Source organism: Dendrobates tinctorius, unplaced genomic scaffold (assembly GCF_039654945.1).
Source record: "Dendrobates tinctorius isolate UK_male_01 unplaced genomic scaffold, ASM3965494v1 ptg000098l, whole genome shotgun sequence".
Taxonomy (NCBI): Eukaryota; Metazoa; Chordata; class Amphibia; order Anura; family Dendrobatidae; genus Dendrobates; species Dendrobates tinctorius.
This window is the reverse complement of record NW_027361766.1, coordinates 21576563-21648651: the sequence shown is the minus strand read 5'-3', so window position 1 is coordinate 21648651 and position 72089 is coordinate 21576563. Positions and strand designations below refer to the sequence as shown.

The following is a 72089-nucleotide window of genomic DNA, read 5'->3' as shown; positions in this document are numbered from 1 at the left end:
CCTCCTGTCACCAACAGAGGGAGAACGGAAGGGGAACTCTCAACTGGTGGAGCAGAAAATGAGTTCATGACAGTTCTGTACCTATTGCCGAGCAGGAACCTAATCCCTGCCTGACCCTGGCAATAAATCCTGCTTAGGGAAGGATGGGGTGTGCAAGAGTCAATCTCCACTACAACTAAAGACAGCTGGGATAGACAAACAAGGGGAACACTTATCTTGAGAAGACTCATAGAGGTAACACAGATGTCCTCCAGTAGCACCAAAGAGGAAGATAGCCAACTGCTATAGCTCCAAACCTCAACACGGGAAAATGGAAATATCACCCAGAAGCAAACCGGAAGTCTATAAACACCCAGTCCAGGTGTGTCAATTAGAGGCGGGGCAAGGTTGCCACTGGGACCAAGAGTCAGAAGGACTAGGAAGGTGTCAGTAAAGCCAACCGCAGAGATCTTCTGCAGCCAGATGCTGTGCGACTCTCTGCTGCCTCTGCCACACCCGTGACAGAGGGTGCTCTCTTCTCTCTCACTTCATTCATTGGAAGGGTCTATGTGCAATAGCTGAGATGTGCTTCTCTTAGTATCGAGTCGCACTCAAGTGTGGATTAATCTTGCAAAAAATCTTGAAGATTTTGTGAAATTTTTGGATATTTATTTTATTTCAAATGCATCAAATAGTGTAACAGACAAAAGAAGTATCCAAAATGTGGGTATAATATCGTAATCCAGGATATGAGTATACTATGGTTACGTTTCGACCTACTAGGAGGCCTTTCTCAAACCATACTGAAAAATAAAATAAAAAGCAATTACAACAATGAATATGGACGACGTCCATATTCATTGTTGTAATTGCTTTTTATTTTATTTATTTTATTCACAAAATCTTCAAGATTTTTTGCAAGATTAATCCACACTTGAGTGCGACTGTTTATCTACTGACTACTGTTTGTGGACCCTCCACGTACAGTCAGCACCTATCTCCTCCACAGCAAGAGTGCGCGTCTTTCTTCTTTTGCTCTCTTAGTATCGAAACTTGAACTCATGGATAAAAGCTTGACACATGTTCCTGTCCATATGTCATTTGGTAAAATGAAAACCTGGCACTCAACTTAATGCTTGGTGAGGCAGTTTATTGTAGTACCAGAAAACCTTTTGGTCAATAAAGACCCTCAGTTACTACAATGTGTATATATCCACGACCAAATTGCATTTTATGTGATTTTTGTTCATACTTTATTTATTTTTGTTTATTTATTTATTTTTTTCACACTGTAGTAACTGATGAAGGTCTATATTGACCGAAACATTTTCTGGTACTACAATAATCTGCCTCACCAAGCAATAAGTTGAGTGCCAGGTTTTCATTTTATCATATATGGTTTGGGAACCTAACTTGGCACCACTACAGTAGTGCACACGATGTTTTCTACTAACCATATGTCATTTGGGGCCTAAATCAAGCCACAAATAAACAAGATTGAGGCAATTCAGAAGTGGCCACAACTGCCTTCCAAGGTGGGTTATTGCCAGCAGTTTTTCACAAGTTTCACCATTATTGCCACACCATTGATGGACCTCCTTCAAAGCACAAGATCGATGATGATTAGAGTTGAGCGATACCGTCCGATACTTCAAAGTATCGTATCGGATGGTATCGGCCGATCTTTAAAAAAAGTATCGATATCGCCGATTCCGATACCGGAAGTCCCATTCAAGTCTATGGGACTTCCGGTATCGGAATAAGAAAAACCCTTTCCTGCCCTTGTACAGCCTCTCTGGGGTCTGTACGGGCCTTTCGGGGGGCTGTGCCGGCCTGCCAGGGGGTCTGTGCAGGCTCCGGTGGTCTGTGCCGGCCTGCCGGTGGTCTGTGCAGGCTCCGGGGGGCTGTGCCGGCCTGCCGGGGGGCTGTGCCGGCCTGCCGGGGGGCTGTGCAGGCTCCGGGGGTCTGTGCAGGCATCGTCCGATGGGACTACAAGTCCCATCGGGCGATGCCTGCTACCATGACAGTGATTGACACATTAGCCAATGATGGGACAGTAGTAGTCCCATCATCCGGCTAATGTGTTAAATGTAAAAAAAAAAAAAAAAAAAAAAAAAAAAATTACATGCTACATACATACAACATGCATACTACATACATGCTACATTCATACTACATACTACATACATGCTACATTCATACTACATGCAACATACATACTACATATATACTACATGCATGCTACATACATACTGCATGCTACATACATACCACATATATACTACATACATACTACATGCATGCTACATGCATGCTACATGCTACATACATAACACATATATACTACATGCATGCTACATACATACTACATGCTACATACTACATATATACTACATGCATGCTACATACTACATGCTACATACATACTACATATATACTGCATGCTACATACATACTGCATGCTACATGCATGCTACATACATACTACATACATACTACATGCTACATACATACTACATATATACTACATACATACTACATACATGCTACATGCATGCTACATACATACCACATACATAACACATATATACTACATGCATGCTACATACATACTACATGCTACATACATACCATATACATACTACATGCATGCTACATACATACTACATGCATGCTACATACATACTACATGCTACATACATACTACATATATACTACATGCATGCTACATACATACTACATATATACTACATGCATGCTACATACATACTGCATGCTACATGCATGCTACATACATACTACATGCTACATACATACCACATATATACTACATACATACAATACATTCATACAATACATACATAGACATACAGTACATATAACATAGAGTAACATACTTACCAATACTTGTCACATTGTTCCCCGAAGCCATTGTCTTTCCGGAATAAATATTAACATAACAAACCACAAAAATACTCACCCACGATCCGAAGCAGTCCACGAGTGTGTCCCACGACGATCTTGGGTAGAGAACGGCAGCATCAGATGATGCTGCCGTTCTCTACGGGCTGCAGGAATCCAATGACGGAAGGTAGGTATCCTTCCGCACTGTATTCCTCCGCCACTTAAAAAAAAAAAAAGTCCCTAGTCTCACTTTATGCCATTGCTGTGTGGGAAATTCCCACGCAGCAATGGCATAAAGTGAGACTAGGGACTTTTTTTTTTTTAAGTGGCGGAGGAATACAGTGCGGAAGGATACCTACCTTCCGTCATTGGATTCCTGCAGCCCGTAGAGAACGGCAGCATCATCTGATGCTGCAGTTCTCTACCCAAGATCGTCGTGGGACACACTCGTGGACTGCTTCGGATCGTGGGTGAGTATTTTTGTGGTTTGTTATGTTAATATTTATTCCGGAAAGACAATGGCTTCGGGGAACAATGTGACAAGTATTGGTAAGTATGTTACTCTATGTTATATGTACTGTATGTCTATGTATGTATTGTATGTATGTAGTATATATGTGGTATGTATGTAGTATGTATGTAGCATGCATGTAGTATATATGTAGTATGTATGTAGCATGCATGTAGTATATATGTAGCATGTATGTAGTATGTATGTGGTATGTATGTAGCATGTAGTATGTATGTAGCATGCATGTAGCATGCATGTAGTATGTATGTAGCATGCATGTAGCATGCATGTAGCATGCATGTAGTATGTATGTAGTATGTATGTAGCATGCAGTATGTATGTAGCATGTATGTAGTATGTATGTAGTATGTATGTAGTATATATGTAGTATGTATGTAGCATGTAGTATGTATGTAGCATGCATGTAGTATATATGTAGTATGCATGTAGCATGCATGTAGTATGTATGTAGTATGTATGCAGCATGTATGTAGTATGTATGTAGTATGTATGTAGCATGCATGTAGTATGTATGTAGCATGTAGTATGTATGTAGCATGCATGTAGTATGTATGTAGCATGTATGTAGTATGTATGTAGTATATATGTAGTATGTATGTAGCATGTAGTATGTATGTAGCATGCATGTAGTATGTATGTAGTATTTTTTTTTATTTTTTTTTTAACATTTAACACATTAGCCGGATGATGGGACTACTACTGTCCCATCATTGGCTAATGTGTCAATCACTGTCATGGTAGCAGGCATCGCCCGATGGGACTTGTAGTCCCATCGGACGATGCTTGCACAGACCCCCGGACATCAGCACAGCCCCCCGGCAGGCCGGCACAGCCCCCCGGCAGGCCGGTACAGACCCCCACAGGGTGCACAGACCACCGGCAGGCCGGCACAGCCCCCCCCCCCGGCAGGCCGGCAGAGACCCCGGGCAGTCCACACAGCCCCCCGGCAGGCCGGCACAGCCCCCCGGCAGGCCGGCAGAGACCCCCGGAAGGCCCGAAATGACGGCGCATCATGATGCGCACACACCGCGCATCATGATGACGTCAGGCCGTCAATCAACTGAACTTCCGATTCCGATGCCGAATTCCGATATTGAAAAAATATCGGAAGTCGGTATCGGAATTCCGATACAGCAAGTATCGGCCGATACCCGATACTTGCGGTATCGGAATGCTCAACACTAATGATGATTAAATAGTCTGCTGAAACTGGGATGGCTTATGTAAATATCTGCTACTGGTCGCACCAGACTTCAGCAAAGAGTTTGTGGTCCAGACAGATGCATCAGAAGTTGGCTTGGGAGCTGTGCTGTCTCAGTAAATAAATGGGGAAGAGCATCATATCCTGTATCTGAGCCGGAAGCTCTCTTCATAAAAGGTAAACTATGCATCATCGAGAAGGAGTGCTTAGCCATAAAATGGGCCATAGATACCCTAAGATATTACCTGCTAGGCTGTAGGTTTAAGCTAGTAATTGACCGTGCCCCTCTGAGATGGTTGAGAGAAAAGAGGGGTAAGAGTGCTCGGGTAGCAAGGTGGTTCTTAGGCCTCCAAGATTTCAACTTTCACGTCATGCACAGGCCAGGGAAGTTGCACAGGAAAGCAGATGTTATGTCCAGACTCCCCTGCTTAGCGAGGGAAGGTGCCAAAACCTCTGATGTTGAGCAGAGGGGGGGGGATATGTGACAAAGTCACTGGTAAAGTGCTGGAGGTGAGATACAGTATGTGTCACTCTCAAGAACACAGCAGTGCACTTGCTCACTGAGCCAGTGCGCGTGACCTGAGTAAGACAAACTGTGCTCAGAGATACCTGTGGAGCGGGCAGCAGCAGAGAAGGTGCGTGCTTCAGACCAACAGGACCTGAAGCACGTGACTGCTGGGGGCATGTCCTAGACTTCAGAGAGCTAGGAGCTGCAGGAAAACTCTTAGCAGGGTAACGATGGGACAAAGTTACCAAGGGGCATAGACAGGGAAGTAAACAGATCAGGCCGGGGTCAAAGCACGAGATAGCACGATAAAAAACAGTGGTTTAGACAGAACGGATAGTCAGGACGTAGCCGATGAGTCATACACGGATATAGCTGCAAAGTACAAAAGGGGCGAGCAAAGCATAGTCAGGTCACAGGCAATGAGTCACACAGAGAGGTTAGCGCAGTACAGAATCAACAGGCAAAGTCACAACGGAAGACAGAACCGGGTCAGAACCATATAGAAAGCTAGAAGACAATGCACAGGCACACAGGGGTCAACACACTCGGCCAAAGGCAATAGTATAACTGACAGGGATTGGAGTTTCTAAGGGCTATAAGAAGCTTTCGCAGAACCAAAGAGAGGCCACAATAATTAACCCCAGGCGTGCAGGTCAAAGCCTGCACTGAGCTCAAGACATTAATCCCTGACGTGCAGGTCAAAACCTGCACTGGGATCATGACAGTACTCCCCTCTCAACGGGGGGCCTCTGGACCCCCAGGCTTCCCCGGGTATTTGGCATGGAAAGCCCGAACCAGGCAATCTGCATGTACAGAGTGAGCAGGGACCCATGAGTGATCCTCCGGTCCATATCCCTTCCAGTAGACCAGGTACTGCAAAGAGCGGCGCACCAGCCTAGAGTCCACAATATGTCCAACCTCATACTCCAAGTGACCCTCCACCAACACTGGAAGAAAAACAGACTCGGAGTCCTCCTTGACAGACCCCACGGGTTTCAGCAGATATTTATGGAACACATTGGATATCTTTAAGGAGGCGGGGAGACGCAACCTATATGCCACCGGGTTGTCTATCTCCATAATCTCGTATGGACCAATGAACTTTGGTCCCAACTTAGCTGGCGGTACCTTCAAGTTGATGTTATGTGTGGAAAGCCAAAACGTCTCCCCCACCTGAAACATGTGTCCTGGGGCTCTCTTTTTGTCAGCAAAATATTTATACCTTCCCTGGGCCCGAGATATTAGGCTGGACTTCAGTCCAGAGGTTTTTTAACTGTTGGACGGACCCCTCAGCCCCAGGACAACCGGAATCCACCCGTGAAAACTCCCCAAAATGAGGATTAAACCCATAATTGGTTAGGAATGGGGACATGTTGGTGGACTGATTCACCCGACTGTTAAAAGCGAATTCCACCAACGGTAACGCATCACACCAATCCTCCTGTCTGGCAAAGGTCAGACACCTGAGAATTTGTTCCAGGGATTGATTGGTGCGTTCTGTCTGACCATTACTCTCTGGGTGATATGCCGACGAGAAGGAGAGTGAGATGCCCAATTTCATACAGAATGCCCTTCAAAATTTGGCCACAAACTGCACACCTCTGTCAGACACCACATTCAGGGGTACCCCATGCAGTCGGACCACATGCTGCACAAACAACCTTGACAATGTTTCTGCTGAGGGTAATGCTGCCAAGGGAATTAAATGGGCCTGCTTTGAAAACCTATCCACCACCACCCAGATCACAGTATTGCCTGTTGTGAGTTCATTTTTCCCTTCACCATTGAGGTCTAATGAACTCCCTCTAGTGAAGGAAGGTAGTGAGACTGATTACCAAACACCTGGGCAGCTAGATGATGACTGGGTGGCTGGAATTGAGGACTGGATATAAGGCTGCCGACGCCCTTCTTCCTGGCTGGTGATTTTCCTGCTGGATTCTTGGAGACCAGTCTGATTCCTGCATCTCAAAGCTAAGTTTTTCTGCTCTGCTTTGTACTCTTCAGTTTTGCTTTTGTTTTGCCTTGTTTTTTGGGAGTTCTGCCATCCCCGGCCGGGGGTGAGCTGAATTCCATTTTTGTCTCTGATCTGTTGATATTTTGCTCTGTCTTCAGAATATACCTGAGTGCTGATATAGTCTTTTGAAGCCTAGAGACTTCAGGGCCTGTTTTTCCTATCAGTCGGTTGGCTCATTTTGATAGGGTTTTTGCGGATGGCAGACAGCAGCTTTCCTATCCTGTCCTATGTAGTTAGCTTGGGCCCCATCATTTGCTCAACCTATCTTTCTATCTGTGTTAGTGTTTTCATCTTGCTTCACCGTCATTATATGTTGGGGGCTGCCTATTGCTTTGGGGTCTGCTCTGGGGCAGTTTAGTTTTTCCCCTTTCTGTCTTTAGGCTATATAGTTCTCTGGCTGTGATCGAGGGGTCTAGGGCACCGTAGGAACCCCCACGGCTACTGCTAGTTGTTGTGGATAGGTTCAGGGGTCTGCAATCCGATAGCTGCCAACCTCTCTGGTTTTTCTGGACTTAGCTGGTATTTTGTTTTTTCCTCCTTTGGTGACTCATCATAACAATTGCCCCTGGAAGGTGGAAGGCTGGTGATAAAGTCCATGGAGAGAGGAGTCCATGGCCTATCATGAACCGGTAAAGGTATGAGTTCCCCAGCCGGCCAGTTATGTGAGCTTTTGGAACGGGCACACACATCACAAGCAGAAATGAATTTCTTGACATCGGACCTCAGTGAAGGCCACCAAAAACCCCTGGCTACTGCTTCTCTAGTGGCCGTGATACCAGGATGAGCACTCAGCCTAGACTCATGAAACTCCTGCAGAATTCTAGGTCGCAATAACTCTGGAACAAACAATTTATTCCCTGGCCTGGTTGCCGGAGCTAGGGACTGAGCCCCTAAAATTTCTTGTTCCAACTCTGATGAGACCCCCGCCACTACCACACCTCGGGGAAGAATGGAGGACGGCGGCTCAGGGGGAGACACCGGGTCAAAACTTCTGGACAGGGCATCCGCTTTAACATTTTTGGACCCCGGTCAAAAAGTAATGGAGTGTGCTGTCCCATCTAAGGTTATGATTGTATGCTTATATAGTTGTCATGTTACCTTTCTTTATGTTCAGTTTTGCATTTGGTCTGCTGCCACCTGCTGTCCTTTTTCTGTATATTAGACTGCAGCTTATTAATTCTTTTACATGCCTTCAACTTCCTGGTCAGTGACTCCTTCTCTTCCTGCCGGTGGCCATTACTAGATTCATCTTCACCCGGGAGAGACATGCTTACCAGGCTGTGAAAGGCATCAGTTTTTTGACCACTTTGTTGCACTTCGTTGCTCACACAACTTGCTGAATCATCTTGCTGTACCACCTGGGTTGCTACACCTGCATGTCTGGAGAAGTACTGCATTACCAATCATATGCTGTATGTCCAGATTTGCAATAAACAAGTCTGGACTTCACAATATCTGGTGTGTATCATCTCTCCGGATGAATGAACAGCAACAATGGTCCTGTCTGCTCAGCACTGAGGAAACGGAAGGTAGGAATCTCTCCCAGCCCCACTCAACTACATCTCCATTCACCTCATGTGGGGACAGAACAGTCAAAAAACTGCCTTGAAGCCAGGCAAAAAAATCACCCTTATATCCTAACCCATCTGCCCGCTCACATACTGTAGCCCTGCTCTGCTAACAAACTCTGCAGCATCACCCCAGACCGCATTGTGCATAGAGACTCTGTATATTATACATCATTGCTGCAGAATGTCGGACTGCAAAACCCCACGATTCTCTAAAAACACATTGGGAATCTTATCAGGACGTCCTAACTAAGCTGCACTGCGATTTCCAGCCCCCAATTCAAAAGTTCAGTTTCTTAAAGAGACAGTGCACCTTAAATCAAAATGGCCGAAAAAGACCCTGCACAGTCTCCCACTGCTGAAACAGAGCAAATACTACCCGATACTGTCCATTATGAAAAGGGGGAAACAGAGTCAGCTTCAGAAACAGACCAAGACTCACGACCAAGACGCTCCATCAAATCAACCATAAAGGTCGTTAAAAACTATCACAGTATAAAGGATGAGTTCAATGACAACCTGGACGACCTATGGGAACGAGTCACCTCCCTCATGTCAAGCATCAAGCACCACAAAAATGATGCAGCGAGTCTACAGGACACTATAAAACGACTAGACACGGCCCATGGAAGATACAAGAGACTGTCCGCAAGGTACGTTGCCTTCCTAAAAGACTCTAATATTGATGAAGCCTCATTAGAATTAAGCAAAGTGGATTCCAGAGAAAGAGAAAGGGACGCCGCTGTGCAAGACACCAAAGATAAAGCAGAGCTCCATATCGCTTATCTGCAAGAAGCTGGATCTCACAGGTCAGGCTCATCCAGACACTCTACTCGGTCATACAAATCATCCTGCTCAAGAACTTCAGCCCTCAGCGACAGAATCCTAGAGGCCCGTTTAAACACAGAGCGATCCAAACTAAGACGTTCCTACACAGAAAAGAAAGTGGAGGCAGAAGCCAAGAAAGCTGAAGCGGAGGCAGAAGCCAGGAAAGCTGAAGCGGAGGCAGAAGCCAAGAAAGCTGAAGCAGAGGCAGAAGCCAAGAAAGCTGAAGCAGAGGCAGAAGCCAAGAAAGCTGAAGCACAGGCAGAAGCCAAGAAGGCAGAGGCTCAAGCAAAGATTCTTCAAACACAAATGGAGGAAGAAATCGCTCTAGCCGAAGTAAAAATACTCGAGCAAGCAATGAATCAAACCCTCGACCCGATTTACCTACCTCCACTGGAAGAAGAGGACCCAGCTGTCCGTACCAGTGATTATGTGCAGAAACAGATCTCTGCAGCACACACCTCCAGCGACGTTCAACCCAACAATGTGGAAACGTCCAAGTCAGCCCAACTTACGGTGCCAGTGTTACCCACAGCATCTGCAGAGACCCAAGACCAACGCCATAACGTGTCCCCTTAGGTGCAGCAATCATCACAAGGCGACCACAAGATGCACTCCAGTCCATCTCCACAGTTCAAGCCGCAGTCATCGAAATCTACAGATGTTAAAACAAAGCTCAACCCTGCAGCAACATCATCCTACCCGGGAACAATTCACCCTTCCACGCCACACAGCTTATATGCCAGAGAGGCAACACAAGCTAACATGGTAACAAGGAGTGAAGGACCGGATACGACTGAGTTAGCCAGGTTTATGGTGAGCAAAGATCTAATCAGCATCAGTCTCTCAAAGTTTGACGACTGTGCAGAGAATTACAGAGCCTGGAAAGCAACCTTCAAGGCCACCATTGCTGACCTCAATCTATCTGCAGAACGGAGCTTGACCTCATGGTAAAATGGTTGGGTCCTGACTCCACAAACCGAATCAAGAGTCTTCGGACCGTCTACGTGGGGCAAGCTGAAGCAGGTCTCGCTGCTGCCTGGCTGAGACTCGAAAGAACCTATGGCAGTGCTGAAGCCATAGAAAAGTCCCTATTCAAGAGACTGCAGAACGTTCCAAGGATCAACCTTAAGGATGCCCACAAGCTTCTGGACTTAAGTGATCTGCTTATGGAACTGGAACTCGCAAAAGGAGACCCTCGTCTGTCTGGATTATGCTACCTGGACACTGCCCATGAGGTGAACCCAATCGTTTCAAAGCTGCCGCATAGTCTGCAAGAGAAGTGGGCAGTATGCGTTTCCAGGTACAAAAGGTCACATGATGTCACCTTTCCTCCGTTTGATCAGTTCTGCAAGTTTGTCGACGAACAGGCCCAAATGAGGAGCGACCCTAGCCTAGACTTCCTGGAGTCTAACACTGCAGCTCCAGCAACACCGTCATCAAGATATGAAAGCATCTCACTTAGACGCAAGGACTTGAGGAGCAGCATAAGTGTCAGAAAGACTAACCTGCCACCACCTGCAGTAACTGCCGATAAACAGTACACCATTCAATCAAGAGATAAATCTTTCAATCGTGAGTGTCCCATTCACAAAAAACCACACTCATTGAACAAATGTAGAGGCTTCAGGTCCAAAACCATGCAGGAGCGCAAGAAAATCCTCAGCGAACTTGGGGTATGTTTCAAGTGCTGCGCCTCATTAGAACACATGGCCAAGGACTGTAAATCTGCCATTAAGTGTGGAGCGTCATAGTGACAAACACCCATCAGCTTTGCATCCAACCTCAGCCACTAGCGATCCAGCAGTCGCAGTTACCTCTAGTCCGGCTACAAGCCATGGCGGGGAGCCACAGAATGACGCCAATTCTACCACGGCTGTCTCCTGCTCATGCTCAGAGGTATGTGGGGAGAGCCAAAGTGATAAATGCTGTGCCAGGATATGTCTAATCAGAGTTTATCCAGAAGGGCAACCAGAGAAGGCAGTAAAAATGTATGCCATCATTGACGATCAGAGCAATCGATCCCAAGCTGGACCTAAGTTCTTTGAAGCCTTTGGAATCAAGGGACCAGCAATGCCCTATACTCTGAATACTTGCTTAGGCTGCATAGAGACTAGCGGCAGGAGGGCACAAGGTTTCATTGCTTCTCCTGTCAACGGAGGCGTAGAAATACCCTTACCTATGCTAATTGAATGCAATCAAATACCCGACCAAAGGGATGAGATTCCTACCCCAGAAGCTGCGTTCCACCAACCACACCTAAGGCACCTAGTCAGTGTTATCCCACCTATGGACTCAGATGCTGATATCCTACTTCTGCTTGGCAGAGACAATTTAAGGATACATAAGGTCCGTCAACAGTGCAATGGTCCTGACTATGCCCCCTACGCACAGAGACTCGACTTGGGGTGGGTAATCATAGGAAACGTGTGCTTGGACCGAACAGGAGTCGATTCCTTTAAGACTTATGTACGCAGAGATGGACGAGCTACTTTCTGCAAACCGTGCCCTCATCACTACGATGTGAAAGAGAAGCCTCCAGATCCCGTACAGCTGCCTGATGTCATTACTTCTCCCTATGCAGACGACTTGGGAAGATCAGTGTTTCATACAACCAAGGATGACAACAATGTAGCCCCGTCAATGGAAGACAAGGAATTTGTCAGGATAATGGACAATGAGTTCCTTAAGGATGAGTCTAATCACTGGGTTTTTCCCCTACCCTTCCGAGCTATCAGGGTAAGACTCCCGAACAATCGTGAACAAGCCTTGTCCAGATTCAACTCTCTCCAGCGCACACTAAGCAACAAAACGGAGATGAAAGAACACATTGTCACCTTCATGAGCAAGATATTCCGGAACAACCATGCGGAGCCAGCGCCTCCTTTAAAGGAAAACGAGGAGTGCTGGTACCTACCCTCATTCGGAGTATATCACCCACGGAAACCTAAGCAAATTAGAGTTGTCTTTGATTCAAGTGCCAAACATCAAGGTGTGTTGTGAGTTCATTTTTCCCTTCACCGTTGAGGTCTGATGAACTCCCTCCTCTGGTGAAGGAAGGTAGTGAGGCTGATTACCAAACACCTGGGCAGCTAGATGATGACTGGGTGGCTGGAATTGAGGACTGGATATAAGGCAGCCGACACCCTTCTGCCTTGCTGGTGATCCTGCTGGATTCTTGGAGACCAGTCTGATTCCTGCATCTCAAAGCTAAGCTTTTCTGCTCTGCTTTGTACACTTCAGTTTTGTTTTTGTTTTGCCTTGTTTTTTGGGAGTTCTGCCATCCCCGGCCGGGGGTGAGCTGAATTCTATTTTTGTCTCTGATCTGTTGATCTTTTGCTCTGTCTTCAGAATATACCTGAGTGCTGATTTAGTCTTTTGAAGCCTAGCGACTTCAGGGCCTGTTTTTCCTATCAGTCGGTTGGCACCTTTTGGATAGGGTTTTTGCGGATGGCAGACAGCAGCTTTCCTATCCTGTCCTATTTTAGTTAGCTTGGGCCCCATCATTTGCTCAACCTATCTTTCTATCTGTGTTAGTGTTTTCATCTTGCTTCGCCGTCATTATATGTTGGGGGCTGCCTATTGCTTTGGGGTCTGCTCTGGGGCAGTTTAGTTTTTCCCCTTTCTGTCTTTAGGCTATGTACTTCTCCGGCTGTGATCGAGGGGTCTAGGGCACCGTAGGAACCCCCCACGGCTACTGCTAGTTGTTGATAGGTTCAGGGGTCTGCAATCCGATAGCTGCCAACCTCTCTGGTTTTTCTGGACTTAGCTAGTATTTTGTTTTTTCCTCCTTCGGTGACTCATCATAACAAAGGTGTATCTCTCAACGATGTCCTCCTCACGGGTCCTAACCTTACAAACAACCTAGTAGGAGTGTTGATGAGGTTCTGGAAAGAGCCCATCGCCATCACCGCCGACATTGAACAGATGTTCCACTGTTTCATAGTCAGAGAGGACCACAGGAATTTCCTCAGGTTCCTGTGGTACAACGACAATGACCCCAGCAAGGAGATGGTGGAGTATCACATAAGGGTACATGTATTCGGGAACAGCCCTTCCCCAGCAGTGGCAACCTATGGCCTGCAGAGAACCGCACAAGAAGGAGAGGCCGAATATGGAACAGATGCCAGAGACTTTGTAGAGAAAGACTTCTATGTAGATGATGGACTAAAATCTGTACCCACAGAAGAAGCGGCTATCGATCTACTCAAGAGGACCCAAGGTATGCTGTACCAAACTAAGCTTAGATTGCACAAAATTGCTTCAAACAGCCAGGCTGTCATGAGAGCCTTTGATTCAAGTGACCACGCACCAGGATTCAAGGACATAGATCTGGGACCAGACTGTCCACCTGTGCAGAGAAGCTTAGGCTTGAGGTGGAACCTGTCAGTTGACACCTTTAGTTTCCAAATCAAATTCACTAAACGTGGTGTCCTGTCAGTGGTGAATAGCTTATACGACTCACTGGGGTTCGTAGCACCAATTACCATACGAGGTAAATCTCTTCTGAGACAGCTTTCCGAAACCATCAAGGACTGGGATGCCCCACTCCCTCCTGAGAAGGAACCAAAATGGGAAACCTGGAAGCAGTCTTTGTGTGCCTTGGATGAGATCCACATACCGAGATGCTACGCCAGAACCTCACTTGCTGCTAGTACTAGGAAGGAACTCAATGTGTTCTCGGATGCATCCACGGAGGCCATTGCAGCAGTTGCCTATCTGAAGGTGACGGGACCCGACAATCAAGATCACTTTGGATTCATCTTCGGCAAGGCTAAGTTGGCTCCCAAGCCTGATCATACTATTCCCAGGCTTGAACTTTGTGCAACCGTGCTTGCAGTAGAACTCGCAGACTTTATACAGCACGAACTGGACACCAACATAGATGACGTGCAATACTACACTGACAGTACGGTAGTCTTAGGTTACATCTACAACCTACAAGGCACTTCTACGTGTACATCAGTAACCGCATTGAGAGAATAAGGAGGTCTTCCAAGCCTGAACAATGGCACTTTATCCCATCTGAACTTAATCCAGCTGACCATGCCACTAGATCTATGTCTATAAGATCCTTTGCTAACTTTTCTTGGCTTTCAGGTCCTAAGTTTCTGTTGGAACAGAAGGGAAGTGAATGTGTCAGGAAGTCTTCAGCATCCAGGATCCGGATGGCTATCCAGAAGTCTGCTCCGAGGTCAGTGCATTGGCGACGAACACTAAACCAACCTCCAGCCTCGGTTGCCAGCGCTTCGAACGCTTCTCCAATTGGATGAGACTCGTCAAGACTATCGCAAGGTTAGTCCACATTGCAAGATCGTATCACAATTCACTTGGAGACAAAAACTGTCACGGCTGGCACGTCTGCCATAAACCACTCTCTGCCGAGGACATTTCTCACTGTGAGTCCCTTATAATATGTTACGTCCAGCAGAGCGTATTCAGTACTGAATCGGAATGCCTTCACCACAAACAGCAGATCTCTCTGAAAAGCCCCATTGCCCATTTAAATCCAGTAATGGACAGCTTTGGTTTGCTGAGAGTCGGTGGTCGCTTAAATCAAGCCAAGATGGCGGCTTCAGAGCAGCATCCTTGCATCATTCCCAGTAAACATCATATCACTGATCTACTGATTCGGCACTTTCATGAAAAAACCGAGCACCAAGGCATGCAGATCACAGAAGGCAAGTTACGGTCTGCAGGGCTTTGTATCATAGGTATAAAAAGACATGTAGCAGGATCACTACATCGCTGTGTGCAATGTCGGAAAACCAGAGGAAAACAGGTACATCAACAAATGGCCAACCTGCCCTCTGACAGATTGAGTGCCGAGCCGATTTTCACTTATGTTGGCCTAGATGTCTTTGGGCCATGGATGGTATCTGCACGCAGAACTCGAGGTGGCCACACCAACAGCAAACGATGGGCCGTACTATTCACTTGCATGAGTGTCCGTGCCATCCACATAGAGGTAATAGTCTATGGACACATCCATCCTGATCAACGCTCTCGGCGGTTTCTAGCGATCAGAGGACCGGTGAAACAGTTGAGGTCTGACCACGGAAGCAACTTCATCGGTGCATGTTGAGAGCTGGAAATTGACATCAAGCCAATTCAGGATCAACTTGCAGAAAGAGGTTGCACCTGGATCTTCAATCCTCCGCATAGTTCTCACATGGGAGGTTCCTGGGAAAGGATGATCGGGATCTCACGCAACATCCTGAATCCTACGTTTATGGACGTAAACTCTTCAAGGTTACGCATGAGACCTTGGTTACTCTTCTGGATGAAGTTTCTGCCATAATCAACTCAAGACACTTGTCCCAGTGTCAATGGATCCCGAACTGCCGACCATTCTTACGTCAGCTACTCTTCTCACCCAAAAGACCGGGAACCCGCTAACAGTTAGTGGAGAGTTTACTCATGCAAACACCTACCAGAAACTGTGGAAACGTGTGCAGTACCTCGCTGAATATTTCTGGAACCGGTGGAGAAAGGAATATCTTGTGACTCTCCAAGGAAGAAGAAAATGGTGACAGAATAAACCGAACTTGAAAGAAGGAGACGTGGTACTAATGAAAGAACAACAAGCCCGAAGGGTCTACTGGGCTATGGGAATCATTACAAAGACTTTCCCTAGTCAAGACGGTAAGGTCCGGAAGGTGGAGCTGAAGGTCATTAGGAAAGGCGAGCCTAAGACATTTCAGAGGCCAATCCACGAGCTCGTATTGATACTGCCAATTGAGGACATTCCAGTATGATGAATCATGAACAGAACACTGCCCTACTGTTTTGTCCATTGGATTACTGTTGGGTCAGAGACAGTTTGGCCTAGTGCGGCTTCTCCGATCCGAAGATGGGTACCATTGGATTGTCTCTGGAACTGACTGTCATCTTCCTTGTTTTTAAAGTTGTTATTAATGCATGCATATTCATGTTTCTTTTCTAGGTTATTGAACGTTAAAGAAAAACAAAAAAAAAGAACTATATAGTGAAATCCCTTACGGAATTTCAAACGGGGAGTGTGCTGTCCCATTTAAGATTATGATTGTATGCTTATATAGTTGTCATGTTACCTTTCTTTATGTTAAGTTTTGCATTTGGTCTGCTGCCACCTGCTGTCCTTTTTCTGTATGTTAGACTGCAGCTTATTAATTCTTTTACATGCCTTCAACTTCCTGGTCAGTGACTCCTTCTCTTCCTGCCGGTGGCCATTACTAGATTCATCTTCACCCGGGAGAGACACGCTTACCAGGCTGTGGAAGGCATCAGTTTTTTGACCACTTTGTTGCACTTTGTTGCTCACACAACTTGCTGAATCATCTTGCTGTACCACCTTGGTTGTTACACCTGCATGTCTGGAGAAGTACTGCATTACCAACCATACGCTGTATGTCCAGATTTCCAATAAACAAGTCTGGACCTCACAATATCTGGTGTGTATCATCTCTCCGGACGCATGAACAGCAACAATGGTCCTGTCTGCTCTGCATTGAGGAAATGGAAGGTAGGAATCTCTCCCAGCCCCAATCAACTACACCTCCATTCGCCTCATGTGGGGATAGAACATGGAGAATTGAAATAATGAAAAAAGTGACCAACGGGCTTGTCTAGGAGTAAGCCTCTTAGCAGATTCAAGGTATGGCAAATTTTTGTGATCCGTGATAACAGTGATACGGTGAGCCGCCCCTTCCAAAAAGTGCCTCCATTCCTCGAATGCCAGCTTGACTGCAAGAGGTTCTCTATTGCCTACATCATAGTTTCTCTCGGCTGAAGAGCACTTCTTGGAGAAGAAAGCACAGGGTTTGAGATTAGTAAGGGTGGCCGGACCCTGGGACAGCACAGCCCCCACCCCCACTTCAGAAGCATCCACCTCCACAATGAATGGTTTGGACGTGTCTGGTTGGACCAACCCCGGGGCGGACATGAAACATTTCTTAAGAGCTGAGGACTCCTTAGCGAGTACAGACCAATTTTTTACATCAGCCCCCTTTCGGGTGAGATCCGTGAGTGGTTTAACCACTTGTGAGAAACCTTTAATGAAGCTCCAGTAATAGTTTGCAAATCCTAAGAAGCGTTGGAGCTCCCTGAGATCTCGAGGCTGAACCCAGTCAGCGATCGCCAGCACCTTCTTAGGATCCATACGAAACCCCTCACAGGACACAATCAGCCCGAAAAAAGACAGTTCCTGTATGAAAAACGAACACTTTTCCAATTTAGCAAACAAGTGGTTCTCCCTGAGTCTCTGGAGAACTGTCTGTAGATGTTGCAAGTGAGACTGACTGTCCGGGGAATACACCAAAATGTCATCCAAATAAATGATAACAAAACAGCCTATCAGGTCAGAAAACACATTGATAAAATTCTGGAAAATAGCGGGGCATTAGTTAACCCAAATGGCATTACCAGGTTTTCAAAGTGTCCTTCTGATGTGAGGAATGCAGTTTTCCACTCGTCCCCTTCCCGAACCCTTATCAGATTGTAGGCCCCCCCGGATATCTAACTTGGAGAACCATTGGGCCCCAGATAACTGGTTACATAAGTCTGGGATGAGGGGAAGCGGGTAAGTGTTCCTAACCGTTATCTTGTTAAGTCCCCGAAAGTCGAGGCACGGCCGCTAACCACCATCTTTCTTCTTCACAAAGAAGAATCCTGCTGCCACGGATGACACAGAAGGCCTGATATGCCCTTTGCGGAGACTCTCAGCTATGTACTCCTTCATGGCTTGGCGCTCAGGCCCAGACAAATTGAACAATCGAGCCTTAGGTAGCTTGGCTCCGGGTACTAAATCAATGGCACAATCATAGGGTCTATGTGGTGGCAGCGCTTCAGCCTCACTTTCGGAAAACACGTCTTCGAAATCCTTCAGGTACTCCGGAATACCTTCCAGACCGACAGACGACACAGATACGGCTTTAACAGAGTTAACAAGAGGCCCCAGGTTACAACATTTATCTTTGCATCCCCATTGAGTGATCTCCCCCGTCACCCAATCAATGGTAGGATTATGGCGTTGTAGCCAAGGCATCCCCAGTACCAGTCCTGCAGGCAAGTTATCTAACATAAGACAAGTTAGTTTTTCCACATGAGTGGGACCCACTTTCAGAGAAAAAAGTTCAGACCTGAAACATACCATCCCGGGTAAGAGAGGACGAGTTATTTGCCACAAGTTTAACAGGATCCTGAAGCCTGACTGTCCCTATCTTATTAAGAGTCATAATCCAGGCATCAATCAGGTTAACAGCAGAGCTACAGTCAACAAAGGCGGTAGTCTGAACAGGACCATCACCAAGTTCCAGTTCCACCTGAAGCACAATTTTTGCAAGTGAGGAAAAAGGTACCTGAAGGTCTGGGTAGCCTCCTCTACTACTACCCAGACCTATTCATTTCCCGCCATCTTGGAGGATGACGGACAGGAGGGGCAGTCCTTCTTCCAATGTCCAGATTCCCCACAATAGAAGCACAACTGCTCCACCCGGCGGCATCTTCTTTCCTTCTCACAGGTGACAGTGCTCACCTCCATAGCCACAGGAGGAGTCCGGGTCTCACCTCCACTGGAGAATAATGATGTTTCGAGTTGCATAACCCCTCTTGCCCGCAGACTGCGATCCATATGAACCGCTTGGGTCATGGCATCCTCCAGGGAGTCAGTTGGAGGATGAAGTGCCAGGGCATCCTTCAGACGTTCACACAGGCCTCTATGGAACAACCCCCGAAGGGCGGCATCACTCCAAGAAATCTCAGCTGCCCAACGCCTAAATTCAAAACAGAACCATTCGGCCGAGTGCTTCCCCTGACAGATACTCATCACCTTGTCCTCAGCCAAACGCATTCTATCCGGCTCATCGTAAATATGCCCTAAGGCCTCAAAAAACACATCCACAGTCATTCTTTCCGGGGCAGAAGAGGAAAGGGAAAATGCCCAGGCTTGCGGGGCCCCTCTAAGCAGGGACGTAACCACCCCCACCCTCTGCTTCTCATCCCCAGAGGAGCGGGGTCTCAAGGAGAAAAAGAGGCTACAACCCTCCTTAAATGCTCTAAATTCATTTTTGTTACCAGCAAACGTATCTGGCAATTTAACTGGAGATTCGAGTGGGACTAAAATGACATCTCTATTCCCCATTTGGTGAAAGCCTGTGGAAAGCGCCCCCTGAACCGAGTCCGCAACCTGCCATTGGGACTAGGCAAGAGCTTGGTGTTCCAAATTTAGCTTCTGCAGCGACTGAGTCAAGCATTTCACCTGCTCAGATAAAGCATGCATTGGTCCATGCTGCCGAAGTGAGGAGAAAAAAAAGTTCACGGTCAGTTATAATGTCAAGAACACCGTACTACACGTGCTCACTGAGCCAGTGCGCGTGTCCTGAGTAAGAGAAACTGTGCTCAGAGATACCTGTGGAGCGGGCAGCAGCAGAGAAGGTGCGTGCTTCAGACCAACAGGACCTGAAGCACGTGACTGCTGGGGGCGTGGCCTAGACCTCAAAGAGCTAGGAGCTGCAGGAAAACTCCTAGCAGGGTAACGACGGGACAAAGTTACCAAGGGGCATAGACAGGGACGTAAACAGATCAGGCCGGGGTCAAAGCACGAGATAGCATGACAAAAACCAGGGGTTTAGACAGAATGGATAGTCAGGACATAGCCAATGAGTCATACACGGATATAGCTGCAAAGTACAAAAGGGGCAAGCAAAGAATAGTCGGGTCACCGTCAATGAGTCATACACAGAGAGGTTAGCGCAGTACAGAATCAACAGGCAAACTCACAACGGAAGACAGAACCGGGTCAGAACCATATAGCAAGCTAGAAGACAATGCACAGGCACTCAGGGGTCAACACACTCGGCCAAAGGCAAAAGTATAACTGACAGGGATTGGAGTTTCTCAGGGATATAATAAGCTCTCACAGAACCAAAGAGAGGCCACAATAATTAACCCCAGGCGTGCAGGTCAAAGCCTGCACTGAGCTCAAGACATTAACCCCTGACATGCAGGTCAAAACCTGCACTGGGATCATGACAGTCACTATGCTTAATGGCGTCCAGCGTTTTATATCCTCCAGCACACTAAGTGCCTTGAGGGGATAACCAAATATATAATGGGTTGGCTTTTATGTATATTAGGACATCCATTGAGCAGGTGAGAGGTTGTCCACCTTATTCCCACCCCAGAGTGTGGCCTGGGGTTGAAATAGCTGGGCTCCAGAGGCAGTCTTTGTTCAGCAGGACTGGAGAGATGGTTTGTGTCCTGCGAAGAAAAGACTCAACCTGTGTTGCTCCACAGCGGGCAGGTCCCCACAAATGTATGGACTGTGTACATCATTTTTGTTTTCTTTGTTGTTTTCCTGCTTTTGCCTGAAGGGCTGTGTTTTACTTTCCCCTTCCCTTTGGTCCTAACTTGACGAAATTAAATTTAATATATAGGAAACAGAAGAAGCCATAACACAAAATGCTGAGATTATGCCACCATGCAGTGGCAAATGATAATGATACACTAGATGACAGAAATTGCAGCGCTATGTACAAGTAGCCCCCATGAAGACCCTATTAATCATATATGTTTATCCAACATAATGCATAGCACTTCAATACATACAGTAAATACACAACATACTATGATAATTGCAGAAAGAAGAGATCTATGAATTCATAAAACTCACATTTTATTGCGATAATATAAAAAAATACATACAACTTAAAAACAAGGAATACCTCCGTAAGGACATCAATATTCTGCTTGCAAACACAAAAAAAAGAAGAGAAGGCAATAAATCTATCAATGCATGCAATACTATCCTGCTAATGTATATATATACAGTGGGGAAAAAAAGTATTTAGTCAGTCAGCAATAGTGCAAGTTCCACCACTTAAAAAGATGAGAGGCGTCTGTAATTTACATCATAGGTAGACCTCAACTATGGGAGACAAACTGAGAAAAAAAAATCCAGAAAATCACATTGTCTGTTTTTTTTTCATTTTATTTGCATATTATGGTGGAAAATAAGTATTTGGTAAGAAACAAAATTTCATCTCAATACTTTGTGATATATCCTTTGTTGGCAATGACAGAGGTCAAACGTTTTCTGTAAGTCTTCACAAGGTTGCCACACACTGTTGTTGGTATGTTGGCCCATTCCTCCATGCAGATCTCCTCTAGAGCAGTGATGTTTTTGGCTTTTCGCTTGGCAACACGGACTTTCATCTCCCTCCAAAGGTTTTCTATAGGGTTGAGATCTGGAGACTGGCTAGGCCACTCCAGGACCTTGAAATGCTTCTTACGAAGCCACTCCTTCGTTGCCCTGGCGGTGTGCTTTGGATCATTGTCATGTTGAAAGACCCAGCCACGTTTCATCTTCAATGCCCTTGCTGATGGAAGGAGGTTTGCACTCAAAATCTCATGATACATGGCCCCATTCATTCTTTCATGTACCCGGATCAGTCGTCCTGGCCCCTTTGCAGAGAAACAGCCCCAAAGCATGATGTTTCCACCACCATGCTTTACAGTAGGTATGGTGTTTGATGGATGCAACTCAGTATTATTTTTCCTCCAAACACGACAAGTTGTGTTTCTACCAAACAGTTCCAGTTTGGTTTCATCAGACCATAGGACATTCTCCCAAAACTCCTCTGGATCATCCAAATGCTCTCTAGCAAACTTCAGACGGGCCCGGACATGTACAGGCTTAAGCAGTGGGACACGTCTGGCACTGCAGGATCTGAGTCCATGGTGGCGTAGTGTGTTACTTATGGTAGGCCTTGTTACATTGGTCCCAGCTCTCTGCAGTTCATTCACTAGGTCCCCCCGCGTGGTTCTGGGATTTTTGCTCACCGTTCTTGTGATCATTCTCACCCCACGGGGTGGGATTTTGCGTGGAGCACCAGATCGAGGGAGATTATCAGTGGTCTTGTATGTCTTCCATTTTCTAATTATTGCTCCCACAGTTGATTTCTTCACTCCAAGCTGGTTGGCTATTGCAGATTCAGTCTTCCCAGCCTGGTGCAGGGCTACAATTTTGTTTCTGGTGTCCTTTGACAGCTCTTTGGTCTTCACCATAGTGGAGTTTGGAGTCAGACTGTTTGAGGGTGTGCACAGGTGTCTTTTTATACTGATAACAAGTTTAAACAGGTGCCATTACTACAGGTAATGAGTGGAGGAAAGAGGAGACTCTTAAAGAAGAAGTTACAGGTCTGTGAGAGCCAGAAATCTTGATTGCTTGTTTCTGACCAAATACTTATTTTCCACCATAATATGCAAATAAAATGAAAAAAAAACAGACAATGTGATTTTCTGGATTTTTTTTTCTCAGTTTGTCTCCCATAGTTGAGGTCTACCTATGATGTAAATTACAGACGCCTCTCATCTTTTTAAGTGGTGGAACTTGCACTATTGCTGACTGACTAAATACTTTTTTTCCCCACTGTGTGTATATATATATATATATATATATATATATATATATATATATATATATATATATATATATATATATAACCTTCACTACACTTGCATTGATGATGTCTGCCCTATATTCCAATAGTCACAATGATCGTGAGGGCTATACTCCAATCAATGTATATATACTTATGCTAGTGCATCTATAGATTGTGATCGACATACATTAATTGAGGTTTGACCTAGTTTTCAGACTGTCATGATACATGGGAATTTTGACTCTCCTCTAAGTTCAATCAAAGGTATTTTTTGGAATTACTTAGGTTCTGGGGTTTAAAGTGCAAGTGGTGAATCTTTGCCAATTTTTGCAGACAAGGGCGTCCCTGTGGCCCTTATGGAGGTATTCCTTGTTTCACAGGAGTTTTTAAGTTATGTGTAATTTTTTAATATTATCTCAATAAAATTTGTGTTTTATGAACTTATATGAGTCTTCTTTCTGTGTTCCCCACATAGAACCTGCCTAAAAAATTTCACAAATGTTACTAAAGCATTCTATCAGGCAGTCAATCTCCAGGCAATGATCCTTGCTGGCTATTCATAAATATAACACAGGTCTCACAGCTCCCCCTGGCTTACAGTACAGACCAGTGTTCATTTTCTACTAGTAAAACTGCTATTATTAATTGTGCAACTATCATGGATCCAGAGTTAAAGAAATGCATAACAATGCAAAAACCTGCTGTGTCTTAGTGCGGTATAGGGTTTAAAGGGCACATCCATTTATTTTAACCGCATATAGATGTAGCAGACAATTTCACTAATGTGATAACGAAGTACAGTCATGCTACACTCCTCAACTTTGAAAATGCAACACCAAGAAGGATAGTCACTGAATTATGGAAATCACAGATTGATAACCATGTTAACAATATGCAAATTATGAAGAAATGGAAATTTTTTCAATATATCCCGATTTATTCAATATTGGGTATAAGTGCCACGTACAGAAATGTATGCAAGCCTTGGCATGTTATTAATGTGGTTATTAATGGTTGTCTGAGGAATACCCTGCTACACTGAATGCACTCGGGCACACAAATTATTAAGATATGATGCTGGCAGCTCTGTTTGCTGACCAATGACATTCAAGATATGCTCAATGGGATACAAGTCTGGAGGTTCTGCAGACCATGGTAGCACGTCAAGTTCACACATGCTGCTCACAGTACCACAAGCAACATGTGGCCTGGAGTTGTCATGTTAAAAAATGGCTCCTTGGCTAGTTTGGAGAAATGGTCGTGTATTAGAATGGAGCACAGGGGATAAAATTGCTGCAATGCAGTGCGGATTCCAGGTCTGAACAAAACCCTGCAGAACTGTTCTGAAGGAGGGAAGTTGCAGGAGGGACGGAATTAGCCAGTGCTTCAGGTCTGGCGACGATGACGAAGCAGGCCTTGGATACAGAAGGCAAGTTGGCCAAAAGAAGAGAAGATTTGGTGCAAAGGGACATGACAGTTGCTCTTGCTGCAGTGTCACGCACAGGGTGGGAAGACACCCTACCTGCCCTACTGTCACTAAATTGGTTCTTCACCAATCGCCGAGCAGGAAACTTAAGCCCTTTATCTCCCAAGAGCTAGGTCCTGGATAAGGAAGGGGAGGGGATGAGCACTGGTCAATCCCCACTGTAAACTAAAGACAAAAGGGTAGACAGACAAGAGGAATTAACTTAGCTTAAGCAGACTCAGAGAGATAACACCAAACGTCCTCAAACAGCTCAAGGGGGAAGTTAGCTGACTGCTATAGTACCAAGCCTTCACAAGGGAAAATGTGAATATCACCGGCGACTCTCTGCAGCAGACTGGGGATTTATAAACACCCAGGTCCAGGTGTGGTAACTAGAGCTGGAGGGAGGTTGCCGCTGGATCCAAGTGTCAGAAGGATTGGCATCTGTATTGTTAAAACTGCTCCTTCAGAAAATAATTTGATAATTTCTGTCATCAGTTTCCCCTTAGTGTTTCTGCACTATGCCAGAGTGAAACAAAGACAGATAACTTGAAATATGGGAGAAAGCACTAATTAAGAAACTAGTCTTGTTGCCATTAAAACCAATAAAAAAGCAGCTTCCATTTCTTCGGAGAAATAAAAGCTGCGATTTAATTTTGATAGGACAGTTTTATTGGTCATGGTCGTGACTCTTGCTTAGCAATTTGATGTAGTTTCTGTACGGTCAGTGTATAATCAGTACGAGATAATCACTGCAGGACTAGGTGTCACGTGCTAGATAGTTAGGCTAGTCCATGTAAACCTTTACCTACCACTGATTTGCAGCTTGCTAACAATATATTTACACTGTACACAGAAAGCTGCCAATTAGAGGTGTGGGCGGGGTTATATACAGCTCAGCATTCTATATTTACAGCAGAGAAAACAGGGATTGTATCAAAACTACAGAAAGCAGCCCTGTGAGTGATACATCGCTGGAATCAGGGTCTCTGCACCCAAACATGCTGCTCTCAGATTAAATAACAAAAACTTGCTGACAAATTACCTAGGGTTAATGAGGCTCATTGCAGGGAATGTAACAAGCATTGTACACCACTTATATGATTTGAAAAAAGTTGCAAATTTTGGCACGACCATACTTGGGGAAAAAATAAAAGCTATCTTGGTTTTAGACAGTTCTCGACACTTCTAAAAAGTCATCATGGCTCACTAGTATGAATATGGCCAACGAAAATGCAACTGATTTACTATAATTACATTATAAACAGGGAAAAGCCCAACGTTCATCAAATTTATTAAAAAGTTAGTGCCTCCAAATAAATGACATCACTGTGCATTTCTTCTTGGCTATTACAGTACATAAAACATCAGTTTAGTAATAACTAAGCAAAACAATACAACAATACCCCAACATGTGAAATTATTAAAAGCTATGGTTTCTTCATGCCATGAAAAAATATTAACCTCAATTACACAGAGAGCTGGAAATGTGTGCAAAACATCAATATTTCACCTGTAATAATGTTGGCATGGCTGAACTGTGGGAGTTCATTGTCATTATCTGATATTGGTGCCTCCTAAATTGTGCAGATGTATTGAAGATTGAATTGTACTTGGCTCGCTGGAGCGAAACTGCTAGAAATACAAATCAATAATCTGACATTTTTATTGGTTATGCGTGTTGTACCTGTAAAAGATTTACATTGCTGTTTAATGATTTTCTGTCTCGGAAACTCACATAACAACTCTATACTGTAGATTTACAAATTAGCTACAAACCATAAAAATAGTACACAATTATCAAAAGTTCCACAAATACGTTATGAGAAATTGCTATAGCTACTTATGTAATCATTCCATTTTATCTTAAGAATTGTGTACTTTTCATGTGTCTGAATTATTGGCACTTGAATGATGTGTTTTAAATAAAGAGAGATTTGCATCTTTTGTTAGAAAGGATTTATTGATTTCAGTTTCCATGAACTTCTAATTTGCTTTGAAAAGTCTGTGCTATCTAGGGAAATAAATACGAGGTTTCACACATTGTTATCCATCAAGTTGAGCAATATCAAAGAGTTGTCAATTTTAATTAGAAGAAGTTGACAACCTGCCCAGATTAGGAAATGGTTATAAAAAATAACAGCGATATGTTGACTATAAAGCACAAACAAAGTAATAATAAGGCTTAAAAAGCATGAAATGGTTAGACGTTTGCCTCCATGCTCTGGGAATATTATTGTAAAAGAGGCAAAGACCAACGAAATGACAGTATTTGAATTGTAGAGTTTAAAAGAAAGACGTCATCCAAAACAGCAAGCCCAAAAATATAGCACCAGTACTTTGCAAAATATGACTGGAACTATGAATGGAATTGCATGGTCAGGTAAGGCTACTTTCACACATCCGGTGTGTGGGGTCCGGCGGCGTGCGGCGAAAAGCCGGGCCGCCGGATCCGGCCTGCAGCCGTGACACCGGATGTGTATGCGGCGAGACGATACGGCTCGGACATGATTTAAAGGAGCCGCAGGAGGAGGTGGACAGAGGCAGCCGCTGAGAGACAGCTGCTGAAAGGGAGGTGAGGGGAGGAGAGGGGAGGGGAGAGGAGAGGGGGGAGGGGAGAGGAGAGGGGGGTGGAGAGAGAGAGAGACATGGGGGGTTAACACTTAGTGTCTAGGCGAGAGAATCTCTCTCTCTTGCCGGGCACTTGTGGGGTTAACCCCACAGAGAGATCTCTCTCTCTCACCCAGACACTGTGAGTGTTAACCCCACAAGTGCCCGGCGAGAGAGATCTCTCACAAGTGTCCGGGTGACAGAGAGAGATCTCTCTCTCTCTCGCCGGGCACTTGTGGGGTTAACATTCACAGAGTCCGGGCATGCGCTGTGGAAAAAGCCGGTCCGGCGCTGACAAAAAACGTTGCAGATAACGTTTTTTGCTGATGCCGGACGGCTAATTTATGCCGTGTCCGGCAACAACCGGACACGACGCATAACCATCCGGCACGATGCGGCGAACATGAAAGCTTATGGGACAAAACCGGATCTGGTGCTGGATCCGGTTATGAAAAATTTCGCCGCATCGTGCCGGATTACAAAAACCGGATGTGTGAAAGAGGCCTAAGAAAAAAAACACATTAATGCTTAAAAGTCTGTAAATCCTTTATAATTTTCCTTATTAATGTATAAGTGGATGCTGGCCTGTTGAGCGTGCTGGCAGAGGACAGTCTCACGCATGGTCAGAACCAGAGATAACTGAGTCAGGACAGAACCCGAAGTCAAGAACGTAATCAGCAGGAAGCCAAGATGAATATCAGGAGGACAGGGTCAGAGTCAATATTGCAAGGTAGATGGGTGTCATGATCCAGTTTTGGATCTGACAGTTTAAATGGATAAGTTGAACTTTTTTCCCTTTGGCTGGGTGCCAAAGTGATGTGATTGCCCCCGATGGCCATTAGAATTACTACACGTGGTGTTTCATTCTAAGTTTCCTGGTGGTGGTTAGTGGTATCGCATGTTAGTTTAGGTTTAATATGCACGTAATTAGTATTCAGGTGTGACGCTCTATAAAAGAGTGTCAGGTGGGTTTTTTTTTTTTTTTTCAGTTATACTTTCGCCCTTGGCATTGTGTGGTGACCCCTGAGTGTGTTAGTGCTGTGTTCTGGTTACTTGATACTCTGTGTATGACTCGGTCTGCTCTCTGGATATTGCTTTGGATTCTGCCTGGTACCTCCTATGTCTGTTTGGTTTTGATCTCTGCTTGGCACTGATTATCCGTTCTGTCTCCTCCCTGGTACTGTACTGATATCTTGTGTATGACCTTTGGCTTGTCTGACCTCCCGTCTGTTTATCCCTCCTGTACCTCGCTGGGCTGTACTGTGCATGACCTCTGCTTTGCCTGACTCTGAGTTCTCTAGCTTCTCTGAAAGCAGGATGCTAAGCCCCGCCCCCTTGCAGTCACATGACCGTTCACAGGACCATAGGTCCTATGCCGGCTTGCTGAACTTCAGCATCCACAGGTCCTGTGCATCGGTACTTTCTGGCTGTACCTGACCCCGGTACCCCTACATTGCGGGTGAGGCCCTGCTCAGCGGAGGCTGCACGCCGGCGCTGACAGGATCCTGACACTCAGGACACGCGCACTGGCTCAGTAAGCAAGTACAGTGCGGTGTTCTTGACAATGGGAAGTCAAAGCAAGCCAAAGTCAGTAACAAGAAACAGCAATATATATGGATAATTAAAAACATGGCACTACAGCATAAAAACCTCATACCACCTGTGTAACTTGTTGATAGTAGTATCATAGTTTGGGTCTGTTTCTGAGAAAACCTGCCAACATAACAAAGCTGAAACTGTTTTGTTGGGAGGAACGGCTAAAATTTCTCCAAACCGATGTGTGGAATATTTGGATGCCGTTATTGCTGCACAAGGGAGTCCCACCAAATAATGAATTATCGTAGTCATTGTGCTTCGTCACACCCTGTCCCAACCAAGCTACATATACTTTTCTAAAAGTTTATTAACCAAATACTCAAATAGCGCATCATCTCTTAGTGTGGCTAGGAACTATGAGAAATGTAGAGTTCCCCCACAATGGTAAGAAAAATTACAGGGGAGGGGAGTACTCCTAAACGCTGAGAGCAAATAATGAAAAACAGAGTAACTGTGAACCACCAAATAGAATAAAAGCTATGTAAAACACATTAAAAATTAAATGACATTTATAAGTGAGGTCTATTACAGGAGGAACAAAAAAGAGGACCGATCCATATAATGTATCACACATAGGAACATTAAGGGTATGTGCACACGTAAGCGTTTTTTTTAAGCATTTTTACCAGCAAAAACTCTTAAAAAACGCTTACAAGAAGCAACCCATTCATTTGAATGAATTCCGCACTTTTTCTGCATATTAATGCGTTTTTTTCTGTGAAAAATACGCATCGCGGTAAAAAACGCAGCATGCTCATTAATTTCGCTGAAAAATCCGCATTTCTAACTATATTCTATGAGACTGGGGATGCTCCGGAAAAAAATGCATAAAAGAAGCGCAAAAACGCGCGGAAAACGGGTGGAAAAAAACGTTCATTTCCTGGGAAGGACTCCGGTTTTTAGTCAGGAATATTCTGCATACGTGGGTTCATATCCTAATAATTAGGCACTATATATGAAAAACGTGTGTGTATATAAGGCATAATCAACAATTGCAGAATATAATATAATAAATAACAATTTTGATGAAAAGATATGTATCACCTCAAAATCACATATTAAAGTAAATCCAAAAAGTCAAAGACAGAGGAATATATGGAATATCTCAAGCATTGCCCATCACTGGGGCATCTATAAATTAGAGATGAGTGAAAATCAGAGCACAGTGTTAAAATTACCCATGGGGTGTATTATAAGGACTACCCACACTGCCTCTAAACGTTTACCCAGTTTTCTAGGTAGGACTGGAGTAATTATTGCAAAAGATGCAAAATTTGGGTGCACTTCAAAGTGTTTTACACCTTGATGAACTGGGCACTATGTCTTTACTGTGGTGTGTGATTCATGTATGCAGGGCCGGTTTTAGACAAAATGGGGCCCAAGGCAAAAGTTTAAAGTGGAGCCCCAAATGCTAACATTGTATAATCACACATTTAGGTTACATTACATGAGCAGGATGTGGATACAGGTGGCAGAGGGGCCTGTGCTGGCACTGTGGCCCCCATATTCAGGGGCCTTATATCAGCCAACGGGTCTACCACTATTAGCATTACACAGGAGCGTTGCTAGGGTCAGAAAAGATTGGGGGGCCCAAGCCCCAAGACAAAGAGTTGTCCCCCAACCCCCTCTTCATTTTTTTTAACACTGCAGATAACACAGCAGGGCTCCCAACTGTCCTGGATCCAGCGGGACAGTCCTGATTTTGACACTCCCACCTGCTATCCCGGCCGGGATTGTAGTTTTCCCGCACTGCGAATCAGCCACCACGCCCACCTGTCATTTCAGAAGGGACTGTGTACCGATTGCCATACAATTCCCTCTATGCACAGCACACTCCAGAGCAGAAGCCCTCCCCGGCTCACGTGAACAGTCACATGACTGTGATCTTATCCTATGTAACACCAGAGATAGCAGTAATAACTCTCGGAGAACAGATAATGTAGTAGATGTCACCTGCAGTCCTATGTAACACCACAGATAGCCATAACGTTTCAGAGTAAGACTATGTTCACATGCATTTTTTTCAGTAGCCAAAACCTGTTCTATTGGCAGTAAAAATGTTGCATTCAAAACACCTGTTTTTTAGCTTGTTTTCTGGTGTTCTTTACACTTTTTTCAGCTTTTTTTAAAGTGAGGATGTTTGCTTTGTCTACAGTAGGCTTAAGGCCACGTTCACACGTTGAGTATTCGGTCAGTATTTCATATCAGTATGTGCAAGTCAAAACCAGGAGGGTGAGAAATCCAGAAATGGTGACGTGTTTCTACTTATACTTTTCCTCTGATTGTTCCACTGCTGTTTCTGCATTACAAATACTGATGTGAAATACTGACCAAACACTAAACATGTAAACGACACTTAATTCACCAAAACCACTTAAAAAATTGCAGCGAAAAATACCGATGCAATATCTGCAGCTTTTTTTTTTTATTCTTTCATTGCTTTCTACGGGTGAAAACACACTGAATGAAGTGACATTCTGCAGATTTAAAAAGCGCTACAGTTCAGAAATTGAGTCAGGAAAAAAACAAGCGCATGCAGGAGATTTCAGAAATCTCATATGTTTTGCTGGCACTTTAAAAAGCCGCTCTTGGCCACTTTCATATGCAGAATTTCTGCAGCTTTTTCTTCTGCAAATAAGAAGTTTACAGCATTTTACAGCACAAGCAAAGACTGAGATTTTCAGAGATCTCCTGCACACCCTTTTTTCTCCTGACTGAATTCCACAACTGCAGCGTTTTTTAAATCCGCAGCGTGTCACTTCTTTCAGCAATTTTTTTCACCCGTAGAAAGCAATGAAAGAGTTTTAGAAAAGCTGCAAATGTCACAACGTTGTGAATAAAACAAACTTTATTAAACATGTACTGTAGACAAAATGAATACTATACACAAAAAAAACAGCAAAAGCTCTAAGGGTATGTGTCCACAATCAGTATACTCTGGATGCTGCGTACATCCGCAGCGTCCAACCCGCAGCGGCCAGATGTTACAGCATAGTGGATGGGATGAACACATGTGGAATCACCTGCGTAAGATGGCAGCACTTCAGACGGAGCGCATGTCCATTGCGTCCAAAGTGCTGTCATTTCTGGATCGTCTGCACATACCTTAAAAAATGGGCTTTTTGAAAACAGTGGTTTTACTGCCAAGAGAGCAGGCTTTGGCTGCAAAAAAAAAAAAAATGCACTAAAAACGCTGATTCCTATGCACACCTGTACTGTATATGTGTATGGTTTACCCTTATTATTTCACATGGGAATTCGTTTATTTCTATATCATAAATCCCCTGATTCAGACAATATCCCTGTCTTGTGTCATCCAGACAGTAGTGAAAGGAGGTCACCCTGTCACATTACAAGCAGTGATTTAGTGACTGTGGTCAGAGCTGATGCTGATCGCTGCTGTATGTGGCTGTGAATCCTGATCCTGCAGCAATCAGCACAGAGTTCCGGACCACAGTCAGTAAATCACTGCACTCTGACCTGTTACTGCTGCTCTTACTAGGTTCTGTGGCTTCACTTAGGCATATCCATTCTCAGGACAGTGCTAGGAGCAGCAATGATCAGGGCTCATAAGGAGACAGAGGTGCAGGCATAGTCCTGCACTGTCATTTTGCTGTAATCGGCCCCTCCCCCTCACTCAACTTTTAACCTGACTGCAGGGAGAAAGAGACAGGGGGGCTCAAGGGGCTTTGCGAGAGGCACTTGATAAATGGGCTGCAGTTGCAGGGGGCCCCCTTTTTGGTTGGGGGCCCCAGGCATCTGCCTGGTCTGCCTGGTCCAAATGCCGGCCCTGCATGTATGGACTAGGATGAACAAACTGGAACGGTAAAGTCCATGTTACTGTAAGGGTTTGGCAGCCTAATAAACCATGTTGAAAGGCAACAGCACAGCCGATCAATAAGCTATAAAGCACTCCTGGCCCCAGCACAGCCATGCCGAGTGATATAATAAATCACTCCCTGACAATTTCCCTCTTTGACTCACTTATTAAAAAAATTAAAAAATCCCCACCGGTCCACCGTAATCCATATGGAAATCCCATCACAATCCACATCTTTGTTCTGTGTATGGAGCACCGGTCAGTGTACGAAGCCTATGCACTTGAGTAGCAGCTGCTGCTGGTTCTAACACTGTACTTCACAAGACTCGGCCACTCTGAACTGAGGTGATGTCAGTGAGGTTACCTCAGTTCACAGGCACTTGATCTCATGAGGGCAGCAAGAGAGCCGAAATGATGATCGGTGACATCGCGGGGGACGCTGTGTCATTTTTTTTAGGGTCCCTCATTTTTAATAACCAGCAAAGGCAAGGCAGATAGCTGGGGGGCTGCCATTAATAGGCTGGGAAGGACCATGGCTATTGGCCCCTTCCCAGCATAGGATAGTGGCACACTCCGGGGTCACTATGTCACAGACCAAAGGGTTCATAACTGGGCATATTGTGGTGACAAACCCCTCTCTCTCAGGTGTTTGACCTACTGCATCTGGTACAGAAATGGTTGCAGCCAGAAGGGGGTGGTGCATCTCCATACTGGGGTACCCGAATCCCAAAATAGGGGTAGCAGAGCCACCACTAGGGGGGAGTCCGAGGTCCCAAGGAGCCACTGAGGGGCTGCCTAAGGCTGCTGGTAAAGACATGATTTTCTGGAGGTGCCACAGTCCTGGACAAATAGCTGCCGGTCTTCAGAGCAGATGGATTGTAGCTTAGGCAGGCATTGCTCGTACTATGCTTAAACTGCTTACAGCATGGACTATCAGCCCAGGGATGGTCCACAATCATGTCCCGTAACTATAAATGGGGTGCTGGTGTCAGGACTGTTGGACTCAGGGAGTTTGGTGACCCTGATAAGAGTCACGCTCCCCCACCAGTTGATCCCATGAAAACATTTGGGCATCTGCTGTATCCACAGGGACGCCAAGGACTAAAACATTGCCAGAATGTTAATAAACACGAGCCAGGGTACTGAGTCCCTTGAGGTCGGGATTGTGAAAGACTTACTACACCCCATGATAATCAGGTGGAACTTCTGCCTGTTTTGGGACTTGTGGGAAAAGGCGGGGATGTAAAGTGACTCAGACAGAAGCCATCTCAGCCCTGATAATTCCCCATCACAGTCGGAGGTGGATGAGTTCCCCTTGTGTGTCCTGGCGGGTGACGAGGACAAGACTGTGGCCAGTGAGGCCGAGGTTCCTGAACTGGAGGCTTCTGGGGAAAATTTTGGGTCTGCTCAAATGCAGGATCTTACCCTAAAAGGAGCATTCAAAAATGTGACTGTGATAGATGGAGACAGTGGATCAGCTTTTGGTTCCAGGTCCCTATCGGGGGAGGGTTTTAGACATGGCCCATTCACATGTTTTTGGGGGACATCTGGGAGTAGAGAAAATGCAGGAGAGGATAATGAAGAGGTTCTATTGGCCTGGGTGTTACTGGGAGATCCTAAATTATTTTAGGACCTGCCGCACATGCCAGTTAACCGCTCCCTCTACTCACTTCCTAAATCGGAAATATAACATGTAAAATAAGGATAATGCTTACAGTATAAGGATGAAGGAAAAACTGGATATGAAATAGCTGGAGTACATTATAATGGTCTCGTAGTCAGATGATTATATGTTCAAATCATATTCATGGCAAATATTTTTAATTTTATTATAACTGCATTGTTGGTTGCAACTCTTTACACATTCAGCCATTAGAGGGCTCTTATACAACAGTAGGATGAAACAGAGAGTTTATTATCCACTGCTTCTCATGTTCCTGGGCGAGCTATTATTCCTTGAATATTGTGTAGTCTCTTTGTGTCTGAGAGGGTGGCTCTCTCTAATCTTAAAGTGAAAATCTTGCCTCCTGTTAAGACACATTTCTGCTTCTAAATATGAATGTACCAGTGTGTTTAATGAATCCCTCTAAACCAAATACACATCCTAAAGCATAGTAGAAAAAGCATCCTTCTGCAGACCTCGTGGCGCAACGGTAGCGCGTCTGACTCCAGATCAGAAGGCTGCGTGTTCGAATCACGTCGGGGTCAACAGTTTTTTTTTTTTAGCGCATAGCAATTTGCTAGCAGCAACCCTAATGCATATATCTATCATCCATCAAATGACTCTGACTAGGATATAGAGTGATTTGTCTTTTTGTTTATCGTCATGTTCACAGCATGCTGTTTTCCTTTGACTAGAACTGTGGAGCCCCTATATTTCTAATGGATTCACTTCTAAGTGTGTAATCATGCTGATCTTCCATGCTATTCATGTCCTATTAAAGGAGCACATACCAGGATGTTTAGCGCTGTCTTCCAAGACTAATACACTGCCTAGCAGTAGCATAGAATAAGCAGCCTTCCACAGCTCATAAGATATAATGGTAGGATTCCTGACTCCCAAACAAAAGGCTTTGTGTTTAAATCTGATTAGGGTCACTTGCTTTCTTTATGGATATTGTTTTTTTCTCTCCTCTCTTTCCGATATACAATGATCAGCCATATAAAAGAAAAACCAACGGCAAATGAAGTGAATTATATTACTTATAAAGTGACATTTGCATTTCATTTTTTAATTGACTCTGTTGGAACAAAGTCTACTTTTCTGGCCCAGATGTCACCTGTCACGCCGTTCTGTCTCTACCTGGTTGTCGGTGTGACAATGCATGTTTTTGCTTTAACCCTTTGCTCCTTTCCCCATAATTGAGCTGGGAAACTGTTGGCTGTTACCTGTATGGAGCCTGCTCAGTTCCCTGCTCTGCTGCGTAGCCGTGCATGTTTTGTTAGGTGTTTGCTCTGCTGCATTACCATCCACATGTGCGGTCCCTGGTTGCTGCTGTCCGTGGGTTGCGAGGTCACTTGCAGCTCGAGCATGACTTTCCACGTGTGTCTGGGCGTGCAGCCGCTGCCAGGTGCCCTGAGCCTCAGTTCCTGCACTGCACTGTGCTGTAATGGTTTCTGTGTGATGGTGATGAGCTGTGTTGCCTTTACGCCAAACATATCGTTTGGCATTGTTGCCAAAAAGTTCGATTTTGGTTTCATCTGACCAGAGCACCTTCTTCCACATGTTTGGTGTGTCTCCCAGGTGGCTTGTTGCAAACTTTAAACAACACTTTTTATGGATATCTTTGAGAAATGGCTTTCTTCTTGCCACTCTTCCATAAAGGCCAGATTTGTGCAGTGTACGACTGATTGTTGTCGTATGGACAGACTGTCCCACCTCAGCTGTAGATCTCTGCAGTTCATCCAGAGTGATCATGAGCCTCTTGGCTGCATCTCCGATCAGTTTTCTCCCTGTTTGAGATGAAAGTTTAGAGGGATGGCCGGGTCATGGTAGATTTGCAGTGGTATGATACTCCTTCCATTTCTGTTAGGAGTCTGATTTCTTCCTTCCCTATGATGAAATCTAGACCCTTACATGTTGCAGTCTCCTGCGTTTCATCTGCGGTAGAGGAGATTGCAGAGGAGAGTGCCTTGTGGCAACTCTCTCCAGAGGCCAAGTCCTCTGTTCCCTCCACTGAGCATGCTCTTGGGACGAGCTCCCATTGGAGTTCGGGAGTCACATGCTCAGGTCCTGTGTCTAATCCTATTGGCTCCTCCTGGAGCCTTGGAGACTTCCGGAAGGTCCCGTTTGGTATAAAAAGCGCGCATGGCTGTTCCGCCATGCACTAGTATTTCATACTTGCTGCCGTATGTATGGTGATGGATGCTTGGACTGGTGACTGACTTATTAAGAAACCCCTTCCCTCTGATAATACGATTGTGTGAGTGTTTGGGTTCAGCCAGTAGCAGCGCGCATATGCTCCATCTTGCTCAGCAGCTTAGCGTCTGCATTGCGCTAGCGTTATTGCAGCGCCTTGCCAGCGGCTCAGTTCTTGCCACGCTGCAGTTGCAGCTATCTCTGCGTCCGCGGTTGCGATGCTTCGCACCTTATTTGACGGTAGGTCTAGACGGAGTAGTCCTGCTGTTTAAGGCTACTCCTGTGACCGCGAATACCGCAACTATATCGCTGTATGTCTGTGACTCTGAACAGACTCTGCGTTTAATTTGAGCTTATTTGCCTGCAGCTCTGTGAGTATAACAGAGCTTGCTTTTGTACACTGGGTGTCGTCTAACCCTTGTGCACATTACCGCCTTGTGCTCTGCCTCTCTAGCAGTGGTTTTTCCATCCACCGCATGGTGGACCCTGGGTGGCGAAGGCACTTTATTTTTTATTTAGTGTCTTCCGCCACTCCAAACATAATACTAGCGCCAGGGTCTGGCTAGAGGTGGCAGATCAGCAACAACTGGTGCAGTGTGTGCGACAGCTCGAGGCTCGCTTGGCCACCCTTGAGAGGTCTCTCGCAGCTGCGCAGGCCACAGATGCTGCTGTTCAGGCACTCACAGATGCCATGGTACGTATGTCCGTGCCCTCCCTTGTGCCGACAGTTACCCGCCTCCCGTTGCCCGAAAAATTCTCTGGGGATGGCGCCTCCTGCAGGGGTTTCATCAGACAGTGCTCAATACACCTGGAGCTGCTGGCTGCGCAATTCCCTACAGAGCACGCTAAGGTGGCATTCATTATCTCCCTACTTTCGGGCAAGGCTCTGGAATGGGCTACGCCTCTATGGGAACGTGGTGACCTCGAGATTCGGACTGCGGCCAACTTGCTATCAGCCATCAAGCAAGTATTTCTCGGTCCTCGGGTCACGTACGATACGTCTCTGCAGCTGCTCGCCCTTACTTAGGGGTCGCTCTGGGTTAGCCAGTATGCCGTCCGTTTTCGGACACTGGCGTCCGAGTTGGAATGGTCCGACAGAGCGCTTATCCCCGTTTTTTGGCGAGGTCTAGCAGAGCACGTGAAGGATGGTCTCTCCACTAGAGAGATCCCCACCAGTTTGGAAGAGCTCATTTCTGTCTCCTCACGTATCGACCTCCGTTTTTCGGAGCGCGGTATGGAGAGGGCTCACTCCAAGCGAAGAGCTGCCTCAGCTCCTAAATTTTTTGTACCTCCTGAGCAAGAGGTTATACCCCCTGAGCCCATGGAGGTGTCTCGTACCGATCTCAACACAGACTCTGATCAGGAATCCATTTGCGGTTGTCCCCATGTATGTGCGGTTTCTCCGGAAGCCAGCTCCCCGCAATGGTCAGAATCTGAACCGGTCACCGAGACTTTTGTCCCTCCTCATCTTAGGGCTCAAGTTCCCTCATGGGCGCATGCTTCCCATGCGCCTCAACATCGAGGTTACATGCAAATCTCAAAGCTCTTGGCCAGAGCGTATTGGTGGCCTCATAGAGCTCGGGATATTAAAAAATGTTTCCAGGCTTGCACTTCATGTGCCCAAGTTAACCTTCCTAAGCGGAGAGTGGTGACGGTCGCTGATTCGCGGCGTTCAGTTGCATTGCCAGCTCCTGCCATCTCCCAGGTGTCTCTGTTGAAACCTGGTGACTTTTCTTCCACTGATGCCTTCCAGGTGTCCCGGTTTACTGTAAAACCTACCAGGACATCAAGCTCGCCTTCGGGTGAGTTTGAGCCCAGGTTGATGGTTCGGAAAGCTCAGGGAGGAGGGGGGCCCTAGGAGGGGGGTAATGTTAGGAGTCTGATTTCTTCCTTCCCTATGATGAAATCTAGACCCTTACATGCTGCAGTCTCCTGCGTTTCATCTGCGGTAGAGGAGATTGCAGAGGAGAGTGCCTTGCGGCAACTCTCTCCAGAGGCTAAGTCCTCTGTTTCCTCCACAGAGCATGCTCATGGGACGAGCTCCCATTGGAGTTCGGGAGTCACATGCTCAGGTCCTGTATCTAATCCTATTGGCTCCTCCTGGAGCCTTGGAGACTTCCGGAAGGTCCCGTTTGGTATAAAAAGCGCGCATGGCTGTTCCGCCATGCGCTAGTATTTCATACTTGCTGCCGTATGTATGGTGATGGATGCTTGGACTGGTGACTGACTTATTAAGAAACCCCTTCCCTCTGATAATACGATTGTGTGAGTGTTTGGGTTCAGCCAGTAGCAGCGCTAGCGCCAGCGCGCATATGCTCCATCTTGCTCAGTAGCTTAGCGTCTGCATTGCACCAGTGTTATTGCAGCGCCTTGCCAGCGGCTCAGTTCTTGCCACGCTGCAGTTGCAGCTTTCTCTGCATCCGCGGTTGCGATGCTTCACACCTTATTTGACAGTAGGTCTAGACGGAGTAGTCCTGCTGTTTAAGGCTACTCATGTGACCGCGAATACCGCAACTATATCGCTGTGTGTCTGTGACTCTGAACAGACTCAGCGTTTAATTTGAGCTTATTTGCCTGCAGCTCTGCGAGTATAACAGAGCTTGCTTTTGTACACTGGGTGTCGTCTAACCCTTGTGCACATTACCGCCTTCTGCTCTGCATCTCTAGTAGCGGTTTTTCCATCCACCACACGGTGAACCCCGGGTGGCGAAGGTACTTTATTTTTTATTTAGTGTCTTCCGCCACTCCTAACAATTTCAATGTGATCGCTTGCACAGTGCTCCTTGGGATGTTTAAAGTTTTGGAAATCATTTTGTATCCAAATCTGGCTTTAAACTTCTCCACAACAGTATCACGGACCTGCCTTTTGTGTTCCTTGGTCTTCATGGTGCTCTCTGTGCTTCAAACAGCACCTGAGGCTATCACAGAACAGGTGCATTTATACGGAGTCTTGATTACACACAGGTGGATTATATTTATCATCATTAGTCATTTAGGACAACATTGGATCATTCAGAGATCCACAATGAACTTCTGGAGTGAGTTTGCTGCACTGAAAGTAAAGGGGCTGAATAATATTGCATGCCGCACTTTTCAGTTTTTGAATTTCCACAAAAATTTCAAATAGCCAATAAATTTCATTCAACTTCACAATTGTGACCCACTTGTTGATTCTTCACCAAAAATTTACATTTGGTATCTTTATGTTTGAAGCATGATATGTGGGAAAAGGTTGAAAAGTTCCAAGGGGCCGAATACTTTCGCAAGGCACTATATAGAGTAACACAAAAGAAATAACATCACAATAATTAGAATATAAGAAATACAAAAACTTTAAATACAAAAATTATTATTTTATACAATACAAATTATAATAATACCCAAACCAATCCATACATCAATAATTTGCAAATTATACAAAAATGCATTTTTATCAGCATTTTACAATTCTCTCAATGGATGCCCTCAATATTCTTTGTATGCAAAGTTGAATAATACTAGACAGACATTTTTCCTGACCCTTTTCCAGAATAATCATAAGTATATCAATCATATCTGTCACTATTTCGCTATGTTTATTTTATATGCATTTAATTATTAAATCTATCTTGCATTGCATATAAAAATAAATTTCCACATATATAACATTTTGTAATTAATATTACATATATTACAAAAACCTTCATATAAATGTAATAATGTATCAAAAATATATTTTAAAAAATCATATCTAATGCTATATAAATGCTATGTGAATTTTGTTAATATATACTGTACACTTGCATTGAAGGCAATTCCACATTGAATATTGGATGAATCATTCTATGTTCAATCAACGTCCTTGGGATTTCTAACGAAAAACAGAAACAAGATTTAGATAAGCAGACAGTGATTATCCTCACATAATGCGACTAATCTCATAGTCCTTATTCAGACCATTCGGGGATAACGTGTTCAAGGTATGTATCCAATAAGCTTATAGACGAAGAATGATTTTTTTTAATATTCCCTCCCTGCCTTAGAATCTTAACTTCTTCCAGTACTTGATATCTTAATTGGACAATCGTATGTCCTTTTTCTTTAAAATGTGATGGGAGCGGTAATAAGATGTCATTGCACCTAATAGTGGACTTATGTTTGTTAATATGAGTTCCAACCTGCTGTGTTGCTTCACCAATATAAAGGAAACCACAAGGGCATTTAATCAAATATATCACGCTATTAGTCATGCAGGTAAAAAAAAAAAAACAACTTTCATTTTAAAGGGTTTTCAGGTCTGAGGATGAGTAAAAAATTCCCCTTTTATAACATTGTTACATTGAGAACAATTTAAACAGGCATATGTCACATTTTTTATTAGAAAACAATGTCTGTCTCGGTATCTTAACCCCTTTACCCTCGAAAGTAGTTTGCGCATTAATGACCAGGATAATTTTTACAATTCTGACCACTGTCAGTTTATGAGGTAATAAGTCTGGAATGCTTCAACGTATCCTGGTGATTCTAAGGTTATTTTTTATGACATATGGTACTTCATGATAGTGGTAAAATTTTGTTGATATGACTTGCGTTTATTTGTGAAAAAAATGGTAATTTGGTGAAAATTTTGCAATTTTCAAAATTTGAATTTGCATACCCTTAAATCAGAGATATGGTGCTCAAAATCACATACAAGAAGTTTATTAAAACTTCACGTGATTCACAGCAATTAATGGTATTTGAAGGGAAAAAATTAACATTTAACTTTTCTTCACTAAAATGCTACTTTAGACCCAAATTTTTTATTTTCACAAAGGTAACAGAAGAAATTGGACCCTAACAATTGATGTGCAATTTTTCCTGAGTACGCTGATACCCCAAATGTGGGAGAAAACCATTGTCTGGGCGCACAACAGGACTCGGAAGGGAAGGAGTGACGTTTTGAGATGCCAACTTTGATGGAATGGTCTACGGGCGTCATGTCGCGATTGCAGAGCCCCTGATGTGTTTCCTGGTATGTGAATTTTATAATGTAGTGGCACACATGAGATGTGTAGTGTTCATCAAGTTGTCATACGTCAGTTGTGTAGTGTTCGTCAGGTTGTCATATGTCAGCTGTGTAAGTCAGAAATGAATTTAGTAGTCCATGGATGCGTGGTACAGTCTGAAGCATTCTTTCATACACAAGCCAGGTTGTCAGGTTCTTTGGAGTAGGTGTCACATTGATAAATGGTGTCTATGTGTATTTACCTTCTGTAACACACTCGGCACCTCTTTTGTGACTTACCTTTTTTTTCACTTTGCGGGACCTCCCCTGGGAAATGTTGGTCTGGTACGATACGAGCATCTTCAGTTCCGAAAGTACTGTGTTCCACTCCTTCCTCACTGACAAATATCAGGGCCTCAATCACTACCTCCTGGAACTCAAGGTACGACATAGCAGTATGGCCAGCACATCGTGACAGCAGGAAAGCGTTGAGCATTGCCATCTGTACGATGTGCACGGCCAGCTTTTTGTACCATACTTTGACCTTTCTAAAAGCACTGTACGGCAGGAGGACTTGATCAGAGAGATAAACACCCCCCCTCCACATTTTTGTTGAACCCCAGTACACAGTCTGGTTTGGCGACCTGTGTAGAGGTACCTCGTACAGTGCTTAGAGTGCTGCCATCACCATGTATGGTGGTCAAGAAAAAGACATCCCTCTTGTCCTTGTACTTGACCACCAGCAGTTGGTCACTACATTGGGCTCTGCTGTCACCCCTCCTGAGTAGAGTTGAGCGAAACGGGTCAAAAAATTTCAAAAGTCGCCGACTTTTGGCAAAGTCGGGTTTCATGAAACGAAACCCGACCCTAGGATGAGGTCGGCCACGAGGTCGGTGACTTACGCGCCAAAGTCGCGTTTCAAAAGTTTGTGTTGCGCTCTTTTTCAGCCAATCAGGATCCACGGACAGTGTGGGCAACGTGATGACATAGGCAGAGGTCACCACCATCTTTCAGAAGGGCATGCAAGTGATTGGCGTCACAGGGGTTATAAAAGGGCGTGCACGCCGACCGCCATCTTACTTCTGCCGATCTTAGCATAGGGAGAGGTTGCTGATTCTGTAGGGAGAGCGTTAGGCAGGGAAGAAGAAAAAAAAAAAACTGCTTCTGCTGCTAGCGATTTTGCCTGTACAACACACCAGTCACTGTGTGTGCAGTGCAAGGGGAGGCTATATTGTGGTGGATCAGCGGTGTTGGTTGTTAGGCTGCCTTCTAAGGCTTCCTGACAGCTGCATTGCTGTTTCCCCACTACTCTGCAAACTGCTTTTTTAAAAGCAATCCCAATTTTTTTTTTGTCCTGCTGAGGTACTGAGCGTGCATTTTTTCACACCATACAGCGGTGTACGCTCCTCACACAGTACCGTGTAACGGCTGTTATCACAGCCACAGTGAAGCTGTGTGTCACTGTGGAAGGATAAGTGGAGGACTTGTTCCGTTCTTACAGACCTACACTCTAGGGAGATTCCTATTCTGCCCAATTCTACATACACCTTGTAGTTTGTGATACACTAGCCAATTTCTGCCTGTGACATAGCGCTCTGATATTCAGTGGGCCTCACACAATCCAAAAGTGTCCACCAGTGTCCACTAGTGTGTGCAAAAATTCAAAATCTCCCTTATCCTGTAGTCACTTTTTTCACACCTGTGCCATCGAGCCTGTGACATAGCGCTCTGATATTCAGTGGGCCTCACACAATCCAAAAGTGTCCACCAGTGTCCACTAGTGTGTGCAGAAATTCAAAATCTCCCTTATCCTGTAGTCACTTTTTTCACACCTGTGCCATCGAGCCTGCGACATAGCGCTCTGATATTCAGTGGGCCTCACACAATCCAAAAGTGTCCAGTGTCCACTAGTGTGTGCAGAAATTAAAAAAATCTCCGTTATCCTCTAGTGACATTTTTCACACCTGCGACATCGAGCCAGTGACATAGCGCTGTGATATTCAGTGGGCCTCACACAATCCAAAAGTGTCCAGTGTCCACAAGTGTCTGCAGAAATTCAAAATCTCCCTTATCCTGTAGTCACTTTTTTCACACCTGTGCCATCGAGCCTGTGACATAGCGCTCTGATATTCAGTGGGCCTCACACAATCCAAAAGTGTCCAGTGTCCACTAGTGTGTGCAGAAATTCAAAATCTCCCCTGTCCTATAGACACCTTGTACCTTGTTTTACATTACTATATAGTTTGTTGGATTTTGTCTACATTTCTACCAAAAATGAGGAAGGCTGGTGGAAGAGGCCGTGGAATTGGGCGGGGGTTGGCAGCTGGTAATGATGGTGTTGGTGGTGGATCTGATGGTAGTGGCAAAAGCAAAATAGGACCGAATGCAGGAGGTGTTGAGCCTGCATCATCGTCTGGCTCCACAAGGCCTCGAAGGCTTAGCTTTCTAGGAGTTGGCAAACCGCTTTTAAAGCCAGAGCTTCAGGAAAAAGTTTTGTCTTACATTGCTGACTCAGCCTCCAGCTCTATCGCCTCTTCTTCTGAAGTTGTAAAAAATAAAAGCACGGAGTCGTCATTGGAGGCTCATGTTCATGAACCACACCTTTCCTTGTGTCCTTCACCCCAACCAAGATTGAAGGATGACGCAGGCCATACTACTGATTACTCCATGGAGCTGTTTTCACATACCATGCCTGGATTATCAAGTGAAATGGTGAATTACCCAGGCCAAGATGAATCTGACATGGAGTGCACTGATGCACAGCCGCTGATAGATGATTCTGTTGGTACATTCACTCAGAGCACTACATTGTCCTCGCAGTGTACAGAGCCAGATTCTGACACTGATGAGACTCAGGTGCCCCTTCCCGCACACTATACCACCATACACGGTGACACAGAGGAAGGTGCACATGACATTGAAGAGGAGGTGATGGATGACCCAGTTGTTGACCCAGATTGGCATCCATTGGGGGAAGAGGGTGCTGCTTCCAATAGCTCAGATGAGGAGCATCCACAGCAGACATCGACATCGCAACAGCTGTTATCTGGCAGGCCCGGAGCACTCCAAAGACAGGTTCCAAAAATCAAAAGAGTTGCTGGACAGCTTGTCCAGAGGGTCAAAAGATCACAGCGTGCTAGGCCGCAAAATGTCTGCCAAAGTAGGAAGAGTGCAGTGTGGCACTTTTTTGAACAAAATCCTCATGATCAGGCCAAGGTTATCTGTAAGAAGTGCGCAAAGACCTTTAGCCGAGGGAAAAATCTGAAAAATTTGAATACCAGTTGCATGCTTAGACATTTAACCAGCATGCACTTGCAAGCGTGGACACAACACCAAACCTCAAGTGCCACATGTGCAACTGATCACAAAGAAGGTAGTCAGCAACGCTACATTGTTTCCCCCACTGTAAGCCCACCGGTTAGCACAGCAGCAAATGTTGAGGTGTCGTTGCAAGGCCACAGCAGTCAGGGAATCCCACTGTTATATCAACGAAATACTGAATCTAGGCCATCAGAAAGAACACCAACTCCATCACCATCATCAACCCTCTCTCAGTCCGCCCTGTCCACCGCTACTTCCACCATATGCAGCTCTCAAGTCCAGCTCACCCTCCCAGACACTATGAGTAGGTCAAGAAAGTACTCAGTCTCTCATCCGCGTACACTGGGTTTGAACGCCCACATTGCCAAACTAATCTCGTTTGAGATGATGCCCTATCGGTTGGTGGAAAGCGCAGCTTTCCGCAAACTCATGGCCTATGCAGTACCACGCTATGACCTACCCAGTCGCCACTTTTTCTCTCGCAAAGCCATCCCAGCCCTCCACCATCAGGTAAAAGACCGCATTGTCCATGTACTCAAGCAGTCAGTGAGTGGAAAGGTGCACCTCACAACTGATGCATGGTCCAGTCGGCATGGCCAGGGCCATTACGTGTCCATCACTGCGCACTGGGTTAATGTGGTGGATGCAGGGTCCACAGGGGACAGCGGTGGTCGGACAGTGCTGCCTAGCCCACGGTATAGGAAACAGTTGGCTGTAGGCGTTCGACCCTCCTCCTCCTCCTCCAGAAGCGAAAGCTCGTCCACAGAGCGCAGTCGTACGAGCACTCCATCTGCAGCTGCCACTGTTGCACACGAGGTGTCCCCCTATCGAGCAGCTAGTGGAAAGCGTCAGCAGGCTGTGTTGCAGATGATGTGTTTGGGCGACAGACACACCGCCGAGGTGCTGGCCGAGTACTTGAAGCGACAAACAGTCATGGCTGGGCAGTGTACATCTTGAGGCAGGCAAGGTAGTTAGTGATAACGGCCGTAATTTTGTGGCAGCCATAGCCCTTTCAAAACTCAGCCACATACCTTGCTTGGCTCACACCTTGAACCTGGTGGTGCAGTGCTTCCTCAAAAATTATCCGGAGTTAACAGCCCTGCTCCATAAGGTGCGAAGACTGTGCGCGCACATCCGCCGGTCGCCTGTACACTCCGTTCGTATGCAGAAGCTGCAGCGATTGCTCCACCTTCCCAACCACCGCCTCATTATCGACATTGCAACAAGGTGGAACTCCACCCTGCACATGGTGGAGCGGCTGTGCGAGCAGAGGCAGGCCATAATGCATTTGTGGGAGGATACACGGCCAGGCACTTTGAGAGCAGACATGGAGTTGACAGGTGTGCAGTGGTCAAAGTTGAAAGACCTCTGTAAAGTCCTTCAGTGTTTTGAGGAATGCACACGGCTGGTAAGCGCAGACGACGCCATCCTAAGCATGAGCATCCCACTTATGCGTCTGCTCATGCAAACTTTGACGCACCTTAAGGAGCAGGCGTCTGCAGCCAATGTTGATGAGGAGGGAATCCTTGATGACATTCAGCCATTGTCTGCTCAGGGCCCTCTCCTGGACGAGGTGGAGGAAGAAGAGGAGGAGGATGATGGGGATGATTACTTAGGGGAGGAGGATGCATCTCGTGGGGCAAGTGAAAATGTTGGCGTGGCAAGGTCTGGTACAGGGTTTGTGCGTGACTGGAGGGATGTGGATTTGCCAGAAAGTGCTCCTCCAACCAGCACTCGCAGTGCATCATTGACACCGGGAACATTGGCCCACATGTCAGATTATGCCTTGCAGATCCTAAAAAGGGACCCCCGCATTGCCAAAATGATGAAGGATGACGACTACTGGTTGGCCAGCATCCTGGATCCACGCTATAAAGGCAAATTACAAAACATCATGCCACAGGAGAACCTTGACCTAATATTGGCTAATAAACAAGCAACTCTGGTAAATCGGTTGCTTGAGGCATTCCCAGCACACAGCAGCGGTGATGGTTGTCACACGAGCCGTACGGGCCGGGGGCAGCTTGGCAGAGGTGTTCATGGTGCACACAGCAGAAGTGGCGTTGGAGACAGGGGTTTCATGACAATGTTGTGGACTGATTTTTCAAGTACCGCTCACACAACTGGTAATACTGCATCGATGGAAAGTGACAGGAGACAGCAGTTGTCAACTATGGTAACAAACTACTTTTCCTCCCATATCGATGTTCTCCCACACAGGTCATTCCCCTTTGACTATTGGGCCGCTAAACTGGACACCTGGCCTGAATTGGCACAATATGCCTTACAGGAGCTCGCTTGCCCAGCTGCAAGTGTGCTATCGGAAAGAGTCTTCAGTGCAGCTGGATCAATCCTGACAGAAAAAAGGACCCATCTGTCAACCCAAAATGTGGATGATCTAACCTTCATTAAAATGAACCATGCATGGGTTTCCAAGGATTTTGTCCCACCTTCCCCTGATGACACATAGGGTGACAGAAAAATGGCTTGCTTTGGTCCACCTCTTCCTGGGACTTGACCTATTTTGCCTTTTGCATCAGCTGAATGTCCAACATCAACATATGCCACTTTCTAAAACTCCCTAACTGTGCTGCCTCCCCCCCATGGCCGGGGTCACCACCTAGCGCACGACACCGTGTGAGTGCCGTTGCCCTGGACAGGTGGGTAGGCCGACTCTTGGGCGCGGGCACTGGCACAGGGTCCCTCATAGTGCAATCAAGTGTCTCTGACGGTGGTGGTGCACACCCGCCGTCAGACACACCGCCGTACTATGAGGGGCCCAGTGCCAGTACCGACGCCCACGAGTGGGCCCCCCTTGCTTGGGCAGGGCCCCAGCATTTGCAATCTTTACCTCTCCCTGCTCCTCCGCTGTGTAGTCTGGGCCGTCAAATCCATACTGTGCCTGACACCGTCTGAGCCTGCCTCCTGATGTATAGACATATATTTTGAATGTGTACGCTATCCATACATGTTATCCGGGGATACGGTATCCTTTCTCACCTTTGTGCAATCACGTGCAAGCCATACTGGGCCTGACACCGTCTGAGCCTGCCTCCTGATGTATAGACATATATTTTGAATGTGTACGCTATCCATCCATGTTATCCTGGGATACGGTACCCTTTCTCACCTTTGTGCAATCATGTGCAATCCATACTGGGCCTGACACCGTCTGAGCCTGCCTCCTGATGTATAGACATATATTTTGAATGTGTACGCTATCCATACATGTTATTCTGGGATACGGTACCCTTTCTCACCTTTGTGCAATCACGTGCAATCCATACTGGGCCTGACACCGTCTGAGCCTGCCTCCTGATGTATAGACATATATTTTGAATGTGTACGCTATCCATACATGTTATCCGGGGATACGGTACCCTTTCTCACCTTTGTGCAATCACGTATAATCCATACTGGGCGTGAGAACGGCTGGCGAGCTGTTAAGCAAGCTACAGCACCTGTGGTTTGCACACGTAAGTTTTTCATTTTTTCAGGAATGACGGTTAGGCCTAATTCCGGAACTGCGGTTGACCTGCACTTACTGGGAAATCATCGTTCGCGGGAAATAATTGTAATCAGTGATCCTCATCACTAACGTTGTTCAGCGGGTTATCTGCACCTGTAAGCGACAAACGCTGGCCTTTTCAGTGTAGCGCACATGCAGCCACGGACATGTAAGGGCATGACACACCAGTTATTGGCCAATCTCATGTGCCAGAGCCTCACGTGTCCCTCTAGTAAGCCGGACTCGGACCGCGGGGCATGACGGAGTCTCGTTCATTAACGGAATTAAGCTTGCAATGTGTGCATCTGTTCTGTAGCTGGCATGGTTTAGGTTTCCCAGGTGGAGTCGAATTTAACCGTAGGCTCCACTCCTGGTGGTGCCCTTCTGGACATTCCTTTAAGGTTCAGCTTTGCAACCATACTGCCCACGTAAAACAAACACTTTGCCTTCATGAACGCTGTTTGGAGGGTCATGACTCGTGGGAATAACGCCGCCCAATCAGTTAACCTGCTAGAGAGATCCTTCATTGCTCCCAAGCATGACATCACACTCCCTAGGAGGAAGGTAATGCCACTGTGGCGACCGTACTCCGGGGGGCGACACAAGTGCACTGATGCCCAGCCACTGCTCGATGAATCTGCTGGTACATTGACCCAGACCACTACATTCCCCTCGCACGCTACACGGCCTGAATCTGACCCTGATGAAACTCAGGTTACCCTTCCCATATACAGTTCCATCTTACACGGTGACAAAGAGGAAGCTGCAGATGAAAGTGCAGGTTCGGCCCACCCGCCATCAGACACACCATCGTACTATCAGGGGCCCTGTGCCAGTGCCATCGCCAACGAGTGGGCCCCCCCTGCTTGCTCAGGATCACAGCACTTGCAAGGTTGAAATACTGTGCAGTGAGATGGAAGATGGGGACGACGAGGAGTCCAGACTAGTACAGGGATTCGCTAGCGAGGAGACTTATTTGATTGTTTTCAATGTTGGGACAGCATTTTTTGGGGAGCACTATACTCTGGAGAATGATAGATGGGGCCCACCATACACTGGAACATTCCAAAGGTGGACATCAGACACTGGAGCAGCATTTACATGGCCCATTATACACTAGAGCATTAGAAATGGGGCCCATTATGTTTGGAGCATTATTTGGGCCCATAAGACAGTGGAGCTTCATCCATGGGGACCAACATATACTGTAGCATTATGTGGAGCTCATCATATACTGTTTCAAACATTATATGGGACCAATGATTCTGTATGGAGAAATAGATGGGCCTCGTCATGAGATGTAAAAAGTGAAGTATTTTTCATTGTACTATACCGCTATTTCTCTGCCGTATCGGAGCATGATGAGTTGTGGTATGTGTTAAATGGGCGCTCTTTCGCCCAGGGCACATGAAAACCTGGAGCCAGCCCTACCCCCCCACAACTTTAGCCAAATAACCCCCATTTTTCAGTGCGTAACTTGTATTATGAAGTTAATTAAGGTTGACAAGCTTAAGTAAGAAGAATTGATGCTTTTGGCATTCAAATGAGCACTGTAGGTGTGTTTCCTGTCCTCCTCTCACTGCCGACTTTTATTCCCCATTGACTTACATTGGGTTTCGTGTTTCGGGACGACCCCGACTTTTCCCTATAATCGGCCGATCTTGCTCGACCCGACTTTTGGAAAAGTCGGGTTTCACGAAGCGAAACTCGACCCTAAAAAACCAAAAGTCGCTCAACTCTACTCCTGAGCATTTGCCCAATTAGCATTTTTGGGAGGCCTCTCTGACTTTTGTGGACATTACCGCAGGCTGAGATATCTCATGCAGAGAGGGACTTTAAGAGTGGGATGCTGGTACAAAAGTTATCCACGTAGAGGCGATAACCTTGAGCCAGCAGTGGGTGCACCAAATGCAGCACAATTTTCCCACTCACTCTCTGGACTGGGGGGTGTTTAGGAGATTCAGTCCGGGTGTCCTTCCTTTCATAAACTCTAAACCTATGGGTGTACCCTGAGGTACTCTCACACAGCTTATAGAGTTTAATTCCATACCTGGCCCTCTTACTGGACAGGTACTGCCGGAATTTGAGCTTCCCCTTGAAATGGATTAGGGACGCATCCAACCCGATGTCCCTTTGAGGTATATATTCGATGACCGGCCAAACTTTGAACAGATGGTCAAAGTTGGGGTCATCTCAAGGAGGACACCATGCATTATCTTTATAATGCAGGAATTTGTGGATAGCCTCAAAGCGTGTGCGGGTCATAACCATTTGGAACACTGGATTGCTGTATAAAGCATCAACACTCCAATATTGCCAAAATTCTGGCTTCTTCGGGATCCCCATGTGAAAGACCTGGCTCCAAAACATCATCATTTCAACTGCGTCTACAGAAGTCCATTTAAAAAATGATGAATCAGAGCCAAAAGATGAACCCTATCACAGTGATCAAAATAAAAAAAAAAATAGTAAATCAAACCCCCTTTATCATCCCCTTAGTTAGAAAAAAATAATAAAATGAAAAAAATGTATTTCTTTCCATTTTTCCATTAGGGTTAGGGTTGGGGCTAAACTTAGGGTTGGGGCTAAACTTAGGGTTGGGGCTAAACTTAGGGTTGTGGTTATGGTTGGGATTACGATTAGGGTTGGGATTAGGGTTAGGGGTGTGTTAGAGTTTGTGGTAATGGTTAGGGTGGGGACTAGGGGTATTTTGGGGTTAGGATTATGGTTAGGGTTGGAATTAGGGCTAGAGGTGTGTTGGGGTTAGGGTTGGAGTTAGAATTGAGGGTTTCCACTGTTTAAGTACATCAGGGGGTCTCCAAACACGACATGGCACCACAATTGATTCAAGTCAATTTTTCGTTCAAAAAGTGAAACAGTGCTCCCTCCCTTCTGAGCCCTGCCATGCACCCAAACAGTGGTTTTTCCCCACATATGGGGTATCGGCATACTCAGGAGAAATAGTATAACAAATTTTGTGGTCCATTTTTTCCTGATACCCTTGTGAAAATAAAAATGGTTCCAAAGTATATTTTTTGTGAAAAAAGTAAAATGTTCATTATTTTAGAATGGTGTCACTTTTGGGTATTTTCTGCTATCTTGACCCCCCCCAAACTCACTTCAAATGTGAGGTGGTCCCTAAAAAAATGGTTTTGTAAATTTTGTTGGAAAAATAAGAAATCGCTGGTCAACTTTTAACCCTTATAACGTCCTAACAAAAAAAATTGTTTCCAAAATTGTGCTGATGTAAAGTTGACATGTGAGAAATGTTATTTATTAACTATTTTGTGTGACACCACTCTCTGATTTAAGGGCACAAAATAAAGAGATGGAAAATTGCAAAATTTTCAACATTTTTGCCAAATTTCCATTATTTCCATAAAAAATCCCGCAAGTTATATCAAAGAAATTTTACCACTAACATGAAGTACGATATGTCATGAAAAACAAACTCAGAATCAGTGGGATACATTGAAATTTTCCAGAGCAATAGCCTTATAAACTGACAGTGGTCAGAATTGTAAAAATTGGCTTGGTCATTAAATATCAAATTGGCTCTGTCACTAAGGGGTTAAATACCTACTATTTCTCTAGCAGTTATGCGACTGGCGCAAAACCTGTTGAGCTACGAAAATGTTACTATTTACCAGTAATTTCTCCAAGTCTGCTGTTGGCGTGTCTCATAAAGGCGTTGTAAAAAAATCTCCCAAAATTTCTACTGGTTAAAATAATAGCGTATTTTTATCTAGCAGTTGTGCGACTGCTGCATTCTGTGCAGAGATAATCAAACATCACAGTTTAGCAGTGGCAATAATTTTCATTACTTCGCTGTTGCAGTGTGTCAGCAAGGCAATATAAAAAATCTTAATTTTCTATTGGTTTAATAAATAGCATATCTTTATCTAGCAGTTGTGCGACTGGCGCAATGCCTGCAGAGATACGCATACGTGACTATTTACCTGTAATTTATGTCAGTCTGCTGTTGCCGTGTATATTAAATATGAGATACAAAAAAAAATAGCCACACATTGCTAGATACAGTGAATTTGTACATAAGATCTTTGTAAGCGTATTTGTGAAAAATAAAGCCAGTATTTTATTTTCATGAGCATAACACATTCAATATGAGAAAGGGTAGCGTTAAGGGACGTGGATGTGGTGGTGCTCACCAAGGCCGTGTGACAGATCCGAAGGTGACTGTGTCTTGTTCTAGCTTCCGTCAAAATTTGGTCAGCACGCTAAACCACTAACGAACCCAGACAGGTGCGAGGATGTTGTGGGTTGGATGGCAGACAAAGGCTCCAGCGTGTTGATAAGCAGCACCACAAAGTCGTCCACATGGTACAGTCTCTGGAGCCAAGAGGCTGGGCCTCTGAATCATCAACCTGGTCCTCCTTCCTCCCACCATCAAGAGTCCCAGGAGTCGGAGACATATAACCCCAACACTGGCCAATCTGAGGAACTGTTTACATTCCCTTGTAATTTGTCAGTCCTCTCAATGTGCATTATTAACGAGGGTCATGAGGAGGTGGAGTGCAGTGATGCCCAAACATTTGAGCCCCCACGGCCAGGAGAAAATGACATTGGGGAAGGTCAATTCATGTCTGAAGAGGTGGAGGATAATCATGACGCACAGTGGCCATCTGGTCAGCCTCAAACCACAACTCAAAAAGATGATCAGCTGAGGAATTGGAAGATGACATGGTCGATGATGAGGCCACTGATTCAACCTGGCACGGTGGCACACCTAGCGAGCACACGAGTGCAATGAGGGATGGATCTGGATCACCCCCAGGGCAAGTGGGGTTCTTACTCGGTACCGGGCCGGCATCTTAAAGGGATGTGTCACGGTGGCAGTGACCCGGTCCGTGGCCATGGGTGTCCATGTAGAATAAGAGGAATAAAGTTTATGTGTAGATAAGTTCGTGACACCACTTGTGGCATCTAGTCAGAAGCTGCAATCCCAGGGCTGTGGTAGTAGATGTTGAGGTAGATGGTGTAGTGTTTTGGCAAAGGGAATGTAGCAGTGCTGAAAGGTGACACACGAAGAAGGCAGAGACACAGCTGAATGTAGTTCCAAAGCTTTACTCACGTTTCTGGCATATACAGGTGCCCGCTTCAGTGCCGTGTCCTCCAGGTGAGGGGCTCAGCCAACTCCCAGGCAGATGGAAAACACCCTTCCAGCACGCCCTTCTGTATGTGCCTTCGCTGAACATCTTACTAGCGCTAATCTGAAGTACTTGCAGTTATGAATTACAAATGGATAAGTTCATGTCCAGATGTCTTTCCCAAGACCCTCGCATGAAACACTTTATGTCCGACATGAAATACTGGCTGTGCACCTTTCTTGACCCACGGTACAAGGAGAAATTTGTTTCTCTCATGTCGGAGGCAGACGTGCCATTTTCAGTACATGCATGCATGCCAGAGGGCCATTGTGGAAGACTTGCTAAAAAGTTTACCCTCAGACAACACTGCTGGCAGAGGTACCACCTCTTTTCACTCACAAGTAGAGTTGAGCGAAACGGGTCGGTCAAATTCAAAAATCGCCGACTTTAGCTAAAGTCGGGTTTCGCCCATCGAAACCCGACCATAGCGTGAGGTCGGCCATGAAGTCGCCGAGCCAAGCGCCAAAGTCTCGTTTCAAATAATGCCTCCAGCGCCTTTTCTCAGCCAATGATGGAGGACACACACTATGGGCAATGGGATGACATGGGCAGTGGCCACCACCATCTTAGAGAAGGGCATAGAAGTGATTGGTTGACTGTGTGGCGTCACAGTGGCTATAAAAGGCCGTGTCCCCCGACCGCCATCTTACTTCTGCCGATCTTACAATAGGGAGAGGTGCTGCTGATTCTGAATAAGGGAGAGCGTTAGACACGGAAGAGAAAAGAAAATTGCTTCTGCTGATAGCGCTTTTCACTGTACATTTAATGTGCAGTGAAAGGGGAGGATTTTTGTTGTGTGCAGCAGCGCTGGTGGTGATTAGGCTGCCTTTTAAGGCTACCTGATAGCTGCATTGCTGTGTGCACACTGCTGTTCAAACTGCTTTTTTCAAAGCACTCCAACTTTTATTATTTTGTTCTGGTGAGTTACCGAGCGTTCATTTTGTCACACAACGTATAGCGGTGTATGCTCCTCACACACTTCCGTGTACTGGTTGGTATCACGGACAAATACAAGCTCTGTGTGTGACTCTGGAAAAACAAACCGAGGAGATTTTCCATTTTTCCAGACTTACACCTTATAGAGCTGTCCGCTTTTCAAACAGTTTCATATATCTGCTGTTTGTTCACGGGCAATGACCCAGTTCTTGACCCGGATTGGCATCCATTGGGGAGGAGGGTGGCGCTGGCAATAGTTCAGATAAGGAGAAGGATCTGCAGCAGGCATTGACGTCACAGCAGCGGTTATCTGGCAGGCCCGTAGCTGTCCAAAAACATGGACCAAAAACTAAAAGAGATGCAGGACAGCTTGGCCAGACGGTCAACTTAGCACAGCCTGCAAGGCCAGAAAATGTATACCATAGTAGGAAGAGTGCAATGTGGCACTTCTTTGTCCAAAATCCTACTGATGCAAAGGTTACCTGTAAGAAGTGTGGAAGGACCTTTAGCCGAGGTAAACAACTCAGAAATTTGAATACCAGTTGCATGCTTAGACATTTAATCAACATGCACTTGCAAGCGTGGACGGACTACAAAACCTCAGGTAGCACATGTGCACCTGCTCCGACTGAAGGTAGCCAGCAACGCTCCATCGCTTCCCCCACTGTAAGACCACTGCCACCGTTAACCACACCACCAGCACTAAATGTGGCGGTGTTGTCGCAAGGCCAAAGCACTCAGGGAATCACAATGGTTTTGCAACACAACACTGAATCTAGGCCATCACCACCAATACCATCACCAAACCCCTCTCACTCCATCCGGTCCACCGCTACTTCCCCCATATGCAGCTCTCCAGTCCAGCTCACCCTACCAGACACTCTGAGTAGGACGAGAAAGTTCTCATCCTCTCATCCACGTACACTGTGATTGAATGCCTACATTGCCAAACTAATCTCATTAGAGATGATGCCCTACCATTTGGTTGAAAGCAAAGCTTTCCGCGAGCTCATGGCCTACGCAGTCCTACGCTATGACCTACCCAGTCTGCACTTCTTTTCTCGAAAAGCCATCCCAGCCCTCCACCTGCATATGAAAGACCGCATTGTCCATGCACTCAAGCAATCAGTGAGTGGAAAGGTGCACCTCACAACAGATGCATGGTCCAGTAGGCATGGCCAGGGCCGTTACATGTCCATCACCGTGCACTGGGTTAATGTGGTGGATGCAGGCTCCACAGGGGACAGCGGTGGTGGAACAGTGCTGCCTAGCCCACGGTATAGGAAGCAGTTGGCTGTAGGCTTTCGACCCTCCTCCATCTCGTCTATCAGCGAAAGCTCGTCCATCAGCAGCTGGCAGTGCTGCACACGAGGTGCCCCACTTTCAAACAGCTAGTGGTAAGCGTCAGCAGGCTGTGTTAAAGATGATGTGTTTGGGCGATAATAGACACACCGCGGAGGTACTGGCCGACTACTTGCAGCGACAAACTGAGTCATGGCTGGGCACTCTACATCTTGAGCCAGGCAAGGTAGTCAGTGATAACTGATGTAATTTTGTGGCAGCCATAGCCCATGCAAAACTCACACACATACCTTGCCTGGCTCACACTTTGTACCTGGTGGTGCAGTGCTTCCTTAATAATTATCCAGAGTTAACATCCCTGCTCCATAAGGTGCGAAGACTGTGCTCGCACATCTATCGCTCAAACGTCCTCTCCACTCGTATGCAGAAGCTGCAGCGATTGCTCCACCTCTCCAAGCACCGCCTAATCATAGACGTTGCAACAAGGTGGAACTCCACCCTGCACATGGTTGAGAGGCTGTGCGAACAGAGGCAGGCTGTAATGCATTTGTGGGAGGATACAGGGACAGGCAGCTTCAGGGAAGACATGGAATTGTCGGGAGTGCAGTGGTCAAAGCTGAAAGACCTCTGTAATGTCCTTCAGTGTTTTGAGGAATGCACACAGCTGGTAAGCGCAGACGACGCCATCATAAGCATGAGCATCCCACTTATGCGTCTGCTCATGCAAAGTTTGACGCACATTAAGGATCTGGCGTCTGCAGCGGAGGAGGAACAGGAGGAAGAGGAGGGAAGCCTTGCTGACAGGCAGCCATTGTCTGGTCAGGGAACTATCCTGGACGAGGTGGAGGAAGAAGAGGAAGAGGAGGAGGATGAGGGGGATGATTATTTTGGGCAGGAGGATGCTTCTCAGGAGGCAAGAGAAAATGTTGGCGTTCCAAGGTCAGGTACAGTGTTTGTGTGTGACTGTAGGGATGCGGATTTGCCAGAAAGTGCTCCTCCACCCAGCAGTGGCAGTGCATTACTGACACCTGGAACATTGGCCCACATGTGCAATTATGCCTTGCGGATCCCAAAAAGGGACCCCCGCATTGCCAAAATGATGAAGGATGACGACTTCTGGCTGGCCAGCATCCTCAATCCACGCTACAAAGGCAAGTTACACAACATCATGCCACAGGAGAACCTAGAGATAATATTGGCTAACAAGCAACTCTGGTAAACCATTTGTTTGAGGCTTTCCCAGCACACAGCAGTGGTGCAGGTTCTCCCACGAGCCGTAGTGGGCACAATGGAAGAGGTGTTCGTGGTGCACACAGCCGAAGTGGCGTTGGAGACAGGGGTTTAATGACCATGTTGTGGAATGATTTCTCAAGTACCTCTCACACGACTGCTAATACTGCATCGATTAAAAGTGAGACAGCAGTTGTCAACTATGGTTACAAACTAAATAAGTTTGTAACTAAGTTGTGACTATGGTTACAAACTACTTCTCCCATATCGATGTTCTCCCTCACAGGTCATTCCCCTTTGACTATTGGGCCTCTAAACTGGCACCTGGCCTGAATTGGCACACTATGTCTTACAGGAGCTCGCTTGCCCTGCTGCTAGTGTGTTATCTGAAAGAGTCTTCAGTGCTGCTGGATCAATCCAGACAGAAAAAAGGACCCGTCTGTCGACCCAAAATGTTGATGATCTAACCTTCATTAAAATGAACCATGCATGGGTTTCAAAGGATTTTGTCCCACCTTCCCCTGATGACACATAGGGTGACAGAAAACTGCCTCGCTTTTGTCCTCCTCTTCCTCGGACTTGCCCAATTCCGCCATTTGCAGCAGCTGAATGTCCAGCCTACACATCAACATATGCCATTTTTTAAACCTCCCTAACTGGACTGCCCCCCCCCCCCCCCCCCAAGGGCTGGGGTCAACATCTGGCACACCCAGGCAAGTGCCATTGCTCTAAACAGGTGGATGGGCCCACTGATGGCCGACGGCATTGGCACACGGCCCCTCATAGTACAATACAGTGTCTCTGACGGTGGGGGGCCCACTCGCCGTCAGACACACCAGCGTACTATGAGGGGCCCTGTGCCAGTACCGTCACCCACGAGTGTGCCCCCCCTGCTTGGTCATGGCCACAGCACTGGCAAGTTGCAATACTTACCTCTCCCTGCTCCACCGCTGTGTAGTCTGGCCAGTTAAATCCTTCACAGGGACGGCCACTAGAAATTTGGTGTATTGATCGATGATGGTTAAGATGTAGCTATGGCCTGTCCTGCTGGCCTCTACCTTCATATGATCAATGGCTACCATTTGTAATGGACGTCAACTTACAAGCGGATGCAGTGGTGCTTTATGATCACCTTTCAGAGTTGTGATAGTCACAGACGTGTGACAATCCTGCCACCATTTTTCAATATCTCCTCTCATGCCAATCCAATAGAATCGACTACGGCCTGTGGCTTCTGTCTTTTGCACTCCAAAATGACCAGACACATCATGATAGGCAGTGAGGACCATGTCTACATCTCTCCCTGTGATCACAATTTGATGGAGACGAGTATCGGTGATGTGATCCACGCTACTGCGATAAAGCAATCCTTTCTTCACAAAGAACTGTTTTCGCTGTCTCCACAGACACAGTAATTGAGGGTCTGTGTCGCCTCTGCAACATCTACCGGGAGGTTTTCCCGCGATGAGTAATTCCCAAATTTCTGCTAACACTCGACTTTCCATCTGTACTTGTATCCATGTCGTTTCCAGTAGCGGAGAGTCTGGACTGGATTACTGAGATTGAAATATATACGAAGATTTAAAAGTACCACAATACTGTATACTGTTGTACACTTCAAATACCTTTTTCTACTTTTTAAATTCTGGTGTAATACATAGTGAGCCTGTGAGTGTCTGTGTCTGACTCCGGAAGTATAGACGGAAATTTACAATTACCCTTAGACTGGATACACCTGGTATGTGCTGATAGAGTACCTTTGTTCAAAATTTTTTATTACGGTATCATCCATAGTGAGTGAACGTGTGTGGTTTACGCCTTCTATATATACTGTGAATCGGAGATACCAATTTTTACCCTATACAGCTTGTAACTTGTTATACAGTACCTTTGTTCAACATTTAGTATTACAGTCAAATCCATACTGAGTAAGCGTCTGAGAGTGACTACGGGACTATGTATACGGAGATTTCAATTGTACCCTATAATATATATACTTGCTATCTTGTTGTATATGGTGAATCGGCGATACCAATTTTTACCCTATACAGCTTGTATCTTGTTATACAGTACCATTTTTACAACATTTTTTTGTTATGGTCAAACCCAGACTGAGTGAGCGTCTGAAGGTGACTACGGAAATATATATCAAGATTTCAAATTTGGCCAACACTGTATACAGCTGTATGCTTCTGATACAGTAACCTTTTTTGCTATTTAGATTCTGGTGTAATCCATAATGAGCCTGTGAACGTCTGTCTGTTACTCCGGAAATATATTTGGAGCTTTAAGATTACCCCAACACTGTATACAGCTGTATGCTTGTGTTACATTACCCATTTACATTCACAGCTTTTCATATTCTTGTGTAATCCATACTGGGCCTGAGAGCATTTGTGTCTGCCTCCTGAAATATATACAGAGATTCATAATGTTTACACTATACTATATATACCTTGTATCTGGTGATACTGTACCCTTTTTCAACTTTTTATTTTATTGTGTAATCCATACTGAGCCTGTGAGTGTCTGTGTATGACTCATGAAATATATACGGAGATTTACTGTTATCCCTAAACTGTATAGAGCTGTATACCTCTGATACAGTACCATATATCTGCTGGTATTTTGGGTCCATTTTCCAAAACATGAGGAAGTATGGTGGAAGAGGACTTGGACATGGGCATGGGGGGCCACCTGGTACTGATGGTGGTGGTGGTGCATCTGCTGGTAATGCCAAAAACACAAAAGCAGCTATGGCAGGAGGTGTTGAGCCTGCATCATGGTGTAGCTCTGGAAGGCTCCCTTTTCTGGGAATGGGTAGACTGCTTTTAAAGCTGGGGCATCAGGAACTGTTTTTGCCTTACATTGCTGAAACAGCTTCCAGCTCTATCGCCTCCTCTTCTGAAGTTTAAAAAAATGCAAGCACTGAGTCGTCAGTGCAGGCTTCTGGTCAGGAGCAACCCCTTTACTTGTGTCCTTCACCCACACCAAAAGTGAAGGATGCGCCAGCACACACTTCAGATTACTCCATGGAGCTCTTTTCACATACCATGCCTTGGTTAATTAAAAATGGGGCCCATCATATACTGGAGCATTCCAAATGGGAGACATCAGACACTGGAGCAGCATTTACGGGGCCCATTATACACTGGAGCATTAGAAATGGGGCCCATTATATATGGAGCATCATTAGGGCCCATCATACACTGAAGCATCATCCATGAGGCCCATCATATACTGGAGCATTATAAATGGGGCAGATCAGACACTGGAGCAGCACCTATGGGGCATATTATACACTGAATCATTAGAAATGGGGCCCATCATATACTGGAGCATTCTAAATGGGGCAGATCAGACACTGGAGCAGCATCTATGGGGCACATTATACACTGGAGCATTAGAAATGGGGCCCATTATATATGGAGCATTATTTGGGCCCATAACACACTGGAGCATCGTCCATAGGGACCATCATATACTGTAGCATTATGTGGAGCTCATCATATACTGTATGGAACATTATATGTGACCAATTATTCTGTATGGAGAAATATATGGGGCTCATTATTCTGTATGGCGCACAATGTGGTGGCCATAATACTGTATGGAGTAATATACTGTCCTTTTTTTGAGCTATTGTACAATTTAAAATAGATCAGTCATGTCATGTAAGCAGTGAAATATTTGTCATTCTACTATACCTATATTTCTGTGTCGTATCGGAGCATCATGAGTTGTGGTATGTGTTAAAGGGGCGCATTGACACTCTTTGGCCCAGGGCACACGAAAACCTGGAGCCAGCCCTACCCCCCACAACTTTAGCCAAATAACCCCCAGTTTTCAATGCGTAACTATTATTATGAAGTAAATTAAGGTTGACAAGCTTCAGGAATAAGAATTGATGTTTTTGGCATTGAAATGGGCACTGTAGGTGTGTTTACTGTCGGCCTCCGACTTTTCCCTATAGTCGGCCGATTTCATTCGACCCGACTTTTAAGTCGGGTTTCATGAAACCCGGCTCGACCCTAAAAAGGCAAAGTCGCTAGAATTCACTTGTAATGCCTGATGAAGGCGCCTTCTGAGCCCTGAAAGCTTGCTTGCAAATATAATTTCTCTGGTTAGCCAATAAAGGTATCACACCTTGAATACTTTTCTCAATTTTTTGGGGGGACATAAGTATTTACATCTACTAAAAATTCCAATATACTCACTTGATTATAAAAGTTGGTGTTGGGATGTATTCATGAAAACTGATAAAGTGCAGGATATGTTTATCAGCGGATGGACAATGCTGGTGAAATAATATTAATAATAGTAATAGTAATTCAATATGTATTTGTTGCACATGTTATAGTGCTTTGTCCAAAGTTAGTCTACTTACTCGTGATGCTAGGTGACTTATGATCCCTTTTTGGTAGATGCTGCATGCGGGTTTGGCACAGATAGAACTAGTGTCCAGATAGTCTTTTGGGGAATGCTATTTAGGATGGCAAGATCTTTGATGAGTAAGGTACATGGATATGTGTGGAGCACTTGTGTATGCCAGCTGCCACTTACTTTAGGAGGTGTGGCTTGTATGTAGATTAAAAAAAGTCACAGTCCACTGGATAACTATTAGGCTATGTGCGCACGTGTGGAATTACCACGGAAATTTCTGCGCAATTTCGCCACTCCCTGCCGTGGGAAAATCATGCGAAATTCGCATGCGGAATTCCCGCTAAAAACTAGCTGTCACGTGCCCCGTCCTCATTACATGGCCAGCAGGCCGGTAACTGATACACCAGAACGCGGCATGTGTAATTGTCCTATGTGACGCGGCCTGCAGGCCGGTAACTAATACAATAAGACAAAGGGAATAGGGAAAACCTGGGTAACAATAACAATGGTGGCCCTGCGATAGGGAACGGGGAACGTGGAGACCTCCTGCACTTCCCTGAGTCAGTGTCTCTACACTCCTAATGTTCCCTAGGCCGGTTCGGCACCGGGCGCCGATCAGGAACCTAAAAACCCTGACAGCACCTAAACCCTCACTAAGGAATTGGTTGGTGTGGAAACTAATCCCACCACTGCACTAAACACACATAAGGAAAAGTGACATAACAGGGGAACACCACTTAGCTTTGCTCAGTTGCTTACGCTCCCAGCAACAGAGCCCACCACCTGCATGCATCTTTTCCTTCACCGAGTCCAACATCTGGGTGCACTGTCCAGCAACGGATCTTCTCAGCACCATAGTGCAGCCTTGGAGCAAACAGAGTCCACACCCGCGTGCAGCTGTCCCGAAACATAGTCCAGCAAATGAATCCAGCTTTTCTGCCAAAGAGTCCAACATTTTGAGTCCAGCTTTCCACAACCGAGTCCAGCATTCTGAGTGCAGCTCTACACCATAGCTGCCACTCCACCAAGCAATGCCAGCCCTCCTTGCAGACACCATAGCTGACACTCCACCAATCCAAGTCAGCCCTCCTTGCAGACACCATAGCTGCTACTCCAGCACTCTGACTGGGCTGCCAGTGACTCTCATTCAGCTCCATTCTTTACCCAGGCTTGCTTGTAAATGAGAAACTTATCACCAACAGTGATTAACACACCGGATACTCTCTTATAGAGCAATCACACCTGTTACATAATTACGTGCGCAAACTAAGGTAACCAGAGCGCAATGACCTTACTGGCCACCGGGGGGAAAACTACAACGAAATCACCACAGTGCAATGACCCTAATGGCCACCGGGGACAAAACCACCTTTGGCATACAGCCAATGGAAAAAGAAAAGGTTACTTTGTTCACTTACACTGTCAGATCCAACCTGGATCATGACACTAGCATTTTGCAAGCGCAATTAGCTTGCAGAATGCTAGCATTTTCCAAGCGATTGACAGGTTGGTCACCCTCATCAAACATAGTGTTTTGACAAGTGTGACCAACATTTTACTATTGATGCTGCCTATGCAGCATCAATAGTAAAAGATAGGATGTAAAAAAATAATAAAATAATAAAAAAATAATGTCATTCTCACCTTCTGACGGCCTCCGATCTGCTCTGCGGCGCTCCAGGCATCTTCCGGTCCCAGTAATGCTTTGCACGAAGGACCTGCGATGACGTAATGCTCGCGAGAGTGCGATGTCATTGCGGTCATTCGCGCAAAGCATTACGGGGACCAGAAGATGCCGGGAGCGTGGTGAGGCGGGAAGGACTCCAGTGGCCGTCGGATGGTGAGAATAACAATATTTTTTAACCCCTTCATGACCCAGCCTATTTTGACCTTAATGACCTGGCCATTTTTTGCAATTCTGACCAGTGTCCCTTTATGAGGTAATAACTCTGGAACGCTTCAACGCATCTTAGCGATTCTGAGATTGTTTTTTCATGACATATTGGGCTTCATGTTAGTGGTAAACTTAGGTCGATAATTTTTGCGTTTGTGAAAAAAACAGAAATTTGGCGAAAATTTTGAAAATTTCGCAATTTTCAAATTTTGAATTTTTATTCTGTTAAACCAGAGAGTGATGTGACACAAAATAGTTACTAAATAACATTTCCCACATGTCTACTTTACATCAGCACAATTTTGGAAACAATTTTTTTTTTTGTTACGAAGTTATAAGGGTTAAAAGTTGACCAGCGATTTCTCATTTTTACAACAATATTTACAAAACCATTTTTTTTTTTAGGGACCACCTCACATTTGAAGTCACTTTGTGGGGTCTATATGGCAGAAAATACCCAAAAGTGACACCATTCTAAAAACTGCACCCCTCAAGCTACTCAAAACTACATTCTAGGAGATTATTAACCCTTCAGGTGCTTCACAGGAACTAAAGCAACGTGGAAGGAAAAAATGGACATTTTATTTTTTGCACCACAAATTTTCTTTTATCATTAATTTTTTTCATTTTCACATGGGCTACAGGATAAAATGGATCCTAAAATTTGTTGGGCAATTTCTCCTGAGTACACTGATACCTCATATGTGGTCATAAACCACTGTTTGGGCGCACGGCAGGGCTCGGAAGGGAAGGAGCACATTTGACTTTTTGAATGGAAAATATGCTGGAATATTTAGCCCTTGCCATGTCGCGTTTGGAGAGTCGCTGTGCGCCTAAGCACTGGAGCTTCCCCACAAGTGACCCCATTTTGGAAACTAGACCCCCCAAGGAACTTATCTACATGCATAGTGATCACTTTGAAACCCCCAGGTGCTTCACAAATTGATCGGTAAAAAAAAAAAAGTACTTTTTTTTCACAAAAATTTTCTTTTGGTCTCAGTTTTTTCATTTTCACATGGGCAACAGGATAAAATGGATCCTAAAATGTGTTGGGCAATTTCTCCTGAGTGCACAGATACCTTATATGTGGTCATAAACCACTCTTTGGGCGCACGGCAGGGTCCGTAAGTGAAGGAGCGCTATTTGACTTTTTGAATTGAAAATTCGCTCCAATCGTTATCGGACACCATGTCGCGTTTGGAGATCCCCTGTGTACCTAAACATTGGAGCTCCCCCACAAGTGACACCATTTTGGAAACTAGACCCCTTAAGGAACTTATCTAGATGTGTAGGGAGCACTTTGAACCCCCAAGTGCTTCACAAAAGTTTATAACGTAGAGCAGTGAAAATAAAAAATCATTTTTTTCCTCAAAAAAGATTATTTAGCACGCTATTTTTTATTTTCACAAGGGTAACAGGAGAAATTGGACCACAAGAGTTGTTGTCCGGTTTGTCCTGAGTACGCTGGTACCCCATATGTGGGGGGAACCACTGTTTGGGCGCACGGCAGGGCTCAGAAGGGAAGGAGTGCCATTTGACTTTTTGAAATGAAAATTAGCTCCAATCGTTAGCGGACACCATGTCATGTTTGGAGAGCCCCTGTGTGCCTAAACTTTGGAGCTCCCCCACAAATGACCCCAGTATGGAAACTAGACCCCCTAAGGAACTTATCTAGATGCATAGTGAGCACTTTGAACCCCCAGGTGCTTCACAGAAGTTTATAACGCAGAGCCGTGAAAATAAAAAATATATTTTTTTTTCTTAAAAAAAATATTTTTAGTCCGCAATTTTTTATTTTCACAGGGGTACCAGGATAAATTGGACCCCAAAAGTTGTTGTACAGTTAGTCCTGAGTACACTGGTACCCCATATGTGGGGGGGGACAACTGTTTGGGCACACGTCGGGGCTCAGCAGGGAGGTAGTGACATTTTGAAATGCTGACTTTGATGGCATGGTCTGAGGGTGTCATGTTACATTTGCAGAGCCCCTGTGTGCCTAAACAGTAGAAACCCCCGGCATGTGACCTCATTTTGGAAACTAGACCCCCCAAGGAACTTATCTAGATGTGTGGTGAGCACCTTGAACCCCCAAGTGCTTCACAGAAGTTTATAACGCAGAGCCGTGAAGATAAAAAATAATTTTTTTCCTCAAAAAAAAAAAAAAAGATTTTTAGCCCGCAATTTTTTTTCACAACAGTAACAGGATGAATTGGACCCCAAAAGTTGTTGTACAGTTTGTCCTGAGTACCCTGGTACCCCATATGTGGGGGGAACCACTGTTTGGGCACACGTCAGGGCTCGGGAGGGAAGTAGTGACATTTTGAAATGCTGACTTTGATGGCATGGTCTGCGGGCATAATGTTACATTTGCAGAGCCCTTGATGTACCTAAACTGTGGAAACCCCCCACAAGTGACCCCAGTTTGGAAACTAGACCACATAAGGAAGTTGCCTAAATGTGTGGTGAGCACACTGAACCCCCAAGTGCTTCACAGAAGATTATAACGCAGAGCCATGAAAATAAAAAATAATTTTTTTTTCCTCAAAAAATGATTTTTTAGCTCTCAATTTTTTATTTTCACAAGGGTAACAGGAGAAATTGGACCCCGAAAGTTGTTGTACAGTTTGTCCTGAGTACACTGATACCCCATATGTGGGGGGAAAACCACTGTATGGGTACACGTCAGGGCTCGGAAGGGAAGTAGTGACATTTTGAAATGCTGACTTTGATGGCATGGTCTGTGGGCGTCATGTTACATTTGCAGAGCCCTTGATGTACCTAAACTGTTGAAACCCCCCACAAGTGACCCCATTTTGGAAACTAGACCTTCCAAGGAACGTATGTAAGATGTGTTGTGAGCACTTTGAACCCCCCAAGTGCTTCACAGAAGTTTATAATGCAGAGACGTGAAAATGAAAATATCATTTTTTTCCACAAAAATAATTTTTTAGCCCCCAATTTTTTATTTTCCCAAGGGTAACACGGGAAATTAGTCCCCAAAAGTTGTTGTGCAATTTTTCCTGAGTACGCTGATACCCCATATGTTGGGGTAAACCACTGTTTGGGCACATGTCAGGGCTTGGAAGGGAGGGTGCACCGTTTGACTTTTTGAACGCAAAATTGGCTGGAATCAATGGTTGCACCATGTCGCGTTTGGAGACCCCCTGATGTGCCTAAACAGTGGAAACCCCTCAATTCTAACTCCAACCCTAACCCCAACACACCCATAACCACAGCCGTAACCCTAACACATCCCTAACCACAAGCCTAACCCTAATTCCAACGCTAACCCTAATTCCAACCCTAACCCTAATTCTAATCCTAATTCCAACCCTAACCCTAATTCCAACCCTAACCCTAATTTCAACCCTAACCCTCTTTCCAACCCTAACCCTAACCCTCTTTCCAACCCTAACCCTAACCCTCTTTCCAACCCTAACCCTCTTTCCAACCCTAACCCTAACCCTAATGGAAAAATAAAAATATTTTCTTTACTTTATTAGTTGTGCCTACCTATGGGGGTGATAGTCGGGGGGTTTATTTACTTTTTCTTTCATTTTGATCACTGTGAGAGTGATCAAAATGAAAGAATGGAATCTGCAGCCGGCAGATTCGGGCGGGCGCACTGCGCATGCGCCCGCCATTTTCAAGATGGCGGCGCTCATGAACCGGACCCGCCGGACACCGGGAGCGACAGGGGGACTTAGAAGGTGCCGGGGGAGGTGAGATGGGGTGAGGGGGTTATCGGAAGCTGGCGGGGAGCAGAGGGAATGGGAGGGGGGCAGATGATGACAGCGGCGGCAGATCGCCGCTGTCATTCAGTTGCGGGGGGGGCGATCGCCGGTGGGGGGGGGTGGAATCGGTGTCTCCAGCCATGTCCGATGCTACAGCAGCATCGGCCATGGCTGGATTGTAATATTTCAATTTTCATTGATGAAATATTACTATCGCTCTGATTGGCTGTTTCACTTTTAACAGCCAATCAGAGCGATCGTAGCCACGTGGGGGCGAAGCCACGCTCCCTGTGGCAAAGAACAAAACCCCCTGTATCTGCGGGTCGGGTGACCTTTCAGTGACCTAGGTCACCCAACCCGCAGGGGGGGCTTTAAAGTCATGACGCTACATAGTCGTCATGGGTCGTTCTGGCATGACTTTTCATGACGCCTACGTGGCGTCAAAGGTCGTGAAGGGGTTAAAGGATTATGGTACTCAGGGCCTGGAGGACAGTGTCCCCTCCTCCAGACCCTGGGTACCATCCGCACATGAAGCGCTCACTTCACACATGGTGGGCATAGCCACATACGAATAATGAGTGTTTAAATGCAATCCTATGGGTGCGGAATCCCCGCGATTCCGCAAAAAGAATGCGCATGCTGCAGATTTTTCTGCTATGCGATTCCGTAGCGGAAAAATCTGCAGCATTAGTACTGCATTGCGGAATCCCATAGGATTGCATGGGATGCTGCTTTTTGCGTTTTCACGGCGATTCCAAGCGTATAAAAAGCCGCAAAAATTTAAAAAAAACGCTACGTGTGAACACAGCCTAAGTACTCTGATAGGATGGAGAAATGCTAATTAGGATGGCAAAATCACTAGTGAGCAAGGTGCATAAATATGTGCGAAGCACTTGTTTCTGCTAGCTGGCACTTACTTTAGGAGGTGCAGCTTGCATGTAGATAGAAAAGGTCACAGTCCAATGGATTAATATAGGCACTCTGATAAAGCAATGTTCATATAAATGTTCTTATTAATTAATAATGGTTATGCTGGTTCCTGCCTGTAAATATCAGGTCGGTTAATGGTTTGCACTTACTTGTGCTGAGTTTTGCAGCGTGAAGATAGAGGAAAGATAGTACCAGGTTCAGGGTGCTGCGAGACAGTGAAGATGCCGGTGCCCAGTCAGCGCGTGGTGAGAGGAGGCTGGGGAGACGCCAGCACCTTGAGCATTCCAGCTGGACGCAGCACTGAGGACGCGGCGTGATAGAGGGGGCGGAGCTACTGTGACATTACTGTGCAGCGGGGGCAGGTGCGCGAGAGGACACAAAACCAACTCGTTTCGAGGGGTATCTCCCCTCTTCGTCAGGGCTTTGCTCCTTACTGCCTTTAATTGATGGCAATTAATTATTCTCTCTCGGTCCATTGGATATGCATTAAGGGTTATATTGGATAAATTAGCCTCTTGTTCATGTCATTAAAGTGCTGCAAGTGCCTGGATCAACAATGGAAACAAAATAACTGCTGTTCAAATGAATGATTTGATAATTACAGATACCTGTGTGGTTTGATGTGCTGGTATAGTATAAAAGAAGTGAATTATGGCGATAAAATTAAAATGTAACTTTTATTCATAATAATACTAAAATTTATGTGTATTATAGAGAGGATATAATTAAAATAAAACTTTTATTAGTTGTACTAAAACTTATGTAACAGAGAGAAAGGGGAAAAAAATGAAAAAATGAATGAATAAATATAAGTTATAAACATCGAAAAAGATTAATTAAAAATGCATTCAAGTGTGTATATATTTAAAAAATATATATGTATATAAAAGGATAAAAGTACATGTAATCAAATTTATAAATCTTTAAAAGAATAAATGAAAATAAAAAGCGATTAGCTCAGGCAGTATATTACTGTGCTGGAAAAGAAATTTATTTCCACTTTATTTGTACCCCACAAATACTCGCTAAGGCTAGTTCACACTAGCGTTTTGAGGCGCAGGGCATGGCCGCCGTGCAGCTCCGCCCCCTGCCGTGCCCTCTCCGGTCAGCTCCTCCAATGGGCGCATGACGCTGCATGCGACCTGCGTACCCTATCTTTAGCATTGGGTACTCAGGCCATGTGCTGGTATGCTTTTGGAAGCACATGCGCCCTTTTGACGGTGCGCCGACGTGCGCCAAACGCACCGTGCTGCATTTTGGTGCGCTCGGTGCACCGTCAAAAGGGCGCATGCGCCGCCAAAAGCATACCAGCGCACGGCCTGCGTACCCAATGCTAAAGATAGGGTACGCAGGTCGCATGCAGCGTCATGCGCCCATTGGAGGAGCTGACCGGAGAGGGTGCGGCAGGGGGGCGAAACTGCACACCGGCCGTGCGCTGCTACTCAAAACACTAGTGTGAAACTAGCCTAAGTGGATAATGTTACCCCTGTGATGGTATTGTAGGATAATTATTCATATCTCGGCGCCACCTATATGTCCCCCTAATAAAAGGTATATATTATACCTAAGGGATAATGATGATTACAGAAGAAAGAAAAAATGAGGTAAAATGTATATATTTCAATCTCATGATTGAGACCTTTTAGGGCTAAACTGTTTAGAGTGAGTATCCATTTTGATTCCACTCATGACATGGCCTTCAAGTAGTCGCCCCTTCTCGGATTTTGACGGACCACCTGAATGTCATAGAAAGAAACCCCACTACAAGACCAATTATGTTTTTCTAGGAAGTGACGGGATAGTGGGTGCCCCTTAAAACCTTTATTAATGTTATCAAGGTGCTCTTTGATCCTGTCCAGTGATTTCTGTATGTACAAATTTTAGTTTAATACCGTAACAGGAGTTGACACAGAGCCCTTTTCACCAGCTGCATCTGAGATCCTTTTGTCTTACTTTCCTGGGTGGTCAGCACCGGTGTAAACAGTCTGTTAAGGATTAGGGTATGTTTCCACGGTCAGGATTGCATCAGGATTTGATGCAGGTAAAATCTGCACCTGAGGTCAATGGCTGGTCACCTGCGTTTTTACATGCGTTATTGATGCGTTTTCTCATGCGGGTTTGTATGCTTTTTTTGTAAGCTAAATATACATTATTTAACAACAAAAAAAAGATTTGTGATGTTATTTCTGGTCCAACCTCCTCTTTAACATTTGTTAAACCCACACTCCATTACACGCAGATAGATAGATAGATAGATGGAATGAGATAGATTGACAGATAATCTATAGATAGATAGATCTATAGTTATATATCTATCTATCACATATCTATCTATAGATAGAAAGTTAGATAGATTGATATAGGATAGATAGATGATAGATATGGGATATATAGATAGAAGGAATTAGATAAATAGATACATAGATATATCTATAGATAGATATATCTATAGATAAGCAAAATAACCCAATCAGCACCTCCTAATGTGAACACGTGCAAGCTGCGAAAATGGCATAATATAGACAAAAAAGAACACAGCAGCACATGTGCATGAATCTAGGCCATGTGAAAACACAGTAAAACATTACAAACATTCAATTTAGATTAAACTTCTCAAAATTTTCCCAATTTTTTTTTTACTTACAGGAATAAATGAAAAATGAAGGTTCTTAGTGCACAAATTGGCCAATTCATGTAAGCCCATCAACCATGGCAAGGTGACCTCCCTCTGATGGTTCCCTGCTCTACAATATAAGCCACTCCTGGGCCACCAGCCTACAGTTTTAGAGAAACATGTCACTGCCGGGCTAAGCGTACAATTTATGGGCAGGTAGAGCTGATAACGGCACCTGCAAGGCCAATGGGAGGGGTGCAAGATCAGGCTGGAGGCAGCCAGCATCCAGTAATTAAGCAAAAAAAACCCGATCAGCACCTCCTAATGTGAACACGTGTAAGCTGTGAAAACTGTATAATATAGACATAAAAGAACACAGCAGCACATGTGCATGAATCTAGGCCATGTGAAAACACAGAAAAACATTAAAAACATTCATTTTTTCATCTATTACTGTAATTAAAAAAAATGTAAAAAAAAATTTTTGGGAAAAGTTTAATCTAAATGGAATGTTTTTAATGTTTTTCTGTGTTTTCACATGTCTTAGATTCATGCACATGTGCTGCTGTGTTCTTTTTTTGTCTATATCTATAGATATATCTATGTATCTATAGATATATCTGTCTATTTGGCTATTAAAATAGGGTGGCTCCCCCAAAAAAATGATGTGGAGTCCCCCTATAATTTATAGCCAGAAAGGCTATGCAGACAGCTGCGGGCTGATATTCATAGAATAGAGAAGGTCCATGGATATTGGACCCCCCAGCTACAAACATCAGCTCTCACCCGCCCCAGAAATGGCACCAATTCAGGCGCTTAGCCTCTCTCTTCCCACTGCCATGTAGCGGTGGCATATGGGGTAATAAGGGGTTAATGTCACCTTTGATTGTAAGGTGACATTAAGCTCGGTTAATAATGGAGAGGTGTCAATAAGATACCTATCCTATAGATAAAGGGTTAAAAAAAGACACAGCCAGAAAAAAGTATCTTAGGCTAGTTTCACATTTGGCCTTTTAAGTGCAGCGACGGCCCGCGCACAGCCGCCGCTAAGCCCCTGCCACGCCTCCGCCGGTAGCTCCGCCTACCGGCGCATGACGCTGCATGCGTCCTGCGTCCCCTATCTTTATCACTGGGGGCACAGGCCGTGCGCAGTATACGTTTGGCGGCGCATGCGTCCTTTTCACGGTGTGCCGAGCGCAACCAAACTGCAGCAGGTTGCGTTTGGCGCTGGTCGGCGCACCGTGAAAAGGACGCATGCGCCGCCCCGCCAAACGCATACTGCGCACGGCCTGCGCCCCCAGTGATAAAGATAGGGGACGCAGGACGCATGCAGCTACCGGCAGAGGCGCAGCAGGGGGCGGGGCTTAGCGGCGGCCGTGCGCGGGCCGTCGCTGCGCTTAAAAGCGCAAATGTGAAACTAGCCTTAATGAAATAAAACACCACACACAGTTTTCCATATTTTTATTGCACGCTCAAATCCAAGCGAAGCCATCGATCACCTGAAGAAAAAATAAAATTACAAACCAACCGTATACTCCCTGTCCAACGTAGTCATTAAGGCTGTGTACCCACGTAAGAATTTTTTTTGTTTTTTTTAAGCGTTTTTACTGGCAAAAATGCTTAAAAACTGCTTACAAGAAGCATCTCATTCTTTTTAATGAATTCCGTACTTCTTGTGCACATTGATACGCTTTTTTCCGTGCAAAAACGCATTGCGGTAAAAAATGCAGCATGCTCATTAATTTCACGGAAAAATCCATATTTCTAAATATATTCTATGAGCAGGAGGCTGCTCCTCTAA

General features: G+C 45.4%; 1 long non-coding RNA gene and 1 other non-coding gene across 2 annotated transcripts; one reads left to right on the top strand and one right to left on the bottom strand.

Moving 5' to 3' along the window:
- The first annotated feature begins 34579 nt into the window (after nt 1-34579).
- TRNAW-CCA (transfer RNA tryptophan (anticodon CCA)) lies at nt 34580-34651 on the top strand. Its single transcript has one exon. It is a non-coding gene; the product is annotated as a tRNA-Trp (tRNA).
- Nucleotides 34652-39610: 4959 nt separating this feature from the next.
- Nucleotides 39611-68096, bottom strand: LOC141099191 (uncharacterized). Its single transcript, XR_012234443.1, has 3 exons — nt 67824-68096; nt 67662-67725; nt 39611-40152 (listed from the first exon to the last, which is right to left on the bottom strand). It is a non-coding gene; the product is annotated as an uncharacterized lncRNA (long non-coding RNA).
- Nucleotides 68097-72089: the final 3993 nt, after the last annotated feature.